The following is a 72,089-nucleotide window of genomic DNA, read 5'->3' on the forward strand; positions in this document are numbered from 1 at the left end:
ATATGTGTGTGTGTATATATAGTGGGAGCGGAAGTGTAGCGGTTAGCGCGCTGCGCTATGAACCCGGCGACACGAGTTCGATTCCCGCTCACGGCCAACACCAGTGACAATTATCTGAACCGGTCCCGGGCCTCCCCTAGGTCGACTCAGCCTCAAATGAGTACCTGGTGAGGTGTGTAAACATTGCCACTAGGGAGACAAAGGCGGTCGGGCGTGGTGCTGGCCACCCACCCCCTCGTGTACCGTTGCGGCCTTCATAGGTGCTCGCTAACAGCACTTGCCCCAACAGTCTGTTCCAGGCTATATGGGGATCTTTGTCTTTGTGTATATGTGTATATATGTGTGTGTGTATGTGTGTGTGTGTATGTGTGTATGTGTGTACGTGTGTGTATGTGTGTGTGTATGTGTGTAAGTGCGTGTGTCTTCATTGTCCAGCAAAAACAACCCCTACCTCGGTGGTGCTGGACTGTAACGCCACCCTCTCTCTCCCTCTTTCTCCCCCCTTCCTTTCCCTCTCCACCCCCTCCCTCCGCTCCCCCCTGTCTCTACACCCTCTCATCTCTCCCCCTCGCTCCCCTCATCTGGTTGCACTCTCTCTCTCCCCCCTGGCTACACCATCCCCCCCTCTCTCTCCCCTCTCTTTCTCCCCCTCTCTCATTTTTTTCAGATCTTTCGACGTTGATTGCTTCCACAACGTTCCGTGGTTTTACACGAGGAGCCTGGGCCCCAGCAGGACGGCAGCACATGTCGTAGTTAAAAAAAAGAGAGCGAGAGAGCGACACAGAGTAGGAAGAGTTGGGGTAGAGAGAGAGGGGTGGGGGTAGAGAGAGAGGGGGGGGGGGTAAGGAGAGTAGAGTGAGAAATCTTTTGTTAAATCTTTCATTTAAAAATTTTTTTATCGCCTTATCCTTTGGGCATCCAGCGCGCACAATTCGTGCAGCGCACCGGCTGCACATGGCCACGGTTGTTCCTTCTCTTCTTAGTCATGTCGGCAGCGCAGACGGGGGAGAAAGGAGCCGCTACCCGTCGGAGGCCGTCGGACTGCGAGAAGGGCTGCGTGCAGAACGAGAGAGAGCGAGAGAGTGACCGAGAGAGTGAGCGAGAGGTGGGGGTTTACATAAAGCAAAGTTTAGAAATGTAAAAAAAAATTACGAAATGATGAACGAAGCAAAGTGCCGACTACACCGAGCATCTTTTTGTTTCCAACTGATCGTAAAAAAAGGAGCGCGCCTCTCTCTCTCTTCCCTCTTTATATCTCCTTCTTTGTCCCCTCTTCCTCCCTCTCTACCCTCTCTCTGTCCACCCTCTGTATCTCCCTCTCTCGTCCCTCCCCCTCTCTCCACCATCTCTCTATTCTCTCTCTCTCCACCCTCTCTTTTTTACGATCAGAGGAAACAAGAAGATGTTCGGTGTATTCGGCACTTTGCTTCGTTCATCATTTAGTTTTTTAAGTTTTTTTAATGCTTTCCTTTATGTACCCCCCCCCTTTCGCTCGCTCTCTCTCGCTCACTCTCTCGCTCGCTCTCTCGTTCACTCTCTCGCTCACTCTTTCGCTCTCTCTCGCTCACTCTCGTTCTCCCTCTCGCTCTCTTTTTTTTACTACGACAAGTGCTGCATCTGCACGCAGCCCTTCTCGTAGTCCGACGGCCTCCGACGGGTAGCTCATATCAGCATGCGAAGCTCCCCGTCATCTGCCACAGAGCACACGGCCTCCTCCATCGCCCACTGCTCCTTGAAGGCCGGCACGGCGTGGGTCAGCCGCGCATGGCGGAACTCCAGCCACACCCTGGCTCCGACCAGAGCGCGGAAGATGCCCAGGCTGCTGGCCAGACGTTTCCCCTCCAGGGCCACCTTCCTCGCCCTGTAAATGGCGAGCTTGGCGTAGCCGACGAGCACATTGACCAGCCCCTGAAGATGTTGGGGTCCGCCCTCTCTCTCTAGAGAGTATGTGTCACCTCCACCACCTTCTCCACCTCCTCCTGCTGCTGCTCCTCGTTCTAACACCAGGAACAGTAAGAGCGCAGAGCCGCAGAACCAGGAGCATTCATAACTCCAAAGGATTGCCTGCAAAAAGGAAGGTTTAACGTGGCTGACCCACGCCGTGCCGGCCTTCAAGGAGCAGTGGGCGATGGAGGAGGCCGTGTGCTCGGTGGCAAATGACAGAGAGCTCTGCATGCAGTTATGAGCTACCCGTCGGAGGCCTTCGGACTGCGAGAAGGGCTGCGTGCAGAACGAGAGAGAGCGAGAGAGTGAGCGAGAGAGTGAGCGAGAGGTGGGGGTTTACATAAAGCAAAGCAAAAATCTAAAAAAAATTACGAAATGATGAACGAAGCAAAGTGCCGACTACACCGAGCATCTTCTTGTTTCCGCTGATCGTAAAAAAAACGCTAAAGGACTGACGATAAAGGAGAGTTCTAACAAGGGTGGAGTGGCTACAAAGGGGAGTTCTAACATCAGTCGATTGGCTACACAGGGAAGTTTTAATGCCAGTGGTTTAACCACACACACCAGGTCTAACGCGAGTGTGATCATTCCACATGTCACTGCCAGTGACAAGAGGGAATATGTCCGTTCTAACGCAACTGGCTCGGCTGACAAGCGAGGTTCTAACGCTCACCGTATCTGGGTTGCCAGAAGATCTCGCCAGCGATCTGGGCTCTAACGCCACCGACTCCACTGAACAGCGGAGGTCTAACGCCAATTATACTGTTGTGCATGGCTGTTCTAACGCCCTGGGGATTAAAGGCTTGCATATGAACGCCATCAAGTATAACTGCATGCAGAAATTCAAATGTCAGTGGCATCGGTTATGATGGTTACAACGTAACACAGAGCAATTCTAACGCCCTAATATACGGCTTTTAAAACACCATTATTCTAACTTGAATAAATGGTGGAATTATAACGTCAATTGTTTAACTACATATGCGGGTTATAACACTCGCGTGGAAATGAAAGACATCCGTTCTAACTCAAGTAACCCATCTAAACAGACCAGTTCAAACGCCCATAATGAAACGCCACATCACGGTTCTAACACCAGTGATGAAACTCCACGTGGCAATTCTACCACCGATGATATCCATTCAAACGCCAATGGCTCGGCTACCTAGAAAGGTTCTAACGCTCACCGTGTGTGTGAGGGCAGAAGCAATCACACTGACTCAAACGTCAATCGGAGTTCTAACACCACTTAGACAAACGAAGACATCCATTATAGCATCAACGGCTTGACCCCAACTCGGCAAAAACACCGTTCTAGCGCCCAGGTGACGGATGGCGGGCGGGGTCCCGTGATGACGTTCCGGCAGTGAAGGATGGTAAGGGGAATGTCTTGGAGGACGGAGGGAAGTGAGTGGATGGGGTGAGTAGGAGAGTGAGTGGATGAGTGAATGAGTAACTGAGTGCTTGAGTGGGAAAGTAGGTGGGTGAATGATTGGTTGAGGGAGTGTTGGATGGTAACGCGGTGGTGCATGTGTAGTGGGTTCTCTCGTGACACGGACGACGTAGTCGAGGCACAACGTTCATTATAACTTTGTATTCAACACAGGGCGACGTATACAACACTTGAAGGGGTAACGGCCCCTTCACCCGTCCTGAACAGGGAAGACCCCTAGCACTATCCCCGACTGGTCTGCTCCCAGGTCCTCTGCTAAGAGTGCTAGGGGAGGCTGTCTGATCCGGCTCTGGTTAAGCACGGATCACGGCACACAGCCGACCAGACCGGCTCTTATAAGAGCATCAGCTCTGAGGCTATCTGGGCCGCGCCTCTGGCTTGCCCTGCCCAGCCCTGAGAAGGACAGCGAGCCAGGGGAGTTCCAGGGCCTATCTGTCGGTCTTCCGTCTTCACTGGTTCAGCTTCTACACTCGACCACGAGCCCTCTGGCTCCCCGCCTTTTATACCAATTTCCCCCGAGGGGTGGGGCTATGGGGGAACCCAGCAACCACCCACAGCCCCCCAGGGTTAACCGTTGCTGACGTGGATGTAGACACCCCTGTGTGTTTGTCCGCTTCCTCTCCCATAACACCCCTACACATAAATTTCGATTGAAAGCTTTCGTGACTGCAGGGATTCATCTTATTGGTTCTTTCGGTAAAGTCACGTAGAAGGGAAATAATAAAATAATAAAAATAAAACATTATAAAATACAATTCTCACGACGTTTCGGCTACAACGCTGCTGGCGTTGTGGCCAAAACGTGGCCGAAACGTCGTGAGAATTATTTTTATTATGTTTTATTTTTTATTATTTTATTATTTCCCTTTTACGTGACTTTACCGAAAGAACCAAGAAGATAAACCCCTACACATGTGAGCAATGCCACGGAGGGAGGGCCAGTTCCAAAATTGGATATTACCCTCATGGCGCTTGTAGTCACAAAAGCGGAGAAACAGGTGTACGGGTCTGGTAACCCCTTCACGTTCAATTAAATTACTACAAAACCACGTGAAAAATATCTAACTAGGTTGGTGCCGGAGGCCCCTGGGGGACAGGCGTCTATGAAGTATCTTGGTTAAACCCCATTTGGCAGATCCAGAAGACTGAAGCCTTAACCTCGGGGTTCCTCCAGAAACAACGTGGAATGTTCGAGTGCTTGCCGCAGAGGAGAGGCTGCCACTTCTCTGTTGGGAGCTGGACCAATACCGCCTGGACCTATGCGATATTCAGGAGATCCGGTAGACTGGCTCTGGCTTCTGCCACCATGAGGAGTGGACAGTCCTCTACTTGGGGCAGTAGACTGCTAAACAACATTGAATGGCTCTTCTTCTGAACAAAATAATGAAGAGGGCATAGGAGCATGGTGGTAAGGTGTTGGATGCTGAAAGCCCCAGGCTACTGAGGGCTCGCATTCAAATCAATCAGAGGTTAGGAGTGGCGGTGTTGGTTACTTATTCCCCCACTGGATATGAACATCAGTGGAGGAATGCAGACAAAGCCGATGAGTCAGATGCCTTCTATGACCTCCTGTCACAGGTGCGAGCTAAAGTCACCCATCGAGATAGAGTAATCTTGTTGGATGACTTTAATACCCGAGTGTGTCATGATGTTGGCAGATGGGTTAGAGTGTTTAGATTTCCTGGGTCAGATCAGCTCAATAACAACGTTACCAGGCTCACTGTTCATGAACTCTTGGAAGTGCTTGCACAAAGGATAGTAACATCTCATCCTGTGTTCTTTGAATCTGAATATCTGGACTTGTCCAGTGACTGCTGAGAAAGATCAGCTGACAACAGGGGAAAGTCCTTGTGGCGGCACAGAGAGACGGCTGAGAGGAGGGAATAGACCCCACGGGGACAGTCATGGGTTAGCTTCCCATTTCTGTAGTTTCCCATGCTTCGCAGTATGTTGGAAACACCCGCTTTAGTTACGGAAAGTCAACATACGAGAATACTCCTAGAGTCTGCGAGAGCGGGGGCGGAAGATGACTCATCGGCTGACAACATGGTAACGACTGGACCGGAAAAGACTACGAGTAATGAGAGCACAGCACAAGAGAACACCACAGCAACTGTCACAAGTTCTGCTGCAACAGCGGGCCACAAACAGATGCAGGTATGTGTCTGTGGTTGGAGGAAGGTTACATCACACCATGGGTTGAGGATCCACCAGGGGAAAAAGGGGTGTTTGGGTAAAGAGAGACAGAGGCCTCGCATTGATTACTTTCTGCGAAAGCGATCAAATCAGTCGAATGAAGCACAGCAACTGGACGCAAACCATAGTTTGCAGTGCATCAGTACTACTGTCATGGAGGACGTAAACTCAAGCACCGAAGTAACAACTGAGGTGGAACCAACAACAGGAGTGGAACTCACCCAGCCTCCCAGACCTGCAGTCGAGAGGAGACTACCAGGGCACAGACCGTATGTGAAGTGGCCTGGCGCCAGTGACAAGAAGTTGTGGGAAACAGTGAATACTGACCTTACCTTGACCCTCGAGAAACTTCGAGGCACAGTGGAGAAGAAGTTGGAGAGGATGGGGGACATCATCTATGAGTACGGGGCAGAAAGCTTTGGAGTGCAAGAGGCAAAAGGCGGGAGAAAGGTTCCAACCCCACCAGTTTCCAGGAGGCAACAAGAAATCAAGCGCCTCATTCAAGAAAGGAGACAGCTTAAGAAACAGTGGAAGAAAGCCTCGGAAGTGGAAAAGGAGGGCATAGAGGCACTTCAGGCTGACATCAAAACCAGGTTGGCATCTCTCCGTAGAGCAGAGAACCTACGGAAACGCAGAAGGAAGAAAAAACAAACTAGAACTCGATTCTATAAAGATCCCTTCAAGTTCCTTAAAAGTCTCTTCACGAGGGAAAAAAGTGGAGTTCTAAAAACAACAAAGAAAGACCTAGAAGAGCACCTGAGAACAACAAACTTTGACTCAAAGCGACATGAACATCTGGCCATCCCATCAGATATCCCACCCATTGAACCCCCGGAACATCATATTGAGACCAGCCCTCCGACATGGAAAGAGGTGGAAAACACAGTTCGAAGGGCAAGAACAGCATCAGCCCCGGGGCCAAATGGAGTCCCGTACAAAGTGTATAAGAACGCACCAGACGTCCTGAGGTTCCTCTGGAGGCTTATGAGAACAGCTTGGCAAAAGAAGATAATACCCAAAGTGTGGCGTAGGGCAGGCGGGGTCCTGATCCCTAAGGAGAAGGATGCAGTGAACATCAGCCAATTCCGCCCAATCTCCTTACTGAATGTCGAGGGTAAAATCTTCTTTAGGGTCATTGCCCAGAGGATGGCCGAGTACCTGCAAAGGAATGCGTACGTCGATACATCTGTACAGAAGGCAGGAATATCAGGGTTCTCTGGCTGCTTGGAACATTCCAGCATGATCTGGCACCAGATCCAAATGGCCAAGGTGGAAAAAAGGGACCTCCATGTAGTCTTCCTCGACCTCGCCAATGCATTTGGCTCTGTGCCCCATGAACTCCTGTGGTCTGCCTTCAGATTTTTCCACATACCGGACACCATCACAACCCTGGTGAAGTCGTACTTTCAGGATCTGCAGTTCTGCTTCACCACCTCAGAGTTCACCACCTCATGGCAATGCCTGAATGTAGATATAATGGCGGGATGTACCATTTCTCCATTGGCATTCATAATGGCAATGGAGGTTATCATCAGATCCTCAAAATGGGTTGCTGGTGGACAGCGAGTCGACTCTGGTTTTCGCCTCCCTCCATTCAGAGCCTACATGGACGACATTACAACATTGACCACCACTGTCCCATGCACCAGGAGACTGCTCAGAAAACTCGAGGAGAACATTAGCTGGGCCCGTATGAAGATTAAACAATCCAAGTCACGCAGCATCTCGATTGTGAAGGGAGTACTCTGTGACCTGAAATTCTTCATCGGAGATGACCAAATCCCAAACGTGTCTGAGCAGCCGGTAAAAAGCCTTGGAAGGTGGTATGATGCAAGCCTGAAGGACAAAGACCAGGTGCAACAGCTGCGCAAAGACATCAGTAGTAGCCTACAGTCCATCGACAACACCCAGCTACCTGGAAAGTTAAAGGCCTGGTGTCTGCAGTTTGGTCTCCTACCTCGGGTGTTGTGGCCCCTAGCAGTGTATGAGGTTCCAATCTCAACAGTGGAGAAGATGGAAAGAGGAGTCACGAGCTACTTAAAGAAGTGGCTCGGAGTTCCACGATGCCTTACCACCATAGGCCTCTATGGAGATGGTGTCCTCAAGCTGCCCCTCATCAGTCTAACCGAGGAATTCAAGTGTGCAAAAACCAGGCTCCAGATGACACTGAATGAATCTCGAGACCCAGTGGTGAGCAACAACGCGCCGACCTTGGCAACTGGGCGCAAATGGAGGCCAGGAAAAGCAGTCCAGGAGGCAACATCAGCCTTCAGACATGCTGACATTGTGGGTCATGTTCAGCAAGGGAGAGGAGGCTTTGGGCTAACTAGCCGTGCTGCTTGGAGTAAGGCCACTGCACCAGAGCAGCGGAAGATGGTAGTGCAGGAAGTACGCCATCAGGAGGAGGCTGCAAGGTGGGCCAAGGCAGTCTCTCTTGCCAAACAGGGACAGTGGACTCGATGGGACAGGGTGGAGAAGATGAAGATCAGCTGGAAGGATCTGTGGGCCATGGAAGCGAGGCGGTTGAGCTTTTCCATCAGAGCAACATATGACATCCTTCCAACACCAGTTAATCTTCACCAATGGTATGGTGAAGATCCGGACTGTGCCCTCTGTTCCATGCCAGCCAACCTCAGGCACATTCTCACAGGGTGTAAAACAAGCCTCACCCAAGGACGCTACACTTGGCGTCACAACCAAGTCCTATAAAAACCTTGCGTCCACCCTGGAGGACAAGCGAGCTGCCACCAACTCCCTACCACCCCCAGCAGCGTCACACCCCCTACGGACGACCTTTGTCCGTGAAGGGGCTAAACCACCGAAGAGCGGCTCTACACCATTAGAGCGAGACCAACTGCGCTTGGCCCGCGACTGGAAAATGCTAGCTGACATTGGCCGGCAACTTGTGTTTCCTCCGGAGATCGCAACCACCACCCTAAGACCTGACATGGTGCTCTGGTCCCGTTCGCTCAAGAAGGTCTTCATCATTGAGCTCACAGTACCCTGGGAGGACTCAGTAGTTGAGGCTTATGAGCGAAAACATCTGCGCTATGCCGATCTAGCTGCCGAAGCACGGCATCATTGCTGGAACACAGAAGTCCGACCAGTGGAGGTGGGCTGCAGAGGTTTTGTGGCAACATCTACAACCAGACTGCTTAGAGACCTGGGAATTAAGGGCCAGAGCCAGCGTTCGGCAATCAGAGCTGTATCGGAGGCGGCAGAAGGCAGCAGTCAGTGGCTCTGGATGAAGAGGAAAGACCCCAGCTGGGCCCCAAAGTGAGAGGGCCAGGAGGTATGCAGTCAACAATGCTTGACTCAGGGAGGAGGACGCCCCTGCCATGCATAGTCAACAACAAGGCAACTCCTATGACTAATTGGGAATGGGACGCAAGCGTAGGATTGATCACCCAGTCGCTGGCCGCCTTTGAGGAGGGTGTATAGTATGAAAGGCCGAAACAATCTAGGAACCAAAGGTTCACTACTGACGATGCGCTCCCCAAATTTCACCAGGCTCACTGTTCATGAACTCTTGGAAGTGCTTGCACAAAGGATAGTAACATCTCATCCTGTGTTCTTTGAATCTTTAGGAGGCTGCCAGACTTCTGTGCAGCCCATGGAAATGGAATTACCAAAATTCTGTCACGGCATCGTCACATCCACACAGCATCATGGATACATGCCGGGTCCAAGCAAGAACATCTGCTGGACTATATAGTGACAGAACAGTGGATACGGGCCCATGGCCTTGACGCGAAGACCTACCATGGAGCTGATATGCCCACTGACCATCGGCTTGTCATCTGTAAGATGCGCTTGCCATTCTTCCACTGCGGTAGTGGGTGTACATATAGGACATTTTTCAAAACCTACATTGTCCTAGTTTCAGCCAACTAATGAAAGTTGTAAACGAGAATTCCATCATTGCTTGCAGCTGGGGTTTGCACCCCCCCCCCCTCTCCAACTGGTGCTGAGGGGAAATGGGCGAGATTTAGGACTGTGGCTCATGCAGCTGCAATGGCTGCTTTGGGTACATGGTCCAGACCTCCCCAGAGACCCTGGCTGACGGAGGAGGTGTTCAGGCTTGCTGAGAAAAAGCGACAGGCCCACTCCCACCATTTACAGCATCCCACGTCGGAGAATGATGAGGTTTACCGCAGCGTTCGCTCGAAGGTTCGGAGAGCCTTGTAACACTGCAAAGATGGGTGGTGGTCTCAGGTTGCTGAGGGGATGGAGTCTGCCTCTGTAGCCCACGATCACATTTCCCTCTTTAACTCCATCAACAAAGTAACTTACAGCGCCACACCTATCACCATCATTAACGGAAAGGAAAGTGATTCGATCTCCGAGCCCCAGAAACAGGTTTGCAGACTTGTTGAGCATTTTTGTGATGTTTTGGAGGAGAAGACATCCCTCAGTTTGACAAAACATCAAGAGGCACAAGGTGATGGCCCTGGTGAGGCTGTGGTGCTTCAAATATTGGAAGTAGTCACCCCCTGTGAGGAGCTGGCTGAAGTGCCATCTGCTGAAGAAGTACGGAAGGCGATCCAGAGTCTGAGACCAGGAAAAGTGCCGGTAAGAAATGATCTCCCAAGCAAAATGCTGAGAGAGCATAGCATTTGTGTGCAGACTGCCTATATTACATGATAATAAAAGTCTGGACCCACTGGATGGGTTCCACGGGATTGAAAGTATCCCAGTTGTCCAGTGATGCCAGATGGTTTTAATATTGCTCGCATTATTTTATTGTGATTATTGCAGCCGAGGACGGCTGGGTTTTCATTAGGGGGGGGGAGGTCGTGTAATGCGAGCAAGGATTGAGGGGGGGCGGAGTCTGGGTCACGTGGGGAGTGGGTGGAGTTAGGGTCACGTGGGTGAGAGGATTTAGGGAGAGAACCGGAAGGGGAAAGGGAACTTGAGACGGAGTGAAACACGAGGAGGCCACGCTGGGTAAGACGGGAGAGTGGCGCGGTCGCCACGCGGTGGAAGACGTCGACACCGTCGGCCATCGGTGTCAGACGGAGAGAGCTAACTGGGCTGTGAGAGGCTAGCTGTGTACGGGGCAGCAGTGACGCTAGATAGCGAAGCAGCGGTGTGGCTGCAAGGATTGCCTGACGGAGCAGCAGGGAGACTGCATATTGGAGCAGCAGGGAGACTGCATATCGGAGCAGCCGAGGCTGTTGAGAGGTCGTCGAGCGGGACGCGGGCCTGAGCGAGACGCCGTGGTATCGAGATTCTATGAAGCCAATAAAGGAAAACGGAGATCGACATCTGAGAGAGAGTCCTTTATTACATTGGTGTCAGAAGTGAAACGGCATGTCAAAACAATTCAGGAGGAAGACCGTCCCTGCACCATTTTCGGCAACATTTTCCGACGACGACCTCCCTCCAGCGGTGGCGCTACCCATGATGGAGGAGGAAAGCGGAGCGGGGACGAGCGGGGTTCCAGCCGTGCAGGACGTGGCCGCCTCGGTGGGCCCATCCGTGTGACTGGATGCTGAGGACGGATGGCGACAGGTGGTGGCGCAACTGGAGGCGCTGAAGACGGTGTTGGCGCAATTGTGCGTCCTTGTGACGCCGGCGACGACTTCGGGGAGGCCCGGCGGGGAACTATGGGCCGGGGCCTTGCCGTCGCCATCAGCCCTCTCGACCACGCGGCACGAAGTCGCCATCTTGGGTGTGCCCGAGGAGGAACGGCAGGAAGCCGCCATCTTGCGACCTCCGCCGCGGGAAGCCGCCATCTTGCACACGTTGCGGAGTGACGCCATCTTGTCGCTGCCGCGTGAGTCACCATCGGAGGACGGAGGAGCAAGAACCCGCAGCCGTCATTAAAAAACAGTCAAAGAATTCTCAATCGGCGGTGATTGGAGCGCATTCGACTGCCGTTTTCAAGCGGCCGAACGCTCCGCCAAATGGACGGACGCGGAGGCCCTGGAATTCTTACCAACACTTCTCGACGACGAGTCCGTCCGGTTCTTCCGCTCCATCAAGGCTGACAAGAAGAAGACGCTGCAGGGTGTCTTCGAGGAGATGGCGGATGCGTACGAGCCTCCGGACAACGCCCATCTTAGATTTGTTCAGCGCCAACGGGCGCCTGATGAATCACCGTTGGCCTTCAGAGGCGCAGTTCTGGAACTGGCGATGGCGGCATATCCCGAGACGGAGCCCGATTTGTTGGAGCCCCTCGTGTTGGTCAAGATGCTCGAATTGTCTAGAGACCTGGGGATCCCCATGCAGCCATGATAAATTGACGTCCCGTGCTGTGGCTAAGTGCTTGGACGCTCAATTTAATCTCCGACCTTGGAAGCAGGTGTCAGCTTGGATGGGGGGGCCCATCGTTGAAGGCGGTGCTACGGGGTGGGATCCTACGAAGGCGATCTACGTTCCTGACGACAAGGGTCCGCAGGAGTTGACGGCCGCCTCCGCCCAGTGGCCTGCTCGGGGGGGGACGGGGCCGAGGTCCGGGCCGCCGGCACGGGAGCGTCGGGACAGGGGGGGTGCCGCGCGTCGGAACGACGTGGAGTGTTTCCGCTGCGGCCGTAAGGGCCACTTCGCCAAAAACTGTTGGGCTCGCATCCCGGGGCCGCCCCAGCAGGATGCCTCGACCACGGACGTCGCGCGAAAAGACCCACCAGGACAGGCAAGTTGGTGCGCACCAGACACCCGGCAAGGCCTGTCACCTCATGCATCACCATCGCCGCGCAGTCCGTGTGTCGTTAACAACAAGGTGTCTCCGATTGACCCATGTCACTCGCTTACGCAATGGCGCCGATTGGCACGGAGGGTAGTTGCGGCCGCTACGGGGTCGTCCACGGTACCGGGTTCTATTCAGGGGGTCGAGGTGAGTATTTTGGTGGACTCCGGTACGTCCGCGACCATTATTTCGGATGTCATTTTCCATCTTTTGGGCATTCCGCGAGGGAGAGTGCGAGCTGTTTATGATTCATGCATAGCAGCGAACGGGGGAAGTATGGGCATTGTGGGCCAGGTGGACGCCAACATATCCATTGGGGGGGTGTCAGCTTCAGGAACCGTGCTGATCTCTAGGTCCCTCGTGGTACCCTGTTTGTTGGGGACTGATTTCCTGGCAAAAATGCCCATTCAAATAACGATTGATCAAAACTGCATTGAATTACCAGCGGGGCGGAAAATTTCGTTCCTACCGTCGCCATGGGGCCGGCCTGCCCCTGTTTGCCAGGTGCAGGCACTGTCCGAGGTATCTGTTGACATTCCACCTGGTTCGCAGATGCTTATCACGTTGAGATATCGGAAGCCAGTACCTGGCGTTGAGGGAGCGGCGGGGGTTCTGTTATCGCCGTCCACGGCTATAACGGGCGGCTCGGCGTTGGTTGGGGCACAAACAATTGTCCAGCCGGGCCAACCCCCGTTCTTACAGGTGCTAAATGGGAGTGCAGAGAATGTCAGTGTCCCGGCCGGAACGGTTGTGGCTCACGCCACGACCGCATTCACGACCCATGACAACCGGGTCTGCCGGGACATGGTAGGGGGTTTCGGGGCCTACGGGGCAGGATGACCGTTGGGTTGCCGAGTTATGCGGGGAGAATTCATCCCTGACCGGAGAACAACGGTCCGCGCTTCGCGCGCTGTTGCTAAGTTATTCCGACGTGTTCAGCTCGGATGATCTTGACTTGGGACGCACCTCCCTGCGTTCCCACCACATTGAGACGGGGGATGCCGCTCCGATTCGGTTGAACTCGCATTGGTTGAGCCCAACGGAGGGGGATCAGGTTCGCGGTGCAGTGGAGGACATGCTAGCCGCTGACATTATATCCCCGTCTAACAGTCCATGGGGCGCGCCGGTAGTCCTTGTGAAGAAGGATGGGAAACTGCGATTTTGCGTCGATTTTCGGAAATTGAATAAGGTGTCCGTCGCAGACGCGTACCCACTTCCGCGTATGGATGATTCACTCGATGCCTTGTCTGGGGCGAAGTTTTTTCAACATTGGATCTCTCTTCGGGATTCTGGCAGCTTCCCCTTGACTAGTCCTCGAGGGAAAAGACGGCTTTTCGTACGCCGCAGGGACTGTTTCAGTTTAATTGCCTTCCGATGGGCTTGAATGCGGCTCCCGCCACTTTTCAGCGGTTGATGGAGCTGGTGTTAACGGGTCTGCAGTGGGAGACATGTTTGATTTATTTGGACGATGTCATCGTCTTTAGCCGCACATTTGACGAACATTTGCAGAGATTGGAGACGGTTTTTGCTAGGATGCGCTCCGCAAATTTAAAATTCAAGCCGAAAAAGTGTCACCTACTGCAACGATCTGTGTGTTATTTGGGACACATAGTCAGTGCGGACGGGGTGGCCACGGACCCGGAGAAGACGGCGTGCGTCCGCAACTGGCCAACCCCGGCCTCGGTTGGGGACGTACGTCGCTTCCTGGGGTTCGCCTCATACTATCGCAGGTTCGTCCCGAACTTTGCTATGATCGCTAGGCCCTTGCACCTCCTTACGGGTAAGGGTCGGAGGTTCAGTTGGGGTCCACCGGAGGAAGCGGCGTTTCAGGGCCTACGCGATCGGTTGGCGACGACGCCGACATTGGACTATCTGGATTTTGACCGACCTTTTATTCTGGATACGGACGCTAGTGAAACTGGGATTGGGGCCGTTGTGTCACAGTCCAAGGGCGGCGTAGAACGAGTGGTAGCCTATGGTAGCCGTGTACTGTCCCCGGCAGAAACCCGCTACTGCGTTACTCGCCGCAAATTATTGGCTACTAGCGGATAGTACCCAGCGTTGCTCGGGTGAAAAAGGCAGACACACACATGGACTTACACACAGACATTGACCCACACACATAGAAACACATCGATTTAGATGCACACACACACATATATGGTTAAACCCAGGATGGATTGTTAGCAGGCCAGCCTAAATGTTTCTAACCGGCGAAGATGTTCCATTACGGGGATGCACGTTTTGCAAGCGTATAGAAGGGAGCGACAGACCAGGTAGCTTTCACAAAGCGTAACGCAGCCGATGAAAAGATAATGGCGCTCGACTGATTTGAAGTGAGACCTCTGCTGTTAAACCGGAGCCGGTCATGAGCACATTGGCCAGGTATGGGAATCACGGCAATCTCTCCACAACTACCGCATCACCAATTGGGAGTTGTGGGGGTGGATTGTTCGATGGTACAAAATACGCAGGCAGGTGCTTAGTTTTGGTGGGGCTGATGGTAAGGCCCCATCTCTTAGTGGCAAGCTCCAGTTTCAGCAGCAGTGAGCAGCAATCACCAAAGTATCGGCATACATAACATGGTTGAGCAATAGGGAGGCATCCGTTGACCGCACCCGGGCATCGATCAGCCTCCCATTGTATCTGTACCTTATGGTAATTCCTCGGGTACAGCCATTGAAGGCTTCACAAACTACGTGGTCAAAAGATATGTTAAATAATGTGGAGCCAGAGGACATCCCTGTCACACCCCAAGGTGTAGAGGGAATGGCTCTGACTGACGGCCACGTAGTTTGACGCGGGCCCGCTCACCATCATGAAGGGCCTTAAGGATCGTGAGCAAAGTTTGAGGGTCTCCGAAAGCATGAAAAACAACCCAGAGGCCAGGCCTACTGATGGTATCATAGGCCTTGAGCAGGTCAATAAAGCACATACATTCACTCACACACATACATGGACCTACAGACACGCAAAGAAATGGACTTACACTGACTAACATGGAGACATGCACACACAGCAACTAACACACACGCACATGGACTCAGACACACACACACATATGGACTCACACACACAAACACATCGACTTAGACACACACACATATGGACTGACACACACACAGACATCCACTTGAGATACACACACACATGGAGTTACACACATATGGACGTACACACATACAGCGACTCACACACAGACATATGTGGACTCACACACACATTGACATAAACACACATATGTACTTACTCACAGACATATGGACTAAGACACACACACATGGACTTAGACACACATAGATAGACTGACACACACACAGCCCTACACATATACACATGTAACACACAGACATCTACTTGAGATACACAGACATGGATGAACACACACATATGGACTCACACAAACGCATTGACTTACACACACACATCGAGTGACACACACATGTATAGACTTACATACACATGTGGACTAACACACACATGTGGACTAACACACATACACATGGACGTACTTGGCCAGATGACAGACTGTCAGACCGTCGCAGCGTGATAAAGCGCAGCAAAAAAAGGGAATATTTAGCAACCTAAAAATAAAGAGTTTTGTGCACACAAACAATATTATTGTAATATCTCCCAACGTATTTGTTTGATAATAGTAAGCAATCAACGTGAGTTATTTTCTGCACACAAACATTATTGTAGTAATGTTTGTCAACTAATGTGTTTAATAATAGAAAACATTGGACTTGATTTGTTAGTGTAAGAAGCTTGGAAATTTGTACTTACCATAGGCGTGTTGAGGCCTTGTGCCATGCGTAGCCCCCCGTCCTGGCCTACATTGGCGAGTCGGCGGAGTTGGCACATTGCCAGGCTAGGGGCTGGGCCGCTACCCCTCCCCCCCCCAGCATCCCACGCTCGTGCAATAATAATGGTATGTAAGCAGTAAGATATTATAATCTAGGGAGTCTGTAGTATAAACTGAACATCGTATTGGGGGGGGGTGGGGGGCGAAGAGGACATGACACTGTGAATAAATATCCGCAGCGTGATGTGTGTATGTGTTGGCTGTAAAACGCGTAAAATGAAATGTCCCCCGTGAGCTGGAGCGAATGCGCATGACTTGGCAGGGTCCGCCCCCCCCCACGTAATTGGCGTCAGTTGGTACGGTCGATGTCGAGCAATAAGTGGGAGGGGGCGGTGGGGGGCGGGGGGATGGTGGGGCCGGGGGGATGGTGGGGCCGGGGGATGGTGGGGCCGGGGATGGTGGGGGGGGGGTAGCGGCCCAGCCCGCAGCCTGGCAATGTCTCACCTCCTCCAGCTTGCCAATCTAGGCGAGGCCGCAGGCTCTGCACGGGACGAGGCGTCACCACGCCAATGTAAAGTACAATTTTATTGCATCTTTCGCTAATAACTGAGGTTTATTGTTTACTATTATTAAACAAATAAGTTTACAAATATTACAATTATAATATTCGTGTGCAGAAACTACATGTGTGTCCCTAAAGTCGATGTCTGTGTGAGTCCATATGTGTTTGTGTGCGTGTAAGTCGATGGGTTTCTATGTGTGTGGGTCCATGTCTGTGTGTAAGTCCATGTGTGTGTCTGTCTTTTTCAAACGGGCAACGCCCCATGTGTGTGTGTGTACGTACAAGTGTTTGTGTGTCAGTCCATTTGTGTGCGTATCAGTCACTGTGCGTGTGTTAGTCCACATGTGTGTGTAAGTCCATACGTGTGTGATTCACTTGATGTGGGTGTGTCTAAGTGAATGCGTGTGTGTGAGTCGATGTGTGTGCATGGCTCCATCTGAGTGTGTAAGTCAATGTGCGTGTGTGTGTCTATGTGTGTCAGTCGATGTGTGTGTGTTAATCCATGTGTGTGTATCTAAAGTAGATGTCTGTGTGTCACAGTCCATATGTCTATGTGTGTGTAGGCCAATGTGTGTGTCAGACTATGTATGTGTGTGTAAGTCCATGTGTATGTGTCTTAGTCGATATGTGTGTAAGTACATATGTGTTTTACGTCAATGTGTGTGCGAGTCCACGTATGTCTGTGTGTGAGTCGATGTGTGTGTGTGAGTCGCTGTATGTGTGTACTTAGATATATGTGTGTGTAACTCCATGTGTGTGTATCTAAAGTGCATATCTATGCGTGTGTGAGTCCATATGTGTGTGTGTGTAAGTCCATGTGTTTGTGTGTGTAATTTGATATGTCTGTGTGTGTCAGTCCATGGGCGTGTGTGTTAGTTGCTTTGTGTGCGTGGCTCAATATCAGTCAGTGTAAGTCCATTTCTATGCATGTCTGTAGGTCCAGGTGTGCGTGTGAGTGAATGTGTGTGCTTTATTGACCTGGTCAAGGCCTATGATATTTTTTCTAGGCCTGGCCTCTGGGTTGTTCTTCATACTTTCGGAGTCCCTCACCCTTTGCTCACGATCCTTTAGGACCTTCTTGATGGTCAGCGGCCCCGCGTCAAACTACGTGGCCGTCAGTTAGAGCCGTTCCCTCTACACCATGGTGTGTGACAGGCATGTCCTCTGGCTCCCACATTATTTAACATATCTGTAGACCACGTAGTTCGTGAAGCCTTCAATGGCTGTACCGGACGAATTACCATATGGTACAGATACAATGGGAGGCTGATCGATGCCCGGGTGCGGTCAAGGGATGGCTCCCTATTTTGTTTAACCATGTTATATATGCTGGTGCTCTGGTGATTGCTGCTCACTCAGAGGAGTTGGAGGCACTGCTGCTGAACCTGGAGCTTGCCACTAAGAGGTGGGGCCTTACCAGCAGCCCCACCAAAACTAAGCTCCTGCCTGGGTATTTTGTGCCATCGGACAATCCACCCCCACTACTCACAATTGCTGATGCGGCAGTTGTGGAGAGATTGGAGAGATTCCCATACCTGGCCAGTGTGCTCATGACCGACTCCGGTTTAACAGCAGAGATCTACAAATCGGTCGAGCGCCATTATCTTTTCATTGGCTGCGTTACGCTGTGTAGAAGCTACCTGGTCTCTCGCTCCGCATGAAGCTCCAAGTCTTCTCGGCCACGGTAATTCCCTCCCTTCTCTACGCTTGCGAAACGTGCACCCCCCTAATGGAACATCTTGGCCGGATAGAAATATTTAGGCTGGCCTGCTAACGATCCATCCTGGGATTAACCATATATGTGTGTGTCTGCCTTTTTCGCCCGAGCAACGCCGGGTACTTACCGCTAGTCTAACCTATATAATTCATTTTTTGTCTGTCTGTCTGTCTGCGTACGCTCGCTTGTGGGGGATTTGGCGTTCGGGCCATGGGGTTCGCCGAGATTAAATTTTGCTGGTGGGCACGCCCCCGGCCCCGCGGTGGGAATAGGCATTTCCGATTTTTCGTCTCTAAACTTTAAATCGGTCCGATTATCGATTTAGTGCGATTTCTCTTTATTTATTTATTTGTCACAATCTGTTGATCCGATTATGACAAATAAAGCTTCTTATCCGATGACGTCAGATTTCGTGACTTAAGTTTACATCACCATGCGATGACTACGCTTCACCACCAGATAGTGAACTCGTGCTATCGGTGTATCGTGCCAACCAAAGTGAGAATAGTCCGACTGTGAATCCTGCACCATTGAGTTGAGTAAAGTCACATTTATTTCAATCTGATATATCAGATACAACCATGCTAGATACAAATGAACAAAGTTCAGATCATACCCAGATGAATCAAGAGTGGATTAAAAAAGACAACTCAGACTACTCAGATTAAACCAGGTACAAACCAAATCAAAGAAAATCAAATCGATATAAAAATGCAAAAGTATAACCCAATTGGATCAAATTCAGATTGTCCAATTTAAAGCTAGAGTTGCCACCTGTCCTGACTTTGCCAGGATCGTCTTCTAGTTGAGGTATCTGCCCACGGAAATCCGTAACTCTTCCCCGGGGAGGTTCAAAGTCACATACAGTACATCACCAATTACAGTATTCGGCAGCTTTTGGTGGAAGCTGGCGCCGGATTTTCCATACGCTGGATAATCACATCATGATATAAAATAGCTAATTTATGCACATTATTGCATGACATACTGATTTTAGTTATTTTGCATGTAAAAGTTAGTGTATTTACTGTACCTTACCACTCCAATCTCGAAGACTGCATGGGGAGATGTACGTAGAACTATGCTCTTGTTTCAACAACATACATGTGTTTGACGATCGCTGGACTGGGACAGCCTTTGGAGCAGTTTTACCGGTTTCACCGTATTGGCCCCAGACCGCCAGATAGTGTTGGAAACTGGATAATCGCGCGCCGGATAATCGATACTGTACTTTCGAGTCAATTGCATATCACTTATATTGTGCCTTCAATCAAAGATATTTACGTGAATGTCTCACCTCTTCTGGAATTGTGAGATTACCTTCTTTTTCCCTATGATATGTCTCGATTTTTTTGGTAACTCAGAGAGTGATAACCCTACTTTTTTATTACCTGGAGGTTTTCCTTCACTTAATAATTGTTTAAAATTGGATTCAGCTCTAAATGCCATTGTGGACATCATTATTGTACAGCGTTGTGGGATGCAATCAGCATGAATTACGCTATATATTACGTGAAATTAGTATTATTATATAATAACTTTAACCCAAATCAGTCAGTGGATACATTCAGGAGCAGAGAGAGAGATATGTGGGCCTTCAGGGCAGGCTGTCCCTCAGGCGCAGGTCAGTGGCGGCCATTTTATCTTTGTAGTGCTGCTCAAAGGCCTCCAGCTGAGCAGCAGAGAAGTGATTCCTCCAGTCACCCACCTCCCCTGCAAAGACAAAACAAAGACACAAATGCCCCGTATAGCCTTAACAAACTGTGAGGTGAGTGCTGTTAGGCACCTATAAAGACACACGAGGGCATGGGTGGCTAGCACCACGCCCGACCGGCCTTTGTCTTCCTAGTGCCAATGTTTACGCATCGCACTAGGTACTCATTTAAGTCGACTTAGGGGGAGGCCCAGGGCCAGTTCAGATAATCATCACCGATGTTGGCCGTGAGCCGGAACTTAACTCGTGTCGCCGGGGCATGGTGCTGTAATTCGTCATTGGGTTGTCTCAATTTCGTCACCATCAAAAACCGCCATTCATCACTAAGTTGGGTCACCAGCAATTGTGCAAGGCTTTGTGCACTTTAAGTCCACGCGAAGTGTTGAATGCCCGCTGGCAGGAGGTCAGGGGACAGACCCAGGTGACATAGGTTGATTGATTGAGATTATTGGCAGATGCACCACCTGTGCACCCTACTGTGCCAACTTGCTGTGTTTTAGCTGTCCGGTGTCTCGCTCGTTGTTGTGAGCGTCACACCTCTGACCTCCGTTGTTGCTGGAGGGCAACTTCCTCCAACTGCCCAGTAGCAGCCTTCACGAGCCTCCTGCTCCACACCTCTGGTATTAATATCATCCCCATCACTACTACCACCACCTTCATCATTGTTACCGTGTCTCCCGATTGAGCCTCCAAAAACGTTGGGATCTTTACCCTTGCGCATGAAGGGCGACACGGAGTGGTCCATGAAGTCGGTGGGCACGGTGCTGTAGTTCGTCATGGGGTTGTCACACATCACGGGGAAGGAGGTGAGCTTCACCACCTCATGCAGCTGCTGTTCGGACAGTGGCCGCTCCAGGAAATCGGCGATGCGGGACACCTCACGCATGGGGTCCTCAACACACGCAAGGGAGGAAGAAGGGGTGCGGAAGCTTTATGCTCACAATCAGTAACGAGACTGTGGGATTTCGATTTAAAGCTTTCGTGACTGCAGGGATTCATCTTCTTGGTTCTTTCGGTAAAGTCACGTAGAAGGGAAATAATAAAATAATAAAAATACAACAGTCTCCTCTGATAATAACATAATGAAAATTAAACATAATAAAATACAATTGTATTTTATTACGTTAAATTATTATTTTTTTTATTATTTCCCTTCTACCTGACTTTACCGATAGAACCAAGAAGAGACTGTGGGACTAAATAAATTGGGTCCCCAGGTATTGGATAAAGACACACAGCCTGCCCCAAAGTGTGCGATCCAAACGTCGTGGGTTTTTTTGCTTTTAATTTTTATTTTAGTTTTATCTATCTACGTGATTTTACCGAAGGAACCAAGAAAATGAATTCCTGCAGTCACGAAAGTTTCAAGTCTACATTAATACAGGACTAAAGAAGGTCCTTGGAGACGTCCATTTTGTAGAAGTAGAAACTTCATTTCTATCGTAACGTATTTGCAGTTCCGAGTGTAACAACCGCCACACCCGTAATAACTACGACTCTCTGCAGTCCCGATGGTTTGTTCATGACCAGTCAGCGCCGATAGTTTCCACAAAGTTGTTCACAAACAGTCTTCCCCGATGTCGTCCACCTTGGTTATCGATTAGTCCCCGAGCAAGTGCTCCGACGCAGGCCTCACTCTCCCATATATACTCGCTCGCCCCCCCCCCCCCCCCCACTCTACTATACCACGCGTGTTCTTTATTGAATAACTAGCGGTTAGTACCCTTCGTTGCCCGGGCGAAAAAGGCAGACACACATGTAGTTACACACGCAAATCCATTGATACACACACATAGAGTTACACGCACAAATGGACTCACACATATATATGTTGGACTCGTACTCGGGTTGTCTTTCTCGTTTATTTGCTCTTTAAAGTCCACACCTTCTCCTCATCACCGCTCCGTGTCTCCCCATTCGCTCCGTCACGCCATCTGCCATCAACGGCGCTCTATGTCTCTCCGTTCTCTCTCCTGCTCTCCCAGAGTCCGTCACTCCGCTGCTACCCTACTCTGTATCTCTCGGATGCACTGCTACCACTGCTACCACTCACTCTACGTTCTCTTACTACCGTACTCTGTCCTATCTCTCTCCACTGCTACCGTTATCGTATCTTCTCCACTTACTCCTGCTCCTCGCTATCCCGGGCAGCATCACTCCAACTCCTATCCAGACTCCAGCTCTAACCAAGACTCCCGTCTCTCTCTTGCGCTGTGCCTTTTATCCCCGTATCAATTAGTCCCTATTAATTATATCACCCCACGCTTTACCCCTCGCCCCCAGGCACCCAGCCTCACGTGGCCTTGTTATTCCCGCCTGAGCGACGCCAGTCTTTAAGCACTCACCCTCTTAGCCAATCACCGGCCTGTGTCCTCGGTTACCCCTAACACCTGTCACCCATCTTAACGACGTCCTCCTCACGCCCGACAACAACAACCCCGTCCTCAAATACCCCCTACTGTACACTGCTCGCTTGCATAGCAACAGACCCACAGAACGTGTGGCGCGGCATATTCCAAGTCCTACATATACATAGACTGAACAACAACAACCGTCATTCGCCACTAAGTGGCGGTGACGTCACGACAACGCTTGTGCCAGGCTATGTGCACCTTGAGGCCACGTGAAGTGTCGAACGCCTGCTGTCAGGAGGTCACGGGGCAAACATAGATGGTACAGGTCGACTGACTGAGATGACTGGCTGATGCACCACCTGTGGCCCCTACTGTAGCAACTTTCTGTGCTTTAGCCACCCGGCGCTCCGCTCGTTGTTGTGAGCGTCGCTCCTCCGCCCTCCGTTGTTGTTGGAGGGTGACTGCCTCCAACTGGCCAGTAGCGTCCTTCAGGAGCCTCCTCCACAGAGGCCGATCTTGACACGGCTGGTACCAGTTATCCGCAAGTGGACTCAGCTCCAAGTCCTCCTGTAGCACATCACTCCATGTCTTCTCCAGCCCGTGCCGCGCCCATTTAGCCCCCTCGATCCGGCCGAACAAAAGCTGTTTAGGCATGCGGTGGCAGGCCATGTGGGCTACATGACTCAGGAAACGCAGCCTTGCCTGCCGGAGGTCACCGATGGGACTTTGTCCACATCTTTCAAGGACTTGTGAGCTCCTCACACAATGCAGCCTGGTTAAACCCAGGATGGATCGTAGGCAGGCCATTCTAAATGTTTCTAACTGGCGAAGATGTTCCATTAGGGGGGTCCAAGTTTCGCAAGCGTAGAGAAGGGAGGGAATGACCGTGGCCAAGAAGACCTGAAGCTTCGTATGGAGTGACAGACCAGGTAGCTTTCACACAGCGTAACGCAGCCGATGAAAAGATAATGGTGCTCGACTGATTTGAAGTGAGACCTTTGCTGTTAAACCGGAGCCGGTCATTAGCACACTGGCAAGGTATGGGAAACTCTCCACTGTCTCCACAACTGCCCCATCACCAATTGGGAGTTGTGGGGGTGGAGTGTCCGATAGTACAAAATAGCCAGGCAGGTGCTTTGTTTTGGTGGGGCTGATGGTAAGGCCCCCACCTCTTGGTGGCAAGCTCCAGGTTCAGCAGCAGCACCTCGAACTCTTCCTCCAAGTGAGTAGCAATTAGCAGATCATCGGCATACATAACTAGGGGTCGGCACGGTTTGAACCGACTCAAACTGGTTTCAAATTGAGCAAACCAAACGAAACCAAACCAGCGACGACTGAACCAAACCAAACCAAAACCAAACCAAACTAAGCTAAACCAAACCTCTTGAGTTGGCTTGAACCGAAAAGATGCGCGGCAAACAATATTCGCATTCAATACAAATATCAAGTGTATTAATCGCTAATTTCTACGCAGGCTTTCTTCATATTGAGATTCACTAGCAAGTACTGGACGACGATGTCGTCCACAGCCATCTCCTCAAGCTTGGCACGCCCAATGTCCTTGAACGCAGTGTGGTAGTTCAATGGCAGTGAAACCCCAACACTAGGCAACATCCGCGCCCACGAGCGCACACACATCTCGGCCTTGAACGTGCACTTGTGCAGGTTTGGTCGGTCGAGAAAGGAGCGCTTGGCGGCCGAGTTTGCTCTCTCGGAGGGCACGGACGACGCCGGGATAGGCAAATAGTCGAGGGCCACGCGTCGTAGGCGCGGGTACTTGCCGCCGTACAGCTTCCACCACTCGACGACGTCCATGCTCAGGTCCTGAGTCGGCTCAAGCAGGAAGCGGTCGACCTCGGAGGCGGCGCCGTCGTGAGCGTTGGGCGCGTAGACCATGTCAAAGAGGATGTTAATGCCGCCACGCGGCGCCGCCTTCGGCGCCGCCTTCGGCGCCGCGTCCGTCGTCAACGCTGGGTAGCGCTGGTTGAGAATGTCCGTCATCATGTCCTTGATATTGCTGTACTCGGCCTTTACAACCAACCAAACTAGTTTGAGCCGGTTCCACCCTGTCCGAGCCAAACCGAGTCGGTTTTCGTAGCCCCAAACCAAACCGAACCAGTTTAAACAGAGCCAAACCAAACCGATTTGGTTCGGTTCAAACCGCGGTTTGGTGGTTTGAGCCAAACCGTGCCGACCCCTATACATAACGTGGTTGAGCAATAGGGTGCCATCCCTTGACCGCACCCGGGCATCGATCAGCCTCCCATTGTATCTGTAGCAGATGGGAATTCTTCCGGTACAGGCATTGAAGGCTTGACGAACTACGTGGTCCAAATATATGTAAAATAACGTGGGAGCCAGAGGACATCCCTGTTGCACCCCAAGGTGTAAAGGAAATGGCTCTGACTCACGGCCACGTAGTTAGACGCGGGGCCGCTCACCATCATGAAGGTCCTTAAGGATGGTAATCAGTGGGTCAGGCACTCGGAAAGCACGAAGAGCAACCCAGAAGCCAGGCCTACCGATGATATCATAGGCCTTGAGCAGGTCAATAAAGCACACGCATGGACTAAGATGCACACATGGACCTACAGACACGCAAATAAATGGAGTTACACTGACTAACATGGAGGCATGCACACACAGCGACTAACACACACGCACATATGGACTCACACACACACATAGACATGCACTTGAGATACACACACATGGAGTTACACACACATATATGGATGTACACACATACAGCGACTCACACACACACCGACTCACACACAACAATACGTGGACTCACACACACATTGACGTAAACACACATATGTACATACACACACACATGGACTTACACGCACACAAATGGACTGACACGCACACTTGGACTGACACACGCATAAACACTTTGACATACACAGACACATGGGGCGTTGTCCGTTAGAAAAAGACAGACACACACATGGAGTTAAAGACACGCATGGCTCTACATGCACACACATATGGACTCAAAGACATACACATTGACGGGCACAGCAATCCCCGATGATGGCACAGCTATCAGTATGGCAGTACTACGTATGAGGAAATAGCGTGACGTGAGCGATGGAAACAATAGAAATTTATCGAAGAAATATTCAGAAATCACAGACTGGCAGCGTCATGAAAGACAGCAAAAAAGGGAAAAATGAGCAACGTAAAAATCCAAAAGGAGTTTTGTGCACACAAACATAATGATTGTAACATCTGTCAACTTGTTTCATAATTGTAAACAATGAACCTGTATTGTTATCTGCACACAATATCTGGCAAGGGATTTGTTTAATAATAATAAGCAATGAACGTGATTAATGATCTGCACACAAACATTATTATTGTAATGTTTGTGAACTAATGTGTTTAACAATAGTAAACAATGGACTTGAGTTGTTTGCGTTAGAAGCAAGAAACTTTGTACTTACCATGGCCATGTTGAGGCCTTGTGCCATGCGTAGCCCCCGTCCTGGCGAGGCGGTGGAGTAGGCACATTGCCAGGCTAGGGGCTGGGCCGCTACCCCCCCCCAGCATCCCCCGCGCGTGCAAGAATAATGGTATGTAAGCACTAAAATATTTTTATCTACGGAGTCTGTACTATAAATTGGACGCATCGTGTTAGGGGGGGGCGAACAGGACATGACACTGTGAAGGAATATCCGCAGCGTTATGTGTCTATGTGTTGACTGTAAAACGCGTAAAAGGAAATGTCCCCGTGAGCTCGAGCTAACGCGCATCACTTGGTAGGGTCCGCCCCCCCCCCACGCAATTGGCGACACTTGGTAGGGTCGATGGCGTGCAATAAGTAAATAATTAATAATAGAAACGGCACAAATGCGTTAATTAAACTACTTTAAAGTTTAGGGATGGGAAAACGAAATAGCATATTCCCACCGCGGGGTTTAGGGCGTGCCGCCTGGCAAATAATTTTCTACATATAGCCCATCGTCCGAGAGCCAAATCCCCCGCAAGCGGTAGCGCGCGGAGACTTTTATATATAAGACTAGCTGTACTACCCGGCTTCGCCCGGGACTTGGATCCACCACGCCCGGCCGCCTTTGTCTCCCAAGTGCCGATGTTAATACGCCACACCAGTTACTCGTTTGAGGCTGAGTCGACCTAGGGGAGGTTCAAATAATCGTCACCGGTGGTGGCCGTGAGCGGGAATCGAACTCGGTTCGCCGGGTTGGTAGCGCAGCGTAGCGTTAAGCACTACACCCACCGCTCCTCACACACCACACACGCACAGACACACACACAGACACACGCAGACACACACAGACAGACACAGACAGACACACACACACACAGACACACAGACAGCACGCTAAGCACTACACTACCGCTCCCCACACACCACACACGCACACACACAGACACACACACAGACACACACACAGACACAGACAGCACGCTAAGCACTACACTACCGTTCCCCCTACACAACACACGCGCGCGCGTCCATAGGTACACATACACGCGCTTGCTGCAGACACACACGACTTTCAGGGTGCGTAAGGCAGTAAACGACTGAAATAATAAAGCGGCAATGCTGTGCGAGGAACGCCTTAGACCAGCAACACATTTGTGTAATGCGAGCGTAAACACACAAACACATACAAACACATACACACACATACATACACACACATACACACAAACACATACACACACATACACACACATACAAACACACAGACATACACATACACACAAACACACACATACATGCACACAAACACATACACAATACACACACACATACATGCAGACACACAGACAGACACGTAACACACATACATACACACACATACATACACAGAAACACATACACACACATACATAGACACACACATACATACACACAAACACATGCACACACGTACATACACACATACATAGAGACACGCAGACATACACATAAAGACATAAAAAAAAACCCACATACATACACACACACATACACACAAACACATACATACACATACATACACACATACATAGAGACACACAGACATACACATAAACACAAACACACATACACATGACCCGGCTTCGCCCGGGACTTGGATCCACGATGCTCCGCCGCCTTTGTCTCCCCAGTGACGATGTTCACACACGACAGCAGTTACGCTTTTGAGGCTGAGTGGACCTAGGGGAGGGCCAGGTCCGTTTCAAATAATCGTCAGCGGTGGTGGGCGTGAGTTGGAATCGAACTGGGGTCGCTCAAGCAGCTTAATGACTGTTTGTACAAAGAACATATAAAGAATCGATTATAATAACCAGGCAAGAGTCCACATTATAGACTGCCAGTACACGCACTCAGCTTCATAAGCAGGCTAGAGTGTACATGATAGAGTGGCAGTACGCTCACCGAGCTTAATAAGCAGGCTACAGTGTACATGATAGACTGGCAGTACGCTCACCCAGCTTAATGAGTATTTGTACAGTGAACATTAAAGTAATCGATTGTTGGCGCGTTGGGTTTAAAAGTAATATTAATAGCACACATTGTGGTGGGGGTGTAGTGAAGAGTAGGAAAAACTTTGATGAATTTACCTCAGAGTGGCGTGGTGGGTGTCGAGGCCTAGTAGCGTGCAAAGCCTGCGGCCTCGCCTAAAATTGTCGGCTTGGAAAAGGCAGGGTACGGGTGGCGTTCCTTCCCCCCCCCCCCCTAGCGCTCCAACAATACTGTGTAATGGCTATTATTTAATTAAATACGGAGCTTATGAAAGTGGCGAAGGCGTGGCTAGCCGTTGGCAGGGGCAACCGCCGTCCAATGAAACTGCAGCCCTTGGCGAAGGCGTGGCTAGCCGTTGCCAGGTCCAAGGAAAGCGGCGAAGGCGTGGCTAGCCGTTGCCAGGGGCAACCGCCGTCCAATGAAAGTGCGTATGGGCCAAAGTCCACACACACACACACAGACAGACAGACATGAACGATTTTATATATATAGATTACTGTGCATTCTGGCCATTTGTCTCCAGTTATCTCAACACAGACCTTGTAGTACTTTCTCTGTACATTCCCTTACATCACCCCTGCCCAATGAGAAACATAGCCATTCAGGCTACAACTAAAATTTTGACAAGTTGACGATGGGATTTCACAAAGGAATTTTCCCTGGGAACATGGAATGTTTAACATTTAACTTCGAGGTCATAGTGTAACATTTTTCCTTGAAGCAAGGGGGGAAGGCATTATGATAAACAATTACCGCTGCATACGAAAGGTATGGTCCACTAAGCAAACCTTTACATTAACTACTCTGTTAAGGGGTAACATTTTAACACAAGGTAATACCCAACCAAAATGTACTCTCGTTATTCTTTGGGTCTTTCGGTAAAGCGACTCTCATGTCCACTGCAATCCATCAATGTGTGTGGTTGAATGAAACGTCCATCCCAGCGACGCTCCACCCTGGTGCTTTCTTGGATGACTCCATTGGCCTCCCCCATCCTGCTGATCTTCATTGGGATCATTCCTGATTTTTTCTTGTGAAGTCTCACGATGTTTCTCGGAGATGCCTTTGTTGTTCCGAGTTGACTTCACCCTAGCATCCTCTTGCGATGTGGCCCAGACTCCTGCAGTGGTAGCAGTTGATCTTCGCGTGATCCCGGGTCCCTTTGTGGGTCTGCCGTGGCTGCTGCTGTTGATCACGACTTTGGCTGTTGATTTCCCAGATGGCCGCTGCCATCTCCAAGATCACCTGAAGATCGTTACAGACACTAGACCTGGTGGGGGCCGCGGTTGTCACTGCGCCTGTCGGTTCATTTGGTCCTCTGGCTCCTCTGCTCTCCATCGTTTCTGTCACCTGTGTCACCACCTGAATTGGCGCTCTTGCTTCTTTGTATGATCGGAGGCATTTGACGAACCACATCGAAGTCTGGTCACTCTCTGGCACAATCGGTAGCACAAGGCCACTCCCTTGGATGAGGCCTTGCATTCGCTCCACCACCAGCGCAAGCCAGGCTGCCTTGTCCATCCGCAGGAATGCCACATTTGTGAGCGCCAACAAGGTGTTACGTTATGCCATCGGCGACTCATTATCTCCTCCACGTCGTGATGAAAATTGCTGCCTGGCACTAAACGGAGGGCAGAACACCTCTGCCATCTCGTCGTAGGCCTGTCACAGCATGGCACGCTGACTCTCTATAATCATGTAGAAGGCCATCATCGCTCCATCATCGAGCACCATGGGCAGTGCTTGAAGGGCCTTCTCGCTCCACCCGCTGACTTTGACGGTGACCTTTAATCTTTTAACAAACACTGCCCAGTCTCCTCCGGTAGCCTTAAATTATTTCAAGGGTCCCATCCTTCATAGGCGTTCTGCCGGACCTCGGGTTGTTCAGTCGAGGTCCATGGTGGTAGATCGCGCGACTCATCTTTGGCTAGGATCACCTCTGGACGTAGCTTCTGCGTGGTCAAGGTGGTAAAGTTTGTGATGCAACTCGTGACAGCGGCCGGGTCTGTTGTCTCAGTCCGCTGTGCTGCAAGGGTGGCGACAGCTGCATCCCTGGAGCTTTAGCTCACCACATCAAGTTCAAGTTAATTTGTTAGGTGTAGCCCTGTGAGCCATTCGGCTCTTGAATCGGGTGCGACTGCAACAAACAAAAAACAAAAACATAAACAAGAAAACATCTTAAAGTGACTATATGTGACTAAGTGCAAACAGAAAATCCAAGAAAAGACAGCAAAATATTGCAAAAAAAGCAGCGTACACCAACGCTGTGTGCAAAAATCCCAGTGGGATGCAAGTCAAACAACAACAACCACAAGACAACTTAGATTAAGGCCATCAGTCTAACTCTGTACTACAACAAACAAACATGGCCAGGGGAAGTGACGGCTCCATCTCCAGGCCGTCAATGTTGACTCGGCGCTCTGTGGGAATCAGCTGCTGCTCCGGCTCGGTGACATCAAGGATCGGCGGCTGCTCAAGCCACGCAGCATCGGCTGAATCCCCGTGTCTCTCCTCGATGATCACCATCAGTAAATGATCAATTGCAGAGATAAGGCGGTCCAGTCTCTTAACTATCTGTCCCCAGCTCTCCTATCTCGGCGATTCTGGTTCCCTAGTCTGTGGCGGGGCCTACACCTCCTTTGGGAACGTAGCTACCAGCGGGGTCCTGCTCCCGCTGGGATCTGGGTCTAGGGGACCTGGGACGCTTAGGGATGATGCCTCTTCCTCCAATAAAGCTCCTCTCGGGGTCTTCTTACAGGATACCGTAGACTGAATCCCACTGCTGCCAACAGTGTAAATGTAATAAAGGACTTCGCCGACACACTGCTGGGTCTCCGTCTCTCTTTATTCCCATTGACGCTCGCACTCCGCTGGTCCTGACAGTGGACCGGCTGCTCCTCGCGCATGCCCCGCATGCGCTCTCCCGTCAGTCGCACCGCTCCCCCGCTCCCGCACACCACTGGCCGACGGTGTGCTCTAAGCTCCTCCAGCCACGTGGCTGATGACGCGGATCCCCACCGGCCACCCAACGTGGTCCAGCTTCGTGACTCCACCAACTGACCAGAAGCCCTTCCGGGATCCCACCTATATTCCCTTCACCACGTGACCTTGTCTCCTCCCTCTCACCACGTGATTCTGTCTCCTCCCTCTCACCACGTGACCCTGTCTCCTCCCTCTCATCACGTGATCCTGTCTCCTCCCTCTCACCACGTGACCCTGTCTCGTCCCTCTCACCACGTGACCCTGTCTCCTCCCTCTCACCACGTGACCCTGTCTCCTCCCTCTCACCACGTGACCCACCCTCTCACCACGTGACCCTGTTTCCACCCTCTCACCACGTGACCCTGTCTCCTCCTTCTCACCACGTGACCCTGTCTCTTCTCTCTCACCACGTGACCCTGTCTCCTCCCTCTCACCACGTGATCCTGTCTCCTCCCTCTCACCACGTGACCCTGTCTCCTCCCTCTCACCACGCCGTTCACCGAACCTTCCAGATCCCGACCTCCACATAGCGCCCCGCTGGCTTCGCCCTTAGGCTCCGCTCCTGCTCTCTTCGCATCCGATTGGACCGGAGGTGAGCGGCGGACCTTCACATACTCCCCCATACTGGGCCCTGCCCCCAATACCCCGGGCCGTATGATTGGCCCAGAGCCGAGCAGCGAAACCCCGCTTACGCTCGCATTACATAAAGAAGCTTATTGGAAAAGTAAAAGTTGTAGAAGTATAATCTTAATTTCTATCGTAACTTATTTACAGTTCCGAGTGTAACAACTGCCACACCCGTAATTACTACGGCTCTCTTCAGCCCCGATGGTTTCCACCAAAGTTGGTCACGACAAGTCGGCTCCGATGTCGTCCAGCTTTGTCGTCAATTAGTCCTGGAGCAAGCGCTCCAACTGCGCTCCTCACTCCCCCTCATATACAGTGAGGGAAAACAGTATTTGATCCCCTGATGATTTTGTACGTTTGCCCACTGACAAAGAAATGATTAGTCTATCATTTTAATGGTAGGTGTATTTGAATAGTGAGAGACAGAATAACAACAACAAAATCCAGAAAAACGCATGTCAAAAATGTTATAAATTGATTTGCATTTTAATGAGGGAAATAGGTATTTGACCCCTCTGCAAAACATGACTTAGTACTTAGTGGCAAAACCCTTGTTTGCAATCACAGAGGTCAGACGTTTCGTGTAGTTGGCCACCAGGTTTGCACACATCTCAGGAGGGATTTTGTCCCACTCCTCTTTGCAGATCTTCTCCAAGTCATTAAGGTTTCGAGGCTGACGTTTGGCAACTCGAACCTTCAGCTATAAATTGATTTGCATTTTAATGAGGGAAATACGTATTTGACCCCTCTGCAAAACATGACTTAGTACTTATTCTGTCTCTCACTGTTCAAATAAACCTACCATTAAAATTATAGACTGATCATTTCGTTGTCAGTGGGCACACGTACAAAATCAGCAGGGGATCAAATACTTTTTTCCCTCACTATTGGACAGTGCCCGCCCTCCCCCGCTCTACTATAACACGTGTGTTCTTACACTATGAAACCTCCCTTACCAGTGGCAAAATATAGTAATAGGTTTTTACCCTTTCAACTGGTACAAAAACTGACACCTTTATACAAGGCATCATGTTTGCAATAACCACAACACATGCAGTCAAAATGCAAACAAAAATAAACAACTCTGATGATGATAATGATATGCAATGTCCTTGAAGTTGATTGGTCCACACCCGAGACAGCTTTTCTTAGAGCCTAATCTCAATTGGTTTTGGACCAGATGACGCCAAAAGGCGTACAACTCAAAGACAGCGCACTATCAGAGTATTGAGAGCTCGTGGGAAGCATTTACACTGAGACCTCTTTTACCAGTGGCAAAATATAGTGATAGGTTTTTACCCTTTCAACTGGTACAAAACTGACACCTTTATGCAAGGCATTATGTTTGCAATAACCACAACACAAGCAGTCAAAATGCAAACAAAAATAAACAACTCTGATGATGATAATAATCAGTGCATATCATTATCATCATCAGAGTTGTTTATTTTTGTTTGCATTTTGACTGCTTGTATTGTGGTTATTGCAAACATGATGCCTTGTATAAAGGTGTCAGTTTTTGTACCAGTTGAAAGGGTAAAGACCTATTATTATATGTGTTCTTTATTGAATAGTGAGTTGAGTGCCTTCTGGCTATCTGTTCCTATTTATATCAAGCCATGCCTTCTAGCACTTTCTCTGTACAGTCCCCAGCACATGCATCAACTCATGCTTGTGATGTCAACCAAGTTCAGCCCACGCAACAATTCCCTCTCCCCCAGACCGCTGAATGTTTGTGTTGGATAATAATAATAAAAAGAATGAGATATGGTGGCATTGGCTAAGATGACCACTTTGCCTTGGTTCTGACTCAGGCCATGTCCACCAAACATCAATATTGTAAAAGTCGTGGGTTTACTCTCCAACACACCTGTGTGCTGAGCTAGTAACTAGTTTTGTTTACGTGCCAAACCTTATTAATTGGCTGTGTAGGGCGGTGGCGGGTTTAATGACACATTTATATCTACGCGATCTAACCCCAAAAAAACTAATGGATTAATATTTTTGAAAGTCGTTTTGAAATCTGAGAGCCGTGCTACTTATGTCTTAGACTGCTCTGCGACCTTACTTCCTTCATGTCCTCGAAGAATAGGTAGAGAATTCGGTGCCGCTTCCTCACGTTCCACCACCCGGTCACATGATCATGCCACGAGCCGAAGCACACTGTGGGAAAGGGGACGTGGAGCGACCGTGTTGACACGTTAAAAGTCGCGTCAGGGGGCAATAAATTGCATCCCTCTAAGTCAGGTGGCTGGTCAGGACTCTAAAGTATTTGACTTGTCCAGTCGTCCCTCGGTTAACAGTGTGACATCCTCCATAATAGAGTTTTTGTTGGGTTAAATCGCATACATATATAAATGTGTCGTTAAAAACGTCATACTGAGATTGTAAATGTTGTGGCTTGGCTCTCCAACACACCGGTGTGCTGTACTAGTGACGAATTGGCACGTTCTGTTTACGTGACAACCCTTACGTGTTGGCTGTGTCTGGCGGTGGCGGGTTTTAGGAACACATTTATATTTTTACGCGATCAAACCCAAAAAAAACCTGTAGTATGAATAGTATATGTGTTTACGTTATGCAAGTAAGTGCCATTTTCAGCCAATCAAAGGGCCCGTACGTGGGGCAGAGTCATGCCCACAGCCAATCAGCAACGCCCATTTATGAGCGTTTAGACCTCTACTGTGCTTTGTTACATTATGTTTTCTGTTTTGGCAGTGGAAACAGCTCTCTTGCAGACTCAGTGATTATTCACTTATTTTTCAACTTATGAGCAAATTCATTGTGATTGCAATTTTTCTATTGCCGCTCACGACCAACACCAGTGACGATTATCTGAACCAGTCTGGGCATCTCCAAGGTCGCCTAAAATTAGTACCTGGTGCGGCGTTGAAACATCGCTACTAGGGAAACAACAGCGGTCGGGCGTGGTGCTGATCACCCACCCATTCGTGTGCCGTGCCGGACTTAATAGGTGCTGCTGGCTAACAGCACTTGCCCCAACGGTCTGTTAAGGCTTTGTACCTATATGTGTGTACGTGTTCATGTAGAAACTAAGTTGCAGGCCACGTGAAATGAATTCGGTTCCTCACTACCGGTATAGTAGTGGGGGACCAGCAGGGACTGTGGCTGCAATAACCCAGGTGCCTTCACCATTGCCGGTCATGAACCGATGCAGGTATTCCTCCCAGGTGCCGGGCTCCGGCCGCAACTTGTTCATTCGTTCAAAGTGGAAGTTGGATACAGCGTTGTCCTTGGCATTACGTGCGATGTAGATCACCTGGGTAGGAGACAGCAGATGTAGGGGTTGGGGAGCGTGGCACAGGGAGGCACTAAACTAAAACTGCATTCCCTGTTCACCTTGGGGTGCGACAGGGATGTCCTCTGGCTCCGACATTATTTAACATCATTTTTAACCACGTAGTTACAGAAACTTTACATGGCTATACCCGAGGAATTTCCATCTGGCACAGATACAATGGGAGGCTGATCGATGCCTCGTGTGGTCGAGGGATGGCTTCCTATTGGTGAACTATGTTACGTATGGTGATGATTTGATGATTGCTGTTTATTCAGAGGAGGAGATGGAGGTGCTCCTGCTGAGCATGGAATGTGCCACTAAAAAATGGGGTCGTACCATCAGCTACACCAAAACTAAACACCTGCCTCGGTGTTTTGTGCCATTAAACACTCCACACCCTCAGCTCTCCATTGGTGATGGAGCAGTTGTGGAGAGAGAGGAGAGTTTCCCATATTTGGAAGTATGCTTAAAGCCAGCTCAGGTTTACACCAGAGTTCTCCCTCCAAATCAGTCGGGCGGCATTATATATTCATCGGCTGCGTAACGCTGAATGGAAGCTACCTGGTCTGTCACTCCACACGTAGCTTCGGGTCTTCTCGGCCACAGTCATAACCTCCCTTCTCTATGCTTGTAAAACGTGGACCCCTCTAAATGAACATCTGAACCGGTTAGAAACATTCAGGCTGGCCGACCTACGATCCATCCTGGGTTTAACAAGGCTGGATTGTGTGAGAAGCCTGCACATTCTTGAAAGATCTGGACACATTCCCATCAGTGAGATCCTCCAGCAGGCAATGCTGCTGGGTTACATAGCCCGCATGCCCTGCTACCGCATGTCCAAGCTGCTTCTGTTTGGCTGCATAGAGGGGGCTAAACGGACATGGCAAGGGTTGGAGAAGAGATGGACTGATGCAGAATGGGAGGATGTGGAGCTGAGTGGACTTGCAGAAGACTGGTACCAGCAGTGTCAAAATCCGCCCCTATGGAGTAAGCTCATGAAGGAACGCTAATGAGCAGTTGGATTCAATCGCCCTCCAACAACTGAGGTCAGCAAAGTGACACAACAACGAGCGGAGCACCGGGCCACTAACGCACTGCAAAGTAGGAAGCAAAGCTGGTGCATTTGCCAGTCATCTCAGTCAGTCAAACCATGGCACCTACTGGGTCTGTTCCGTGACCTCTGGTCAGCGAGCTTTCGACAAGTCACGTGGTCTCAAAGTGCACAAGGCCTGGCACAGTCGCCGTGGTGATGTCACCGTCACTTAGTTGCGTTTTGGCGGTTATTGGTATTGGTGATGGTGATGATGGTAATGATCGTGATGATGGTGGTGATGATGGTGTTGATGATGGTGGTTGTCACATGGTACAAATAACTCTCAAGGGAAATACAAAGGGGATGGTGTGGTCCACTTGTATAGAGGAAGGGGGTTGTGGAAAATCCGTTTTCTGGGAGGCAGGGAGGAGAGATGGAACCACTTGCACGGAGTAATAAAATAGTATAAAAGTGTGCAGATAGTTTGGCTATTGTGTTTGGAACAGGTGGAAGACCAGATTCCATCAAGGTGTCAATCACGATTGAGCGACCCAACCTAGCCCAACTCCCAAAAAGTAGAGACACCCCCCTCCCCCAGTCTCTACCACACAATAGTGGCGCAGAGCCAATGTAGGATGATCCCAGACGCATGCGTTTCTGACTCGGGTTCCAGCCAGCAGTGGAGAGAGGAGCGGTCCAAGAAGACAGCCAAGCTTCAGGCAGTAAGTAGCAGCTCGGCAGTACAATGGACTGTGTGGTTAGAGCGCTGGTATGAGAAGAAGTGTCTTTTTATAATGCACCATAGTCTATATTAGCATTCCCTCCGTGAATTGCATTGGCCCCCCTTTGTGGAGCAGAGACGGGCAAGGACATTCAGCAGATGGTGAAGGGAGAGCAGCACAAGGAGGCTGCCTCTAGCGCCACGCTATTGTGGGAATGAGCGAGCAGGTGCCTGGCTCGCTTCCTCTGCTCTGGCGATGGTGTTAGGCCGGTGGTGGTCCACGACCCGCGGGGTCGAGCTTGACCCTGGATTCGGGTTGCTGCGACTGTGTCTCCGTCTCTTTATTTCTTCATTATGGACAGCTCGCGTTCCGCTCTCCCGGTCACTCCGCGGCACGTCGCAGTGTTGACACCCCGCTCCCGCGCCGTTCTTGCGCTTCCCCCGCTCCCGCGCACCGCTGGCAGACGGTGCGCTGGGAGCCGTCTCCGCGTCGCCACGTGGCCGATGGCTCACGGAGACTCCTGACGTAGTCCAACTTCCAGCTCCCACCAACTGACCCCAAGCCCCTTCCGGCTCCCCCTTATATCCCCTTTCCACGTCACCCAGACTCCGCCCTTCGCCACACCCCTTAAGAACCTTCCAGATATTACCCCTCCCTTAACGCCCCCCGGCTCCGCCCTTAGACCCTGCCCCCGATGCTTCTTGGCACCTGATTGGCTTAGGGGCTGGGGCGGCGAAACCCCACATACGCTCGCATTACATCTGTGAATGCAGCCCAAAGCGGGTGGTAAACGCCATCTAAGACTTGAAGTGCCATACGGATATACGAGTTCGGGAACGCATAGGCTTATGTGTGAGCTTTGGGTTAAAGGGATCCTCCAGTAACACATTGTGAGTGTACTACCGTGGTAGCTTGTCTGAAAATTAAAGAGAGACCAACCCTATTGAATCGCCTCAGACGAATGCTCTCGATTTATCTCGATAGACTCGAACCCACACAATATACACGGAAGTGGCCTGGCTAAAAAAAAATATGATAGTGCCGCCAATGAAGGGCAGCCTGGAAAATCAAGCAAGAGACTAAGCGTGGTGGTGGTGGTGGTGATGGTGGTCCACCTTGCAATCGTTTTCCCAAAACGAGGGAGGCACCAGCTGGTAGGGCAGGTGAGTCTTAATCGTGCGAGGAGATGGCAAATCATTCAGCACCTCCACTCCTGGAGATACACGACCACGAACATCACAATCACAATCAGAATATTTAAACTAAACTTTTTTTTTACTTTACCAGTTCTCAGGCTCTTTATTTCTAAAGCGAACTGGTCATCATAGCTCAACAAAGTGGCGGATTACACTGGTCAACAAAAAAATAAAATTCTAGCCTGGACTTTTGCAGCTGTTCTATACTAATTTCAGGGTGCTGATTCCAAATCTCATCTCATATTTGCTCTATCACACCTCATTTTTATGCTATCGGCATACCCCATTTTCATTGATTTTACCCGAAAATAACTGTCACTTATGATTGCAAGTTGTTGCGAGTCAGTGACTGCTTTAGTGTTATAATTTGGTGCTGTATTTTTAGGATAGTGTGTTTATAATATCATTTTATGTAGATATCCACATATATTTAATATTTTTCTTCTGCAATTATTGAAAATGCAATATTTGATATCTCAAAAACCTGATGTGATAGACAAAAACTGATGCCAGATTTGGAATCAGCACCCCAAAATTACCTTAAAACCGTTGGAATACCTTATGCCAGCTGCAAAAGTCCAGGCCAGAACAAAATGTTTTTTTTTGTTGACCAGTGTTATCAATAACGACACATTGACTTGATCTAGCCAAAAAGCACCATTATTATGATTCAGCAATTCGACTTTCTTTTGGCTGCAATCATATTCCACGTGGTGATGATGTAGTAGACATTTATTTTGATGCCACTTCGTTGAGCTATGATTCGTGATGACCAGGTCACTTTTGAAAAAAAGCTGCATCGCTCAGTGGAGCCTTACCTGTGTAATAAAGGACGCTCTCTCATGTGATGATCTCCGTTGTCCTTTATTGGGTTCGTTGGTCTTGATACCACGGCGTCCTCGCTCAGGCCCGCCTGCTCTCCCGACGATTACCCCACAGCCACTCTGCTGCTCACTCCACAGCCACTCTGCTTCTCCGATAGGCAGTCTCCCTGCTGCACCGCCTTGCAGCCACACCGCTGCTCCGTCTCTCCAGCTTACCTGCTGGCCCGTATACGGCTGGCCTTCCACAGCCTGCCTGCTCTCCCTTGTATCTGACACCGATGGCTGACGGTGTCGACTTCTCCCACCTCGTGGCAACCTCGCCACTCAATCCGTACTGCCCAGCGTGGCCTCCGCCTATTTCACTCCGTCTCAACTAATCCGATCCCCTTCCAGTTCTCTCCCTAAATCCTCTCCCCCCACGTGACTCTAACTCCACCTTCCCCTCACGTGACCCAGACTCCGTCCCCCCTCAATCCTTGCTCGCATTAAACCTGGTAAAATAAAATGAAAAATAGTTTCGTTTTAGTCCGGGTCTCTATGAATATGGGTCTCTGTGGGTCTCTATGAGTATGGGTCTCTGTGGGTCTCTATGAGTATGGGTCTCTATGAGTTGATTTCCGTGGGTCTTTATGAGTATGGGTCTTTGTGGGTCTCTATGAGTATGGGTCTCTGTGGGTCTCTATGAGTATGGGTCTTTATGAGTATGGGTCTCTGTGGGTCTCTATGAGTATGGGTCTCTGTGGGTCTCTATGAGCATGGGTCTCTGTGGGTCTCTATGAGTATGGGTCTGTATGAGTTGATTTCTGTGGGTCTTTATGAGTATGGGTCTCTGTGGGTCTCTATGAGTATGGGTCTCTGTGGGTCTCTATGAGTATGGGTCTCTGTTGGTCTTTATGAGTAAGGGTCTCTGTGGGTCTATATGAGCATGGGTCTCTGTGGGTCTCTATGAGTATGGGTCTCTCTGAGTACAGGGTCTTTGTGGAGGTTTATGAGTATGGGTCTCTGTGGGTCTCTATGAATATGGGGCTCTGTTGGTCTTAATGAGTATGGGTCTCTGTGGGTCTCTATGAGTATGGGTCTCCATGAGTTTATTTATGTGGGTCTTTATGAGTATGGGTCTCTGTGGGTCTCTATGAGTATGGGTCTCTGTGGGTCTTTATGAGTATGGGTCTCTGTGGGTCTCTGTGGGTCTCTATGAGTATGGGTCTCTGTGGGTCTCTATGAGTATGGGTCTCTGTGGGTCTCCATGAGTATGGGTATCTATGAGTTGATTTCTGTGGGTCTTTATGATTATGGGTCTCTGTGGGTCTCTGAGTATGGGTCTCTGTGGGTGTCTATGAGTATGGGTCTCTCTGAGTACAGGATCTTTGTGTGTGTTTATGAGTATGGGTCTCTGTGGGTTTCTATGAGTATGGGTCTCTGTGGGTCTCTATGAGAATGGGTCTCTCTGAGTACGGGTCTCTGTGGGTGTTTATGAGTATGGGTCTCTGTGGATCTCTATGGGTATGAGTCTCTCTGAGTACAGGGTCTCTGTGGGTGTTTATGAGTATGGGTCTATGTGCTTGAGTATGGGTCTATGTGCTTGAGTATGGGTCTCCTCTGAGTATAGGTCCATGAGTATGGGTCTCTGTGGGCCAGGTAATATCTGAAAAGAGCTTTGTAGCTCAATGGGGGACTTACACCTGGTAAAAGTAAAACATAAAAAGTTGAGTTTAGTTCGCTGCTGCTGTCACCTTTGCGAGACGTCATGTAATTTGCGCCCGTCCACTCCATGAAGACGATCCTTTCGTACACGGGGCCACGTTTGCAGTGTTCCACGTCTACTCCACTCTGAATCAGATCCACGATCTCCTGGATCCACGTCGTACCTAAGAGAGGTAGGGGGTGGGCGGAGGGGGGGTCAAGATGGAGGTGGTGATGATTATGAATGTGGTAGTTGTGGTGTTGATCTTGATGGTAGCAATGTTTGTGATGAAGGTGATGAAGATGGTGGTGATGATGGTGGTGGTTATGATAATTATGAATGTCGTGATAGTGGTGATGATGGTGATTATGGTGGTAGCAGTGGCGGTGATGAAGGTGGTGGTTGTCATGATGGTGGTTATGATGATGAATGTGGTTGTCGTGGTGTTCAATGAATAGCTCCGTATTGCCTAAACAACTTTTGTTCGGCCGGATAGAGGGGGATAAACGGGCGCGGCACGGGCTAGAGAAGAGATGGAGTGACGTGGTACAGGAGGATGTGGAGCTGAGTGGACTTGCCGATGATTGGTACCAGCGGTGTCAGGTTCGGCCTCTGTGGAGGAGGCTCGTGAAGGACGCTACTGGGTAGTTGGAGGCAGTCGCCCTCCAGCAACAACGAAGGGCAGAGGAGCAACGCTCACAACAACGAGCGGAGCGCTGGGTTGCTAAAACATAGCATGTTGATACAGCAGGGGGCACACGTGGTGCACTGGCAAGTCATATCATTCAGTCAACCCATGGCACCTGCTCGGTCTGTCCTGTGACCTGCCAGCGGGCATTCGACACTTCACCATCATCAGCCTGGCACAAGCGCCGTGGTGACGTCACCACCACAAAAATTGCGGTTGGTGTTGTTGTAGATGGTAGAAGTCGTGATGAAGGTGGTGGTGGTGTTGGTGATGAAGGTGGCGGTGATGATGGTAGTCGTTAGGATGTTTATAAATATCGTAGTGGTGATGATGGTGATTAAGAAAATGGTGGTAGCAGTGATCGTGATGAAGGTGGTCGTGGTGATGAAGGATGGGGTGGTGGTGGTGATGATAAAGGTAGCGGTGATTATAATGGGTACCGTATTACGGTAGTGGTGGTGGTGATTATAATAATGATGATCAGGCTAATTTTGATTGATGGTGATGATGATGAAGATGATTATGATTGTCATCGCGATTGTCACGATGATTATGAAGGTGGTGAATGTGGTGGCAGCGGTGGTGGTGATGCTGATGGCGGTGATGCTGATGGTGGTGCTGATGATGGTGCTGCTGCTTCTGTTAATACTCACCCGCTTTGGGGTAAGTTGCTATCAGGAGGTCTCCGGGCCTGGCTTTAAACGACTCCACCAGGCTCCAGTCCCTCGCTATGAAGTCCAGCATGGCGACTCCATGCACCAGCTCCAGTTTGGGCCTCTCCATACCAGCAGCTCAGCAAGTAGGATGCTGGGAGAGATGGGCGCAGATGAGGAGGAAGGAAAGCAGTTGGTTGAGTACATGGTAAGTTCCGATGACGTTAATACGTTCCGATGACCTATGTGGTACATTTGTACCACGTACGAAACTGGAAGCAAAACTAACATTCAATAACTATCGGTACCGAGGCTACCACTGCCATGTTTCTTTGGCGGAGTTTTTGCGTCAACTATTGGAGAGTGGAGTGGCCATCGTGTCACTACAGTTCTCTGCGGTGAATAAAGACGTCTTTATGAAAAACAATGGCGCAGCTTAAACTACGCCTCTCTGTAAATAAAGTTAATGCCGAGCCGCCCGCGTGGGTTCCGAGATGCGGCGGTGAAAGGGACCCCATCATAGACTCATCACACAGAGACCCACAGACTCACCACACAGAGACCCATAGACTCACCACACAGAGACCCGTAGGCTCACACAGAGACCCATAGACTGATCACACAGGGACCCATAGACTCATCACACAGGGACCCAGAGACTCATCACACAGGGACCCATAGACTCGCACAGAGACCCGTAGACTCGCACAAAGACCTATAGCCTCATCACACAGGGATCTATACACTCGCACAAAGACCCGTAGACTCGCACAAAGACCTATAGACTCACACAGAGACCTGTAGACTTGCACAAAGACCCATAGGCTCACCACACAGAGAGCCATAGACTCAGAACACAGAGACCCATAGACTCATCACACAGAGACCAGTAGACTCACTCTTCACAGAGACCCACAGACTCACCACACAGAGACCCATAGACTCACTCACAGAGAGACCCACAGACTCACCACACAGAGACCCGGAGACTCACTCACACAGAGACCCATAGACTCACCACACAGAGACCCATAGACTCACTCACACAGAGACCCACAGACTCACCACACAGAGACCCGTAGACTCACCACAAGGGGAGCTATAGACTCACCACACAGAGACCCGTAAACTCACCACGCAGAGACCCGTCGACTCCCCACACAGAGACCCATAGACTCACCACACAGAGACCCGTAGACTCACCACGCAGAGACCCGCCGACTCCCCACACAGAGACCCATAGACTCACCACACAGAGACCCGTAAACTCACCACGCAGAGACCCGTCGACTCCCCACACAGAGACCCATAGACTCACCACACAGAAACCCGTAGACTCACCACACAGAGACCCGTAGACTCACATAGACCCATAGTTTGTCATCCCACCACTGCAACGCCAATGGCTACTTACATCATCAGTCTGTCAACTCCAGATGCCTGAGTGAATCGTTTGCTAAGTGTTGCCCAATCCTAGCCGGCTGGCTTAACAACTTAATAACGTTGAAGGAGGTGGGCATATCCACACTTTACCCCACCACCACCACCAGATGATCAGCTGATCACAGACTCAACTAGGATGAACCCATTCCCATTGCTCGGGAGATAGAGGTGGAGGGAGGGAGTTATCGATTTTAACCACCCTACTTTGAACCCAGGATCTCAGCTCTCTGACTTATACACAGTGAGCGCCACAGTGGCTAGGAAATGTTAAATACCTCTCCTGGTATACAGGAGGTTGTGGGTTTCATTGTATTCGCTTTATTTTTATTTTTATATTTCTTATATCTATGTAGGGGTGTTAAAGAGAGGGCCCGTTATGTATGGCAGTCTATGGGAAACAAACACAGTGGGCGGGGCTACGTGTGTGCACAGGGAGATGCCCTCTGCGACGTCCGAGCCAGACACCCTGGGGGGGGCTGGTTTGGCGTTATGATCCCCCGGGGCCCCACCCCTCAAGGAGGGTTGGGTATAAAAGGGGACGTTATAGGGGCTCGAGTCAGATGTTAAAAGCTAACCAAGAAGACTGAAGACGTCTTAGATAGAGCCCTGGACTCCCCTCGTTCGATGTCCTTGTCAGGGCCGAACAGGACTGAGCCAGCGGCGTGGTCCCGAGAGCCAGAGCCGGTGCTCTTCTAAGAGCTGGTCTGGGACTCCGGGTACCGGGCCCGACTTACCAGTGTCGGGCCAAGTAGCCTCCCCTAGCCCAATAGTGGAGGACTGTGAGGCAGGCTAGGACTAGCTAGGAAGTGTATCCTTAGCTAGTCGGGTGAGGGGGCCGCTACCCCCTCCAGTGCTGTATGTCACAAACGAGTTGTGCTAAATAAATATACGTGTGCCTCCACCTCGGCGTCAAGTGTCTTCACCGGTACTTCATTTGGTGTAGAAGTGGTCATCGAACTTTCGCTGATTAATTTGAAGAAGCTGTACCCTTCGCTGCCATGGTGTAAAAGCTGGCAGCGAAGTGCAAGACCCAACCGGAGGTGCGGATGGACGGTGTGGGTTGCACCTGGCCTCTCCCTGCGACGACCCCGGCGTCCGGGGCCCCGGGTGATGTGCCCCGGGGGATGGGCGACTGCAGCCTGCATGGGAGGAGGCTGCGGGCCCGGGCTGCTCGCCATCGACGGCGAGTTGGAGCGACGTCGCCCGTCAACTCGACCAGCTGCTGGTGGCAAGGGAGTGGCCGGGTGTTGGTGAGTGATGGCGAAATCAGCTGTGGCGTTCGCGCCGTTTCGGCGGTGTCGGCGTTCCCGTCCATTTGCACCATGCCGGCGTTCCCGCCATTTGCACCATGCCGGCGTTTCCCGCCACTTCAACGTGCCGGCGTTCCCGCCATTTGCACCATGCCGGCGTTTCCCGCCACTTCAACGTGCCGGCGTTCCCGCCATTTGCACCATGCCGGCGTTCCCGCCATTGGCACCATGCCGGCGTTCCCGCCATTGGCACCATGCCGGCGTTTCCCGCCACTTCAACGTGCCGGCGTTCCCGCCATTTGCACCATGCCGGCGTTCCCGCCATTGGCACCATGCCGGCGTTCCCGCCATTGGCACCATGCCGGCGTTCCCGCCTTTTGCGCCTTGTGTGCTGCGCCGGCCTGGCGGCGTGCCGCTGCAGCCCTGTGATTACGGGCCTCCCTCCCCCCATTGAAGTAAGAAGAGCGGGGGAGGGCATCGGTGGTGAGAGCGAGAGGGGTCCGTGATTGAAGAGAGGGTTTCGACTATGGAGACACTGCTGGAAGGGACTTTTTCAGTTTGACTCTCCGGTTTTGTGTTCCTCGCGGACGGTTTTTCCCTCTGTTCTTTTTGCATTTTGGCTTGTGCGAGTGTTATTTGGTGTTATATTGTTGTTGTGATGTTGTGGCCAGGAAGAGGTTGGCTTAGGGCTTTTGGTTTGCTATTCATAAGGATGTTAGTTGGGTGCTTGGTGTTGTGGTGTGTTGCTGTGTGGCGTTTTTGATGCTTGGCGTAGGGGTTTAGGATTGGTTTGTTGTTGCGGTTGTCTAGGATTGTTGTTGTTTATATGTGGGGACTGGATGGAGCATTGCGCCAAATGATTGACTGTACGAACTTCGTATACTGCATATACTGTATTAATCAATTCGGCGATTCTTGGCGTTGTGTATAGTTTTTTTTAATTCGAATGCCCTGAGTCCCATGGTTAATGTTGAAGGGGATTTTGAAATTACAGGTTCGGTTTGTTTCAAACTCACTGGTTGGTTCCTGTCCGTTGTTGCACAGATGATGTCTTTTGTGCGGGAATGCTCCTTGTGTTCTACATGGATCGGGGGTGCGTTTCCGTTAATTGCCGTCAAATTGCGTTGCTCTCTCCACTCGGTTGGTACAGCTGCATTGCTGCAATGCGAGTCTCGGAGATGATGTGTACGGATACGGGATGTGAGGTGTATTGTTGTGACCATTGAATATTCGGGATCGTCACAAATTGTGCGTACCTGTTCGGCATTGGATCAGTTCTGTGGGGGATCATAATTCAAATTGTATGTGTTGTGATGGTGTTAAATTGCGATGGTGACATGCTGCCAGGGATTTGGAATTGTGGTGCTGGCTGTCACTTATCTTGGGGCGCAGATCCTGACCAGGATGGCCCAGTGAGTGTTGCGTGTCTAACATGAACGTTGTGGTCCCGTCATGCAATGGCTGACGGCTTGACCTGACAGCCCGGAGATTGAAACACTCCGTGGTATGTCTAGCCTAGTGGGCTGTGTGCTCACATGGCTCAGGGAGTGTGGTCCCGTCATGCTGTGTCTGACGGCTTGACCTGACAGCCCGGAGATTAAAACACTCCGTGGTATGTCTAGCCTAGTGGGCTGTGTGCTCACATGGCTCAGGGAGTGTGGTCCCGTCATGCTGTGTCTGACGGCTTGACCTGACAGCCCGGAGATTGAAACACTCCGTGGTATGTCTAGCCTAGTGGGCTGTGTGCTCACATGGCTCGGAGTGTGTGGTCCCGTCATGCAATGGCTGACGGCTTGACCTGACAGCCCGGAGAGCGAGACACTCTGTGGCTTGTCTAGCCTTGTGGGCTGTGCGCTCACATGGCTCAGGGAGGGTGGTCCCGTCATGCTATGGCTGACGGCTTGACCTGACGGCTCGGAGGTTGAGACCCTCTGAGGCGCGTTGAAACAGTGAGCTGGAGATTCGTAAGGTTCGAGTGGGTTAGCCAGTTTTCATGTATATAGGTTGTTTTTTTTTACGGAATTCGTATTTATTCAAGGGGGGGGGGGGTGCGTCGGGTTGTTTTCTCTTCTTGCTGTTGCATTTTGTTGTGTTCTTGTTGCCGTTCTTGTTATTGTTGAAAATTAGTGAGGCACACGCGCGGTTACGGTATAAATTCATTTTTTTATTGTCATTTTGTATGTTGGCAGCCGGGACGGCTGCAAGCTATGCGGGGGGGGGGGGGGGGGGGTGATGTAGGGGTGTTAAAGAGAGGGCCCGTTATGTATGGCAGTCTATGGGAAACAAACACAGTGGGCGGGGCTACGTGTGTGCACAGGAAGATGCCCTCTGCGACGTCCGAGCCAGACACCCTGGGGGGGGCTGGTTTGGCGTTATGATCCCCCGGGGCCCCACCCCTCAAGGAGGGTTGGGTATAAAAGGGGACGTTATAGGGGCTCGAGTCAGATGTTAAAAGCTAACCAAGAAGACTGAAGACGTCTTAGATAGAGCCCTGGACTCCCCTCGTTCGATGTCCTTGTCAGGGCCGAACAGGACTGAGCCAGCGGCGTGGTCCCGAGAGCCAGAGCCGGTGCTCTTCTAAGAGCTGGTCTGGGACTCCGGGTACCGGGCCCGACTTACCAGTGTCGGGCCAAGTAGCCTCCCCTAGCCCAATAGTGGAGGACTGTGAGGCAGGCTAGGACTAGCTAGGAAGTGTATCCTTAGCTAGTCGGGTGAGGGGGCCGCTACCCCCTCCAGTGATGTATGTCACAAACGAGTTGTGCTAAATAAATATACGTGTGCCTCCACCTCGGCGTCAAGTGTCTTCACCGGTACTTCATCTACGTGACTTTACTGAAAGAACCAAAGGATATGGGGCAAGGTTTTCCTCCGTATTTAGAATCAATGGCACCAGTTTAGAATAATTTGGCTGCTGCTATAAATATCGGTGGGGTCTGATATGGTAAAATAAAAATAGCTGTTATTTTTTGCGTAATCTCAACAACTCAATCCTAACGAACAAAAGAAAAGACAAAGGCACCACCATATTGCTTCAACAAACTTTTGGGGCAAGTGCTGTTTGCGAGCACCTGTGAAGGCCAGCACTGTGGCACACGAAGTGGTGGGTGGCCAGCACCACGCCCGGCCGCCTTTGTCTCCCCACTGGCGATCTTTACTAAACACCACCGCACCAGGTTCTCATTTTGTGGCAGAGTGAACCTAGGGGGAGACCCCAGACCGGTGCAGATAATCGTCACTGGTGTCGGTGACCTTGAGTGGGAATTGAACTCGGGTCGCCGGGTTCGTAGTGCAGTTCACAGTCCACTGCGTGCCCGCTAGGCACTCTTGACACACTCACATTCCATGCATGTAATTTGAACTTCTTATGCACCGTACGTCGCCAACCGTGCTTATAATCGAAGGTGTCTCTGTGTGAGTCTGTGGTGTCGCTGTGTGAGTCTGTGGGTCTCTGTGTGAGTCTGTGGGGTCGCTGTGTGAGTCCGTGGGTCTCTGTGGGGTCTCTGTGTGAGTCTGTGGGTCTATGTGTGGGTCTGTGGGTCTCTGTGTGAGTCTGTCTGAATCTGTCGGCTCTGTGTGAGTCTGTAAGTCTCTGTGTGAGTCTGTCGGTTTCTGTGGGGTCTCTGTGGGGTCTCTGTGTGAGTCTGTGGGTCTCTGTGTGAGTCCGTGGGTCTCTGTGTGAGTATGTGGGTCTTTGTGTGAGTCTGTAAGTCTCTGTGTGAGTCCGTGGGTCTCTGTGTGAGTCTGTCGGTCTCTGTGTTAGTCTGTGGGGTCTCTGTGTGAGTCTGTAAGTCTCTGTATGAGTCTGTGGGTCTCTGTATAAGTCTCTGGGTCTCTGTGTAGTCTGTGGGTCTCTGTGTGAGTCTGTGGGGTCTCTGTGTGAGTGTGTCGGTCTCTGTGTGAGTCTATATTCTCATTTATGTTGAACTTCTTTCGCACCGTACGTAGCAAACCGTGTCACTCACCTGATACAGCCGCACACACTCGAACAAATTCACTCACACGGACACACAGAGATAAGTTGTTCCCCTGTGTGTCAAGTAAGTGTGACCCGTTCTGCTCAACACACCTGGGCGTGCATGAACCTGGATGCGGACAAACATCTGGGCGTGGATGAACACCAGATCACAGATGAACACCTAACACGCATTAACAACCTGAACACGCATGAATCACCTGAACACAGATGAACACCTCGCACGGATGAACAATTGACACGGGTGAGAAACCTGAACGCGGTTGAACAAACGAACGCTGATGAACGCCCCGACACGCGTGAACATCTGAACAAGAATGAACCCACCTTAACGCAGACGACGAACCAACCTCGACCCTGGAGATCCCACAGCCTCCGCCTTGTGGCTCAACGGTGGCGCGATGCGATGCCAAACTCCCCCCCACCACCGACGCCGGCAAACTGAGAGCCCAGAGCGGATGGGGATCTCGCCGACGCGACACAGGCCACGGTGCCTCACAGCTAAAGGGGTTGGGTGAGGCAGTGAGTGAACTCCCGTTTGCGTTGCTGCTTAAGAATCAGAGTGGGCGGTGCATGGGGTGGGGTGTGGGGGGTTTGCGCTGTGCTAACCGAGGACACGGCGTTCCCCCACACCCTGGCCTCACTTGGAGCCACTCGCACACAAAAGCAAAGATCCCCCGTATAGCCTTCAATGTGTGCCTATGTATGTCTCTCTGTCTATGTATCTCTGTGATATGTCTCTACTTATATGTCTGTCTATATGTCTCTGGTTCCGTGTTTTATCTCTCTCATATAAGCAGACAGATATCACAGAGATACATAGAGAGAGAGAGACCTACATAGATGCCTATGTATGTCTCTCTCTCGCTATGTATCTCTGTGATATCTGTCTCTACTTATATGTCTGTCTATATGTCTCTGGTTCTGTGTTTTATCTCTCTCTCAAATTTAGCATTCTCAGGAAGAACGTAATCAACCAGGTAGGGTGTTGACTGTTATGTTATCCGACTCTCTGTTGTATTACATTACATTTCTAAGTATACTAGATTTGTGTTTCTATTTCATTTATACCTGATGATGATTGCTTGTGTTGCAATCGAAACGTCGTATGCTAGTATTTAATTTATTATTTTCTCTTTATACGTGACTTTTACGAAAGAACCAAAGAGTAATTCCTGCAGTCACGAACGCTCCAAATTAAGTTTACTTCAATAGATTGTTGTGGCAAGTGGTGTTGGCGCCCAATGAAGGTCGGCTCAGTGGCACACGAGGGGGGTGGGTGGCAAACAACCACGCCCGGCCGCCTTTGTCTCCCCAGTGGTGATGTTAATTAGACGACACGCCAAAAACTCATTTGAGGCTGAGCAGACCTAGGGGAGGAGGTGTTCGTGGCCCTGAGCGGGAATCGAACTCGGGTTGTAGCGCGGTTTGTAACGCAGCGTAGTGCTAACCGCCGCACCACCGCTCCCCATTTCCACACTTTCACCACCACCACCATCACGTGACCTGCTATTCAGACTCAACTGGGATGAACCCATTCACACTGCAAGGGGTGGAGAGGTGGGGGGGAGGGAGTTATCGATTTTAACCAACGTACTTTGATCCCGGGATCTCAGCGTTCTGACATCCACAGTGGGTGACCCGTTGGCTAGAAGATGTCAACTCCCTCGCCTGGTATACAGGAGGTCGCGTGTTCGATCTCGACCATGACGACGCCTGCTGAATATTTGGAGTTTGCGTGCCTCTCTCTCTTTTTTACGATCAGTGGAAACAAGAAGAGGCTCGGTGCTTCGTTCATCATTTCGTATATATTTTTTTTATTTTTTAAAATAACTTTGCTTTATGTAAACCCCCACCTCTCGCTCACTCTCTCCCTCTCTCTCTCCCCACTCTCTTTTTTTACGATCAGTGGAAACAAGAAGAGGCTCGGTGTAGTCGGCACTTTGCTTCGTTCATCATTTCGTAATTTTTTTTAGATTTTTTTTTATAACTTTGCTTTATGTAAACCCCCACCTCTCGCTCACTATCTCGCCCACTCTCTCACTCACTCTCTCTCTTTCTCTTCCTCTTCCTCGTGGTCGCGTGGATTTTGTTTTTCTGGTCCTGCGGTTTTTCGCTCCACATTCAGAATGAACATCACGGCGTTTAGACTATTTGGCTGCTTTAAAATTCCAAGCGATGATGATGATAAGCCCACGGCGTTGAGCTATCATCTGTGATGAGCTCAGCGGAGCCTTACCTGGTAGAATAAAACATAGTTTAGTTCGGAGTGAACTCAAGTGCTCTTGCATTAAAAGAATGAGGGTGGGCTGGTGTGCTGTGTTAAAGGTAGGGAGGGTGAAAGTGTGCGTGCGTGTGTATGTGTGTATGTGTGTGTAATTTTTGCTGAGACGGAGTGAAACGGGAGGAGGCCACGCTGGGCAGTACGGGGAGAGTGGCGCGGTCGCCACGTGGTGGGAGACGTCGGCACCGTCGGCCATCGGTGTCAGGACGCAGAGGGCTAGCGAGCGGTGGAAGGCTAGCTGTAGAGCGGAGCAGCAGTGAAGCTGCAGACAGAGCAGCGGTGTGGCTGCAGGGCGTAGCAGCAGTGAGGCTGCAGAAAGAGCAGCAGAGTGGCTGTGGAGTGATCGTCGGGAGAGACGCGGGCCTGAGCGAGGACACCGTGTGAACGAGATTCTACGAACCCAAATAAAGGACAACGGAGATCGACATTGAGAAAGAGTCCTTTATTACATTGGTGTCAGAAGTGAAATGGCATGTCAAAACAGCTCAGAAGGAAGAACGTCCCTGCACCATCTTCTGCAGCATCTTCTGACGACGACCTCCCTCCAGTGGTGGCGCTACCGACGATGGAGGGGGAAAGCGACGCTGGGACGAGCGGCGGTCCGGGCGTGCAGGACGTGGCCGCTTCGGTGGGTCCATCCACGCGAGTGGACGCTGATGAAGGATGGCGACAGGTGGCGGCCCAACTGGAGGCACTGAAGACGGTGTTGGCGCAGTTGTGCGACCTCGTCACGCCAGCGACGACTTCGGGGAGGCCCGGCGGGGAACAGCGGGCCGGGGCCTTGCCGTCGCCATCAGCCCTCTCGACCACGCGGCACGAAGACGCCATCTTGGGCGTGGCCGAGGAGGAACGGCGGGAAGCCGCCATCTTGCGCCCTCCGCCGCGGGAAGCCGCCATCTTGCACACGTTGCGGAGTGACGCCATCTTGTCGCTGCAGCGTGAGTCACCATCGGCGGAGGACAGCGGAGCAAGAACCCGCAGCCGTCATTTAACAACGGTCAAAGAGTTTTCCATCGGCGGCGATTGGAGCGCATTCGCCTGCCGTTTTCAAGCGGCTGTACGATCCGCCAAATGGACAGACGCGGAGGCCCTGGAAGTCCTACCAACACTTCTCGACGACGAGTCCGTCAGGTTCTTCCCCTCCATCAAGGCCGACAAGAAGAGGATGCTGCAGGGTGTCTTCGAGGAAATGGCGGATGCGTACGAGCCTCCGGACGATGCCCATCGTAGATTCGTACAGCGGCAACGGGCGCCTGAAGAATCGCAGGTGGCTTTCAGAGGCGCCGTTCTGGAACTGGAGATGGCAGCATACCCCGAGATGGAGCCGGATTTGTTGGAACCCCTTGTGTTGGGCAAGATGCTGGAATTGTCTAGAGACTTGGGGATCCCCATGCCGGTGTGCAGCCATGATAAGTTGACATCCTGTGCTGCGGCTAAGTGCTTGGATGCTCAATTTAATCTCCGACGCTGGAAACAGGTGTCAGCTTGGACGGGGGGCCCCATCGTCGAAGGCGATGCTACGGGGTGGGGATCCTAAGAAGGCGGTCTACGTTCCTGACGACAAGGGTCCGCAGGAGTTGACAGCCGCCTCCGCCCAGTGGCCTGCTCGGGGGGGTACTGGGCCGAGGTCTGGGCCGCCGGCACGGGAGCGTCGGGACAGAGGGGGTGCTGCGCGCCGAAACGACGTGGAGTGTTTCCGCTGCGGCCGTAAGGGCCACTTCGCCAGGGATTGTTGGGCTCGCATCCCGGGGCCACCCCAGCAGGAGGCCTCGACCACGGACGTCACGCGAAAGGACCATCCAGGACAGGCAAGTCGGTGCGCATCAGATACCCAGCAAGGCCTGTCACCTCATGCATCACCATCGCCGCGCGGTCCGTGTGTCGTTAACAACGAGGGGCCGCCGATTGACCCGTGTCGCTCGCTGACACAATGGCGGCGATTGGCACGGAGGGTGGTTGCGGCCGCTACAGGGTCGTCCACTGTACCGGGTTTTATTCAGGGGGTCGAGGTGCGTATTTTGGTGGACTCCGGTGCGTCCGCGACCATTATTTCGGACGTCATTTTCCATCTCTTGGGCATTCCGCCGGGGAGAGTGCGACCGGTTTATGATTCGTGCATAGCGGCGAACGGGGGAAGTATGGGCATTGTGGGCCAGGTGGACGCCAACATATCGATTGGGGGGGTGTCGGCTTCAGGGACCGATTTGATCTCTAGGTCCCTCGCGGTACCCTGTTTGTTGGGGACCGATTTCCTGGCAAAAATGCCCATTCAAATAAGAGTTGATTGCATTGAATTACCGGGGGGGGGGCAGAAAATTTCGTTCTTGCCGTCGCCATGGGGCCGTTCTGCCCCTGTTTGCCAGGTACAGGCGCTGTCCGAGGTATCTGTTGACATTCCACCTGGTTCGCAGATGCTTATCCCATTGAGATATCGGAAGCCAGTACCTGGCGTTGAGGGAGCGGCGGGGGGTTTTGTTTTCGCCGTCCATGGCTATAACCAGCGTCTCGGCGCTGGTTGGGGCACAAACGATTGTCCAGCCGGGCCAGGCCCCGTTTTACAAGTGCTGAATGGGAGTGCAGAGAATGTCAGTGTCCCGGCCGGAACGGTTTTGGCTCCCGCCACGACCGCGTTCACGGCCCATGACGACCGGGGCCGCCGGGACATGGTAGGGGGGGTTGCGGGGCCTACGGGGCAGGATGATCGTTGGGTTGCCGAGTTGTGTGGGTGGAATTCATCCCTGACCGGAGAACAACGGTCCGCGCTTTGCGCGCTGTTGCTAAGCTATTCCGACGTGTTCAGCTCGGATGATTTTGACTTGGGACGCACCTCCTTGCTTTCCCACCGCATTGATACGGGGGACGCCGCTCCAATTCGGTTGAACTCGCATCGGTTGAGCCCGACGGATCGGGATCAGGTTCGCGGTGCAGTGGAGGACATGCTGGCCGCTGACATAATATCCCCGTCTAACAGTCCATGGGGCACGCCGGTAGTCCTTGTGAAGAAGGATGGGAAACTGCGATTTTGCGTCGATTTTCGAAAATTAAAGAAGGTGTCCATCGCAGACGCGTACCCCCTGCCGCGTATGGATGATTCCCTCGATGCCTTGTCCGGGGCGAAGTTTTTTTCAACGCTGGATCTCTCCTCGGGATTCTGGCAGCTTCCCCTCGATGAGTCCTCGAGGGAAAAGACGGCTTTCCCTACGCCGCAGGGATTGTTTCAGTTTAATTGCCTTCTGATGGGCTTGAATGCGGCCCCCGCCACTTTTCAGCGGTTGATGGAGCTGGTGTTAACGGGTCTGCAGTGGGAGACATGTTTGATTTATTTAGACGATGTCATCGTCTTTAGCCGCACATTTGACGAACATTTACAGAGATTGGAGACGGTTTTTGCTAGGATGCGCTCCGCCAATCTAAAATTCAAACCAAAAAAGTGCCACCTACTGCAACGATCCGTGCGTTATTTGGGACACATAGTCAGTGCGGACGGGGTGGCCACGGACCCAGAGAAGACGGCGTGCGTCCACAACTGGCCAACCTCGGCCTCAGTTGGGGACGTACGTCGCTTCCTTGGGTTCGCCTCATATTATCGCAAGTTCGTTCCGAACTTTGCTATGATCGCTAGGCCCTTGCACCTCCTTACGGGTAAGGGTCGGAGATTCAGTTGGGGACCGCCGGAGGAAGCGGCGTTTGAGGGCCTACGCGATCGGTTGGCGACGGCGCCGACATTGGACTATCCGGATTTTGATCGACCTTTTATTCTGGATACGGACGCTAGTGACACCGGGATCGGGGCCGTTCTGTCACAGTCCAAGGGCGACGTGGAACGCGTGGTAGCCTACGGTAGCCATGTGCTGTCCCCGGCAGAAACCCGCTACTGCGTTACTCGCCGCAAACTATTGGCTATTGTCTATTTTCTCCGCCAATATCGGCCGTATCTATACGGCCGTTTGTTTATTGTGCGCACGGACCATGCGGCTCTGCAATATGCCCTGAGAGTTGACCAACCATCTGGCCAACTTGTACGATGGTTGGAGACCCTGCAGGAATTTTCCTTCGACATTCAATATTGGAAGGGGTCGTGTCACGCGAATGCGGACGCGCTCTCCAGATTACCACAGGGGTCCCCTTGCGCTTGCGCGTCGGGTACGAATAGGTGTACGCCGGTTCAGCTACCCCCTCCGCCTGTCGTGTCAGCTGTCGAGGTGCCTGGGGCTCCGGTGTGCCCAGGACCGGCCGATGGGGTTCTGAACCTGCCGCGCTCGGTATGGATTCGCGAACAATTGCTTGACGACTCGTTGGGGGCTTTACGGAGTCGGGCTGCGAAGGGAGCGGGGGAACTGCTGTCCGGTGGGACGCCGGGGGCCGCTCTCCGGGATGGTTTGCTCATGTGGAGGGAGGGGTTGCATGACCGCTGGCATCTGGTGGTACCGTCGTCATTACGGTACGAATTGATTCGCACTCTGCACTGCGACACTTTATTACATCTCGGGGTGCAGAAAACTTTGTTAACATTGCAGCGAGACTACTTCTGGCACGGCATGACAACGGATGTCGTCGGACACATTCGGGCGTGTCCCGAGTGTGCCCGGCAGAAGCCGCCTAAAAACCCATATGTGCCACCGGTGCATTCTATACAGGTGTCTCGAATCAACGAGTTGGTGGCGCTGGATATTTTGGTACCTTTCCCGCCATCTGCTAGGGGTAATAAATTTTTGCTGGTCGGGGTGGAATATCTTTCCCGTTGGCCGATGGCTTGGCCCTTACCCGACCAGTCGGCGGCATCTATCACGGACGCCTTCCTGTTTGGATATGTACTGGACAAAGGGGCGCCGGAAAGGCTACTCACGGATCAGGGGCGAAATTTTTCTTCTAAATTGTTGGCGGAAGTGTGCGCTGCTCTGGGAACAAAGAAGGTTCGTACGTCTCCCTACCACCCGCAGACGGATGGCATGGTGGAACGGCTTAATCGGACGCTGTCGGCCATGCTATGTCACACGGTTGACGAGAAACCAGCTGATTGGGACTTGCATATACCTGGGGTACTCTCTGCGTATCGGATGACGCATCATGCGTCCACAGGGTATTCTCCATTTTTTCTAATGTATGGCCGCGAGAATGTGCCGCCGGTGGAAGTACAGCTGGGTACGGGGGCGAAGGGTCCTGTTAAGCCTCTCTCCGAGTACATTCAGGACACTGTTTGACGCGTCGCCGAGGCATGGGAGGGGGCCCGATTGGCTCCTGCCAAGACTCAGGCGCGAAACGAACGTTGTGCCCGGCGCTCGACCGGTATATGCCCCTGGCGAGTGGGGGACATGGCATGGCTGCACTGCCCGCAGGTGCGGCCGGGGACCTCCCCTAAGCTTCACAAACCATGGCAAGGGCCGGTTAAGCTTATTGAAGTCCCTAACCCGCAGTCCGCGCGGGTTCGGTTTGGATCGCGGCGCTGGTACGTCCATATGTCTAGATTGAAGCCCTACGTGGCCCCGCGGACGGATGCGTCATCTCCTGATGTTGCCTTGCCGGTGTCTGTTGCACCCGACGCACCTCTGCCCTTGCCTGTTGACCCTGCAAGCGCGCCTGTCGTGACTTCTACAGACGAACCAGCCGTGACGCAGGCGGATGCGGCAAATCCTGCTCTGGGTGGGCCTACCACGGCGAAGGGGCCACTTGGCCCCGCTGCCCCTGCAACCCCACCACAGACACGGTTGCGGGAGACCCCGGACTTGGGTCTCTCTGGGGAACGGGACCTTGGCGTTAACGGGCCTCCAACAGCGGCGGGCGGTTCTTATCCCGTCGCTCTTAAAACCCAGTCACGTTCTCGGTCTGTGGGGGGGCCACCGCCCATTCGGGATGGGCCGGCGACCCGCACGCGTTCCAAATCCCTTTCCTTTCGTTGATTGTTTTCTTGTTCTTGTTGTTCTTGTTATCGTTGTTATATTCTCCGTTGTCCGGTGATGCCAGATGGTTAAATTGTTGCTCGCATTATTTTATTATATTTATTGCAGCCGGGGACGGCTGGGTTTTCATCAGGGGGGGGGGGGGGGTCGTGTAATGCGAGCAAGGATTGAGGGGGGGCGGAGTCTAGGTCACGTGAGGAGAGGGAGGAGTTAGGGTCACGTGGGGGAGAGGATTTAGGGAGAGAACCGGAAAGGGAACGGGGAGTTGAGACGGAGTGAAACGGGAGGAGGCCACGCTGGGCAATACGGGGAGAGTGGCGCGGTCGCCACGCGGTGGGAGACGTCGGCACCGTCAGCCATCGGTGTCAGGACGCAGAGGGCTAGCGAGCGGTGGAAGGCTAGCTGTATACGGGGCAGCAGTGAAGCTGCAGAGCGGAGCAGCAGTGTGGCTGCAGGGCGGAGCAGCGGTGTGGCTGCAGAACGAGCAGCAGAGTGGCTGTGGAGTGATCGTCGGGAGAGACGCGGGCCTGAGCGAGGACGCCTTGTGAACGAGATTCTACGAACCCAAATAAAGGACAAGGGAGATTGACATTGAGAAAGAGTCCTTTATTACATATGGGTTTTCTACCAAGAAATGTCTTGTATACCTGCCTGACAATTCAAAAGATATATTTTTAAATTCAAAAGATAACTTTTTTTTTATTGGCTGAACAACCAACAAAGGTTTCTGATAAGTCAGTGAAATGGCTTGGTGGAGACTATGCACACAGGCCACACCTCATCGATGGGAAAGGGAAAAAAGACCTCGTAGGCATTATCTACTTCCGTGGATCTAAAAACTGACGGTCTAGGAAAAAATTAATGGGGTTTTCCTTAATCTTTAAGTATGGATTGGGTCTTTTATATATGAGTTAGTGTATGAAAAAAGTATAGCTTTCGGTATATATTTTTTAATGTTTTACAAAACCGCGGGTGTATTTTTAATAATTGATTTGTCAACATCTAAGCTCTCAACAAATAACGAGCCCTCGGTATCACTAGCTGGCTTTTTAATGCAGCTAATTTGGCTGAAAGGGCAGATATCTGGCAAAAATGGCAGCTAGCTAACTCATTTATGTTAGCAAGTTGTATCATATGGGCAGCTAGCTCGAGAAAATGGACAGCTTGATAAAAAAGGGATGGCTAGTTACGGTCAGTCAAATAAGGAATGGCTTGCCATAATATGACGCCCTTCAAACTGTCCTGTTATGCAGAATGAACTGACTTGTTGGTGAATATTGTATCATGTCATAGCATAATGTAGCGTGCCAACCAGTGGCTCAGTTGTACAGAAGCGCTGTACTCTACGAGAGGCTCTCGTTTTAAGCATGCACTGCATGTGTAGAGGAGTAAAATGGGGACGTGACGTCAGGTGTGCCGTTCAGTGCGATGACGTCACGTCTCCTAGGGTACTTAAGGGAGACCCCGTGACGTAAGCGGGGTTACTGTGGGAACGAGTAGAGTAAGCAGGGTGAAGAGGGAACCAGGGGTAGAAAGGGATCGAATAGTAAGTCTGGGGAGAAGCCGGTGGTAGCCGTAGAGGTGCTTTTCTCTCCGGTCGGTGGAGTCGGCAGATTCCACGATCCGACACGAGAGAGAGAGAGACCGGAGCTAGCTGGCAGGGACCCGGACTCAGAGTAGGACCCCTAGCCACTGGGAGTTGTGTACCCTGCTGTGTAATATTGTAACAGCTTTAATAAACCCTGGCAAAAGCCCTTAACTTACCTCCGTCTACGAGTACGTCCGTGGGAACTTCTCTACACATGTACCAAGGGGCCCAGCTGTTACGCTCGATGTAAGCATTGAGAGGCCTGGGGACCCTAGTGGTCAGATCACGCTTCATGCCCCAGGGGTTTATGGGCCCTATCGGTCAGCTCACTCTTTAAACGCAAAGGGGTCTGGGGGCTCTCACATTGTAAGCACTGAGGGGTCTGGGGGGCAGTTGTGGTCAGCTCACGTTTTAAACACCAAGGGGTGTGGGGGGCCCTCGCATTGTTAGCAATGAGGGGTCTGGGGGGCCCTAGTGGTGAGCTCAAGCTTTAAGCCTCGTGGTCAGCTTGCGCTGTGCACACTGAGGGCCCTGGCGTTCAACTTCCTTCGGAAGTCTTGGGCCACGCACCGTTGCGTGGCCTGAGGCTTGGAGGCCCTCTGGCAGTCCAAGGCCCCGGGACAGTTGCCCCACTGGCCCGGTCCATAATCCAGCCTTGCACCCGGTAACCCCATGGGATGTGTGAGCGGGCCACTTTGAGCAAAAGCTTGGTAAAATGTTCGTGGTGTTATGGCTTTGGTGGAATTTGGGAGATAGTGCGCGTGCTGTCTTCAGAAAAAAGGTTCGCTGTTTGCCTTTCTTAAGTTGTATCATGGCACGGGAGTGGACGCGATTGTTGTGATTTCGACCCCGACATGCACCAAGACCGGCCTGTGCTGACAGTTTAGGAAATTGTCCAGAACCGTTCTAGAAGTACACAGCGGTTAGACTCGAACTGGGAAACGGCACAAAGCACAGGTCAGAGTTTCAATCCTTCCTCCATTGTGCAGAATGGAAGGTGCCTCAATCTTTATTGTCGAACAGTTGCTGCCCAGTGAATGACTTCTTCTGCGCAAGTTTCATCGGTTGCATAGCCCCAGGCCATGTGATGGTTGTTGAAGTCACCAGCGAAAACTACGGGATGAATTGTGCAGGCAGCATGTTTGGGCTCCATGCTGTACTTGGAGGTGTGAACTGTATGCATTTATCATAGATAAATCCGTCCTGTGGGTCCACCATCTGCAGGACGAAGGGTAAGGGGCGGGTGCTATGTCAGTATGGCAGGGAGAGAGATGCTCTCAGATAGACTGGACCCTGGCGATGGACACTAAGTTATTGGGACGTGGAATGTCCACGTCACTGGGGGGGGGGGGGGGGGGGGGAGGAGCCAGAGCTGGTGGAGGTAGAACGGTACCGTCTATATATAGTCAGTTTCACCTCCACACATGGCATTGGTATTGGAACCAAACTTCTCGATCAGGGGTGGTCTCTCTCCTTTTTCGGAATAAGCCCAGGTGAGAGGCCTAAGGGGTGGGTGTGGGGATACTCACAAGCCCCCGGCTGGGTGCTGTTCAGTTTGAGTTTTTCCCAGTGGATGAGAGGGTCAACTAAATGAGACTTCTGGTCTCAGAAAGGAAAACTCTGATCGTTGTCTGTGCTTATTCACCAAAGTATTCGGCCTTCTTTGAGATGGTGGATGCAGTGTTCGAGAGAGTGCCGCCTACAAACTCCATAGTCTTACTGGACGAATGAAATGATCACGTAGGGAACGATGGAGAAACCTGAAGCGCTGGTATTGGGTGGAATGTCCTACTGGTCTGAACTAGAACTGTGAGATGTTATTGGAATTCTGCACTAGTCACGAAATGTCAATAACAAACACCAACTTCGAACACAAGGATGCCCATAAGCATACTTGGTACCAGAGCACCTTGGGCCAAAGGTCAATGATTGACTTTACAGTTGTATCATCGGATCTAAGGCCGTATGTTCTGGACACTCGGGTGAAGAGAGAAGCAGACCTCTCAACGAATAAACTCCGAGTGATAAGTTGGATTCGACGCTTCGGGGCACCGACCAGATAGACGTGGAAGGCCCAAAATAATTGTGCGGATTTTCTGAACGTCTAGCGGAAGAACCAGTGCAGAAAAATGTCAACATCAACCTCGAGAAAACTTCTGCACTCCAGGGGAGGTTGTGGACATTGAGTCCGAGTGGACGATGTTCAGGACCTCGGTTGTGGATGCAGCTGTGAAAATCTGTGGCCTGAAGGCAGTTGGTGCCTGTCATGGCGGCAACCCTAGGACCCGCTGGTGGACACCAGTGGCGAAGAAAGCTGTCAAGTCGCTCGGAAAAATGTCTCCCGACTCGATTGAGAAGTATCGCACTGTACATAGTCTACTGTGCTAATCGGAGTGTCACGCAATGCGAAGAGTACGTGATCAGGGTGGGGGGATTGGTGGTTTGACTGCACCCGAGGCCTTGCCGGAACAGTGGGTGCTTGCCCAACGGCAACTCCTGCCTCTCTCAGGCCCTCGTGAGCCATCGCTCTGTCTCCGCTTGCAACTCCTCCGGGGACGCATCGTGGGACCCTCTACCACGCCGCCGGGCCTCCATACGAACTCGACAGGCCCACTGCCTCTGGTGGATCTTTACCTTAATCTAAGTTGTCTTGTGGTTGTTGTTGTTTGACTTGCATCCCACTGGGATTTTTGCACACAGTGTTGGTGTATGGTGCTTTTTCTGCAATATTTTGCTGTCTTTTCTTGGATTTTCTGTTTGCACATAGTCACTTTAAGATGTTTTTGGTTTTTTTGTTTGTTGCAGTTGCACCCGATTCAAGAGCCGAATGGCTCACAGGGCTATACCTAATAAAATAAATAATGAAAACTTGAAACCTCTTCCTGAGTGTCGTCATCCGCTGTATAGGACAGTCCTTCCTCTGAGCAACGCCATTCCTGGAGGGTACTTCCCCTCCCCCCCTCCTCCGAGTGCACCGCCATGTGCCACCAGTTTGTCATTCCACACCCCAGCTGGGCAATCACTCTGCACCTCACGATCTCACCCAAGGGTTAATACGCCACCCACCGCTTTGTTGAGTCGGAGGCACCTTTGCGATCTTTGGTTAGTGTGTCTCTTTGTAGGTGGATATCTCTCTACAGGGGTGGTGTGAACACAGCTCAAGGTCAGCTTCTCACTCCACACTCATGGCGAATCAACACTTTTCCCACGTTTTCGCAACGTCTGGCGGCGCGGGGCATGGTTATATCTGACCTCCTTATGAGAATCGGATGACTCCACCACCAAGGGACACCAGAGGATTGTGTGACTGCAACTCTTTATTTCAAAGGTGTTCTTCTGAGGAGCATTCGCGCATCTGTAATTATGACCAGGTGCACAGCAATCAACCCCAATTCACACCATCTCACTTCTCAACCCCTGTACTGTACAGCGTACACACGAATCTCAATAATGATAACACCACTTATAATATACAATTGTAGTGACATAGCATGGGTTACTACGTAGCATAGCGCTGGTTGCTGACAGAGAAGGGGATCTAGAATCGCAGCAGCCCTGACTGACAGCAGGTCATGTGATAAGCGAGAGAGAGATGTAAGGGAAAGGTTACAGAGGGGGCACGGGAGAGAAGCCGGGAACCTTGCTAGTAGGTTCTGGAAAGGGGGCATGGCTGGAGCGGAGCGAGGCCACGCTCGGAGGATAAAAGTGAACCCCGAGCGAAGGCTCGGGGCTGTCGTCGTGAGTGGGATCCCGTGGTGCTCTTGGAGTCTTCACCGCCATCTACATCTTCACCTTCTCGGTGTTGTCAGTCAGGCAGTCTGCCAGCTGTCCTGACTGGGAGCTGTAGTTACTTGTGTGAACGGAGAAGGCTGTTAATAAATGGAATGCCTCCTACTCCTAGTGTATCCGAGTGAGTCACTACACAATTGTATAACATCTGAAAGATTTAACACTTAACAAAAACTTCTTCAATGTTTAACATTTAACAAAACTATCTTCTAGAAACATCTAGAGTATTTTCTAAATACTATATTCTAGTCAGCCACTGTGATAATACTGCACAAATAAAAAAATATAATACAATATTTATTAATCCAAATATATTAATCTAACATCCATTTGGCAAATCATGTTAATTACCATAAATATATGAAGCAACTATTTTTTCTTATATCTTAATCAAAACAATATTTACCAAAAATACAAAAAAATTCTGCTCGCTCCATCAACTCAATGTTAAATTAAAAGTTGCAGGACGGCCATTTTGTAAGGGTTTATTTCCCAACAATATAACTACATAAAACACAAATTTTAATAAACTATCAGAAAAAAACCTCCTATTTTTACTATTATAACATTCAAATCACATTCTCATGATTATATATAACAAATGATATTGAACTTATCAAACTAAACAAGTTATTGCAACTTGTATAAATTAATTGAGTACTGTCACGAGTGTGTCGCCGCCATCTTGTTTTTTAAATTTTCCGCGCTAGAACGGCAAAATAAATCATACAACTCAAAAGAAATCAACTTATCATACCTGTAATTTTAACCAGATGCACAGCAATCAATCCCAATTCACACCATCTCACTGCTCAATCCCTGTACTGACGGTATTGAATGCAAGTGTTGATATTCTAGAACCAGGCCCGAATTAAATTATTATTTATCTATGTTTCAACGGAGCTGTAAATCTGTGTGTTACCTATACAGCGTCCACCCGAATCTGAATAGGTGCCCTGTACCCTGAATGAATTACTCACGTGACCGTATGAGCGCAATCCATTGTCAATATTACTTTCATACTCTTCGGTTTTTTGGTAAAGTCACGTAGATAAAAAATTCTAATAAAATAATAATAAATGAAAATAACTCAATGCATTATTATTTTATGTTATTGTTATTTTTTACCTACGTGACTTTACCGAAAAAACTTAATAGTATGAATCATTGCAGTCACGAAAGCTTCAAATCTAGAATATTACTTTCATTCACAATTATACTTGTGGTTCATTTACATTAAGCCCATACCGGCTACAGAAGAAACCACCACCACCATTCCTTGCCTCTTGTTTACGGGGACGTGAGCCCACAGTATGATTGGGCTTACAGTGTCCCACAACTCACCATCACGCTCCTACATCCTCTGCATGCTTTTGTTCAAAGGAAGTGCCACTCCCTGTTGTTTCGTAGTTTTCTGCCCCGAGTTGAGAACTGTCCACTCCTCACGATGTGTGGAGCCACAACCGGACCTCCTGTATTCCACAGAGGTCAAGGCATTACCAGTCCAACTCCTGGCAGAGCAGTGGAAGCATCTCCTTCGCAACGAGAGTCCTAACATTCCACGTGGCCAATCGCATTGTTCTCCTGTTCCTGGAACCCTGAGAGGGGGGGTTCAGTCTCCTCGCTCTGCCGAATGGAGTTTGGCCATGAGGCGTCATGGACGCCTGTCCCCCTGGTCTCTAGCACGAGCTTATGTCGGTGTTTCCACCGTGGTGCTTTGTATAAAAAGTAGCAGGTGGAGGGGTTACCAGCCCCTCACACGCACTAATCAAGCTACATACACATCCTGCACTCACATCACCATGGCCCACACACACACACAGCCTGCACCACACGCACACACACACAGTCTGCACCACAAGCATAACATCTTTGCAGCACTGTACACACTGTAGTGCACTATATGCTATTCTAAGAAAGCCAAGATGCACCACAGACTACAGTACACACACTACAGTACACCATACTACAGTACACCATACGCTACAGTACACCCACACTACAATAAAACCCCGCTAGGTACACCACGCTATTGAACAATTTACAATAATGCACAAGATGCTGTATCGCACAATACTTTATACAGTACACCACATTAAACCGAAACAATGCACACAAGCATACACAGACGCTACACACGCACACAGATACACAAACACACATACACGAGGACACAAATAATATACACACACAAATAATCATCAGCACCACCATCATCACCACGACCACCATCATCATCACCACCACCAGCACCATCATCTCTGCATCCTGAAGCTTCCGGAGACGGCACAGGTGGTGGCTTGGGGGAAGTTAAACGTGCGGGACCTGAGGACGGAATCACATCACTCCCCTGAGGATCAACCTCAGCTCGCCTGACACACCCGATACTTGTCCCATGCGTAGTTTGGGTGGGGTAAATTCACGCGGCGCGATGAAAGGCTTGAGGCGAGAGGGATGAACAAACCAAATCCATCGAGCCCACTTATGTCTGGAAATACGGAGACCCCTCAGCTGGTCATTTGCCAATTGGCGTGAATTGGAATTTTCCCTGGAAGCCTCGCGCGCTTCCGAAAGCCTCTGAAGTGTAAGGGGCATGGACTCTAAAATTGTAGATTTAGCCTTGTTTGGACATCAATGAGGGGGTCGTGTTCTCTCCCGTACATAACAAAAAAATGGCGAGTAGCCGGTGGACGCGTGAGGCCATTCTATAAGCAGCCATGACCCCGGGAATATGCAAGTCCCAGTCAAGCTGGAACTCGCTGACCTGATGGCTCAACATGAACCGGTTCTGGGCTGCACATAGGTCTACTCAGCCTCAAAATGAGTACCTGGCGCAGTGTGTAGTAAACATTGCTACTCAGGGAGACAAAAGCGCACAGGTGTGGTGCTGGTCACACACCCCCTCGTGAGCCGCACCAGCCTTCATAGGTGCTACTCGCTAACAGCCAATTGCCCCAACATTCTGTCCAGGCTCTAAGGGGGATCTTTGTTTTTGTATTGTGAGCCGGCCCGGACTGGTGTTAGGGCAGCAGTCCATAGGGCAAATGCCCCGGTGGGGCCGGTCAAGTAAGATCAGAGTAAAACAATTAATTGATTTTTATTTAAATATTTTAGTTTCAAAAGTAGGCTTTTGCGACGAATATTATTAATAATAGAGGTTTGCAAGTCGCCCGATGATGCTGGATGTAATTGTCCAGTGAAACGTCGTACTCAAATTGAAAATTTTGTGGATTCACTCTTCAACACACCGGTGGGCTGAAGTCGTAGCTATTTGCCATTTTGTTTACGGGACAAATCCCTTACTGATTGGCCATGTCGGGTAGTAGAGGGTTTCGACACATTCATACTTATGCGATCAAACCCAAAAAAAACGATATTATGAAAATATTTTAATTACCTCTATTGTATGTGCTGAGGACCCCATGCGTGAGGTGTCCCGCATTGCTCGCTTTCTGGAGCGGCCACTGTCCGAGCAGCGAATTACAGAACCGTGCCCACCATCTTTTTGGACCACTCCGTGTCGCCATTCATGCGCAAGGGTAAAGATCTCAACGTTTTGGGATGCTCAGTCGGACACACGGTGATTTTGATGAAGGTGGTGGTAGGATGGGAATGATCTTCATACCAGTGGTTTCAAGATCGGCCGTTGTGGAGCAGGATGCTCGTGAAGGCCACTCCTGGGTAGTTGGAGGCAGTCGCCCTCCAGCAACAATGGAGGGCAGAGTAGCGAGGCTCATTGCAAGGAGCGGAGCATCGGGGGGCTAAAACACAGTAAATTGGCATAGTAGGGGGCACAGGTGGTGCATCTGCCAGTCATTTCAGTCAGTCAACATATGCACCTGGGTCTGTCCCATGACATCCTCCCAGCGGACATTCAACACTTCACATGGCCTTAAAGTGCACATAGCCTGACACAAGTGCCTGGATGACGTCACCACTACTTAATGGCGATTGGCGGTTGTTGTTGATGGTGATATTAAGACAACCCCCACGAAGAATTACAGCACCATACCTCAGCCAACCGAGTTCGATTCCCACTCACGGCCAACACCGGTGATGATTCGTGTAAACATGACCACTGAGGAGATAAAGTCTGTCGAGCATGTTGATGACCACCCAAGCAATCGTGTGCCTTCATAGGTGCTCGCTAACAGAATCTGCCCCAACATTTTATGAAATCTATATGGGGTATCTTCGTCTTTGTTTTGTCTGTGCAGGGGATGTGGGTGACTGGAGGAATCACTTCTCTGCAGCTCAGTTGGAGGCCTTTGAGCAGCACAACAAAGAGTAATGGCCGCCACTAACCTGCGCCTGAGGGACAGCCTGCCCTGAAGGCCCGCTTCTTTCCCTCTGCTCCTGCATGTATCCATTGTCTTATTTGGCCTTAAGTAATGATAATTATACGAATTTCACGTAATATATATAGCATAATTCATGCTGATTTCATCCCACAACGCTGTAAAATTATTATATTCATAATCGCATTTCGAGCTAAATCCTATTTAAACCAATTATTAAGTAAAGGAAAAAGGCTCAGGAAATAAATAATTAGGGTTGCCGCTATCTGATTCATGAACAAAATCAGAACACGTCATGGGGAAGGAGAAGGCAATCTCACAATTCCAAAAGAGGTGAGGAATTCATGTAAATACCTTTTTTGAGCAGCGTAATATTATTAATATGCAATTGACTCACAATACATTTGATCATCGATTATCTGGCAGAAAACAGCATGATTTGGAAGAATGTGCAAAAATTTGCTATTTGAAGTAATGATTAGTAGTGATTATACGGCGTTTTGGAAAATTCGGCGCCCCCTTCCCCTAAAGCCATCGGATATTTGATGATCTACTGTACGTGACCTTTAACTTCCCCGGGAAGAATTACAGATTTACTCAGACAGACACCTCAGCAAGAGGATGATCCTGCGAAAGGCAGGACAGGTAACAACTCTAGCTTTAAATTGGACAATCTGGATTTGATCCAATTGGGTTATATTTTGATATAGATTTTCTTTTCTTTCATTTGTTTTGTACCTGGTTTAATCTATGATTGTTTATGCTGGGTTTTTAATCCACCCTTGATTCATCTGGACTTTGTTAATTTGTATATGGCATTGTTATATCTGATACATCTCGGACAACATACAGATTTAAATAAATGTGGCTTCACTCAATTTTCTGCTGCAGGGTTCATAGTCGGACTATAATCACTGTGGTTGCCACGATACAGCACGAGTTTACTATCTAGTGGTGAAGCATAAAAGCAGATTGAGTGAAAAGTCATCGCATGGTGATGTCAAATTCAGTCACAAAATCTGAAGTCATCTGATAAGAAGATTTATTAGTCATAATCGGATCACCAGATTGGAACGTACAAACAACATACATTTGGAAACGTGATAATCGCTATCAAGTAATGAGTGGCTACAAAAAGTTGCGTTTTAAGGGTTAATTTAAATGTATCACTAACCGCGAAATTAGCGATACAAATATTCAACTAAGTAGTGCTTTTAGTCAAAAAGACTGAGTGAGATGCAAATCATCAAACGTGATAATGACTACGATTACTGACCACAAAGATAAACATAAAGATCCCCCATATAGCCTTGACAGACTGTTGAGGGAGTGCTGTTAGCGAATAGCACCTGTGAAGGCCAGAACGACACATGAGGGGGTGGGTGGCAAGCACCACGCCCGGCCGCTTTTGTCTCACACCCATCCAGACACCCATCCATCAGATTCACCATAGAAGTGGAGAAAGATGGCAAACTACCATTCTTAGATATTCTGTTTGAGAGGAGACCTGATGGATCCTTGGAACATTCTGTCTACAGGAAAGCCACCCACACAGATTCCTACTTGAAACCTGATTCCCACCACCACCCGTCTCAAAATAAAAATAATGATTTCATCATAAAACTATACCACAGAGCTCATGGCATTTCTGACCAACACCACCTGGCCAGTGAATTAAGACATGTACATCGGGCCCTCAGGATGAACGGATACTCTGACCGCACCATCCACCAAGCTGTTTCTCCCACCATACAGGTACAGCCACCTGAAACTCCGATAAAAACTATTACGTTGCCATACATAGCAGGCGTGACCAAAATATCTCCAAAATTCTAAACAAACGTAAGATCCAAGTCCGATTTAGTACAGTACATATAATCCGTGATTTAATTCTATCTGTGAAGGATGTCATTCCTGACTTTTAATACCCTGGAGTCTATAAACTGAGTTGCAGCTGTGATGATTGTTACATTGGGGAAACGAAACGTCATATCTCTGATCGTGTTCGTGAGCACAAGTCAGATCTGAAACACGGCAAAATTGAGTCTTCCGCCGTTGCCGATCATTGCTACAATGCTGTGCGTTCCCATGAGATTGTCTTTTCCGAGACCAAGGTGCTCTGCAAACCTTCTGGCTACCATCAAAGGTTTGTACACGAAGCCATCCAGATATACAAACACAGACATAACTTCAACCGGGATGATGGGTACAAACTGAGTAATCATTGGAAAGATGTTATTAACCATACAAAAAAGATTTAACTACATATATTTGGACCATCTTATTTGACAAGTACTATTACTTTACCGAGTGTTGACATCCCCAGCGTTTAACAGCACTCTCCTCTCCTTTTTTGTATTTGGATTGTCAACCAACATCGGGTAAAAACATCAACAAGATGCACCTACTGTTCTCTTTTAGCCCCGCCCACCCCCCCCTAACACGTTCCACTCATTGGCTTGCACATTCAGATAACCCCCTCCCCCTTCCCTCCCCCCTTATACTTGTATTTAAGAGCTTGACTCTTGGAATTTTTGCCTTACTTGAGACAGTAAATCTAGTTGTGACGGTCCCACCTGATGACGGAGACTTGTGTTGCCTCCGAAACGTCGTGATTTATTATTGTATTTCTATTATTATTTCTATTATTTTTTATTTTTTGCCTACGTGACTTTACCGAAAAACCTAAGAGTTTAGAACTTCCTTTTGTTGCCACTCCACCAGTGTTAGAACTCCCCTTTATTGTCAGTCCTCCACTTTTGCAGGCAATCACTTGCAGTTATGAATGCCCCCAGTTCTGCGGCTCCACGCTCTAACCGCTCCTAGTGTTGTAATGAGGAGCAGCAGCAGGAAGAGTTGGAGGAGGAGCTAGTGGAGGTGAGACATGCTTTCTAGAGAGAGAGGGTGGAGAGAGAGGGAATAGAGAAATGATGGACCGAGAGAGGGTGGAGATAGAGGTGGAGAGCATCTTCCGCGCTCTAGTCGGAGCCAGGGTGTGGCTGGAGTTCCGCCATGCGCGGCTGACCCACGCCGTGCCAGCTTTCAAGGAGCAGTGGGCGATGGAGGAGGCCGTGTGCTCGGTGACAGATGACGGGGAGCTCTGCATGCTGATATGAGCTACCCGTTGGAGGCCGTCGGACTGCGAGAAGGGCTGCGTGCAGAACGAGACAAGAGAGTGAGTGAGAGAGTGAGCGGGAGGTGGGGGTTTTACATAAAGCTAAGTTTAAAAAAAACAGGAACGGAGAGGGGGAGAGGGGTAGGGGAGAAAGAAGGAAAGATAGAGGGAAGAGAGGGGAGAGAGAGGGAGAAATAGAGGAGGGGAGGAGAGGGGGGAGAGAGAGGGGAGAGATATAGAGTGCAAATAGAGGAAGGGGACACAGGGGTAGAGATGAAAGGGTGTAGAGATAGAGGGGGGTGGAGAGAGAAAGGAGGGGGTAGAGTGGAGAGAGAAGGAGCGAGAAAGAAGGTGGCATTACAATCCTGCACCACCGAGGAGGTAAGGGGTTGATTTTACCAGAAAATACAAATATACATACCTGTAATGACAGTAGAGTCTACATGCGGTGTGAGTGGACTAGTGACCACGGGAGGTATTGACAGGGGAATCAGCCTACAGTGCGAATACACTAGTGGCCACGGGAGGTAATGACAGGGGTGTCAGCTGTGAGTGCAAAGGGACTAGTGGCTCCGGGAATACATAATCGAGAAGGGAGCGCGGTCAGGGGACGGAAGAGGACTGTAGAATCTGCTGGTAGAGCGAGGGTCCAGAGTCGGCGAGAAGTTTCGGGGAGGGGGGCATGGCTTCGGTCCGTATATGAGGGAGATGTGCGGGAGACTCGAGGCTGTGGCGGTGGGGGTCTCCGCCTGTTTAAAGTGAACATGTCTTCAATGAAGTGTCATCTCAAGAGAAGTGTGTCTAGTTGTCTTAACATACACACACATACACACACACATTCACACACATACACACACATACATACACATACACACATACACACACAAATACACACACACACACACACAACTACACACACATATACACACATACACACACACACATACTTACACACATACACACACATACACGCTCACATACACACATACACACACATACACGCACATAAACACATACACACACATGCATACTTACACACATACACACAAATACATACACATGCACACTTACACACATACACACAGACATACACACACAGGCACTTCAACCCTCCCTACCTTTTACAGAGCTCCCCAACCCACTGTGATTCTTTTAAAGCAATAAAACTGGAGTTCACTGTTAACTTCAGAAGCTACCTGGCGATCACAGATGATAGCTCAACGACATTGGCTTATCATCCTTATCATCACGTGGAATTTTAAAGCAGCCAAATCCTCTAAACAACGCGATGTTCATTCTGAATGTGGGAAAAAAAAACGCAGGACCAGAAAAAAAATCCACGCGACCACGTGGAAAGAGATACAGAGACACGCAAACTCCAAATATTCAGCAGGCGTCTACAGGATGGGGATCGAACTCAGGACCTCCTGTATACCAGATGAGTTATTTAACATCTCCTAGCCACCGTTGTGTTAGGATTGTTATCGGACACACGACCTCCTGTATACCAGGCGAGGTAGTTGACATCTCCTAGCCACCGTGGCACCCACTGTGTAAGTCAGAGTGCTGAGGTCATGGGTTCAAAGTACGTTTGTTAAAATCCATAATTCCCTCCCCCAACCTCTATACCCAAGGCAATGCGAATGGGTTCATCCCAGTTGAGTCTCTGAATAGCAGGTCACGTGATGGTAGTGGCGAAAAGTGGATAAAAGAGGAACGGTATTGCAGCGGTTAGCACTACACTGCGCTAGGAATCCGGCTACAACCCGAGTTTGATTCCTGCTCACGGCCACTAACACCAGTGACAATTATCACTAACCGGTCCTGAGCCTCAACCCGTAGATATACTCAGCCTCAAATGAGTACCTGGTACGTTGTGTAGTAAACATCACCACTGGTGAGACAAAGGTGGCGGGCGTGGTTGCTGACCACCCACCCCCTCGGGTGCCACAGTACTGACCTTCATATGTGCTGCTTCTCGTTACTAACATCACTTGCCACAACTGTCTATTTTCGGCTATATGGGGATCTTCGCTTTTGTGTGTCAGTTGAGGTGCTCCTCGCTAACAGCACTTATCCCAACGGCCTGTTACAGGCTATACGGGGGATCTTTGCCTTAGTATGTGAGTGGGTCAGAGTGGGTCAGTGGACTCTGCACTGCGCTACAAACCCTGCGAAACCACAGCTCCACCCCCCACCGCCACCCCATGCACCGCCCACTCTGATTCTTAAGCAGCAACGCAAACGGGAGTTCACCCACAGACTCACCCAACCCCTGAGCTGTGAGGCACCGTGGCCTGTGTCGCGTCGGCGAGGTCTCCATCCGCTCTGGGCTCTCAGTTTGCCGACCTCGGTGGTGGGGGGGAGTTTGGCATCGCATCGCGCCACCGTTGAGCCACAAGGCGGAGGCTGTGGGATCTCAAGGGTCGGGGTTGGTTCGTCGTCTGCGTTAAGGTGGGTTCATTCTTGTTCAGATGTTCATCCGTGTCGGGGCGTTCACCAGCGTCCGTTTGTTCAACCGCGTTCAGGTTGTTCTTCCGTGTCAATTCATCATTCGTGTCCGGTGTTCATCTGTGTGAGGTGTTCATCCGCGTTAAGGTGGTTCATGCGTGTTTAGGTTGTTAATGCGTGTCAGGTGTTCATCTGTGGTCTGGTGTTCATCCACGCCCAGCTATTTATCTGCATCTAGGTTGTGTTGATCAGAACGGGTCACTTACTTGACATACAGCGAAATAACTTCTCTTTGTGTGTCAGTGTGAGTGTATTTATCAGGTGAGTGACACGGTTTGCTATGTATGGTGCTAAAGAAGTTCAACAT

The 72,089-nt window shown here is 50.5% G+C and overlaps 2 protein-coding genes across 4 annotated transcripts in view; one reads left to right on the forward strand and one right to left on the reverse strand.

Annotated features, from left to right (window-relative positions):
• Positions 1 to 19,034: 19,034 nt before the first annotated feature.
• LOC133360608 (sulfotransferase 1C1-like) lies at positions 19,035 to 48,863 on the reverse strand. Its single transcript, XM_061579400.1, has 8 exons — positions 48,628 to 48,863; positions 41,635 to 41,788; positions 40,343 to 40,477; positions 37,705 to 37,802; positions 34,687 to 34,813; positions 33,602 to 33,696; positions 20,794 to 20,974; positions 19,035 to 20,081 (listed from the first exon to the last, which is right to left on the reverse strand). The coding sequence occupies exons 2-8, from the start codon at positions 41,762 to 41,764 to the stop codon at positions 19,966 to 19,968; spliced, it is 882 nt and encodes a 293-aa protein (XP_061435384.1). The 5' UTR covers positions 41,765 to 41,788; positions 48,628 to 48,863; the 3' UTR covers positions 19,035 to 19,965.
• A 22,682-nt stretch (positions 48,864 to 71,545) lies between these two features.
• LOC133360826 (sulfotransferase 1 family member D1-like) overlaps positions 71,546 to 72,089 on the forward strand; it is a 20,345-nt gene continuing 19,801 nt past the window's right edge. For all 3 annotated transcript variants that reach the window (XM_061579706.1, XM_061579704.1, XM_061579705.1), the window contains exon 1: positions 71,546 to 71,725. The gene's annotated coding sequence lies outside the window, so the exon portion shown is untranslated. The remainder of the gene's footprint in view (positions 71,726 to 72,089) is intronic.

The sequence above is a fragment of the Lethenteron reissneri genome, chromosome 69 (assembly GCF_015708825.2).
Source record: "Lethenteron reissneri isolate LAM-NWPU_2019-01 chromosome 69, ASM1570882v1, whole genome shotgun sequence".
Taxonomy (NCBI): Eukaryota; Metazoa; Chordata; class Hyperoartia; order Petromyzontiformes; family Petromyzontidae; genus Lethenteron; species Lethenteron reissneri.

Coding starts and splice junctions, on each gene's coding strand:
- LOC133360608 (XM_061579400.1), bottom strand. CDS start 41,764: ATGGAGAGGCCCAAACTGGAGCTGGTGCATGGAGTCGCCATGCTGGAC. Junction 40,478..41,634: donor AGCAACTTACCCCAAAGCGG/GTGAGTATTAAC, acceptor TACCTCTCTTAG/GTACGACGTGGATCCAGGAG. Junction 20,975..33,601: donor TCTTCGAGGACATGAAGGAA/GTAAGGTCGCAG, acceptor GCGTGTGTTGAG/GACCCCATGCGTGAGGTGTC.